Genomic DNA, 70,297 nt, shown 5'->3' with positions numbered 1-70,297 from the left:
CTTATCTGGGCCTGGGTCACGGGGGCAGTAGCCTAAGCAGGGATGCCTAGACTTCCTTTTCTCTGGACACTTCCTCCAGCTCTTCCAGGGGGACACCGAGGCATTCCCAGGCCAGCCGAGAAACATAGTCCTTCCAGCAGGTCTTCCACGTGGCCTCCTCCCTGTGGGACATGCCCAGAACACCTACCCAGAGAGGCGCCCAGGGGACATCTGGAACAGATGCCGACGCCACCTCAGCTGGCTCCTCTCGATGTGGTGGAGCAGCGGCTCTACTCTGAGCTCCTCCTGGGTCACGGTGCTCTTCACCCTATCTCTAAGGGAGTGCCCAGCCAGCCACCCTGCAAAGGAATCTCATTTCAGCTACTAGTATCCAAGATCTTGTCCTTTCGGTCATGACCCAAAGCTCATCACCATAGGTGAGAGAAGGAACGTAGATTGACCAGTAAATCGAGAGCTTTGCCTTTCGGCTCAGCTCCATGTTCACCACAACAGACCGGTATATCGACTGCCTTGCTACTGCCAATGCACAGATCCGTTTGTCAGTCTCACTTTCCATCCTTCCCTCACTCGTGAACAAGATTCCAAAATACTTAAACTACTCCACCTGAGGCAGGGTCTCTCTCCTGACCTGTGGATTGCAAGCCACCTTTTTCCGGTTGAGAACCATGTCCTCGGACTTGAAGGTGCTGACTCTCATCCCAGCCGCTTCACACTCTGTTGCAAACCACCCCAGTGCACGCTGAACTTCCTGGATCGATGGAACCAAGAGAACAACATCATCTGCAAAAAGCACTGGTTAGGAAAGGGCCCCGGACCCCATACTCCTGGAGCCCCTACGACAGGATGTCATGAGGGACGCGGTCAAATGCCTTCTCCAAGTCCACAAACCACATGTGAATTGTTTGGGCAAACTCCCATGAAGTGGTTATAGAGCTGGTCCAGTGTTCCACGACCGGGACAAAAACCGCATTTTCCCCCTGGATCTGAGGTTCTTTCATCAGCTGGATTCTCCTCTCCAGCACCCATAGACCTTCTCAAGGAGGCTGATGAGTGTGATCCCTCTATAGTTGCAGCACGCTCTAAGGTCCCCATTCTTTAAAAGAGGGACCACCACCCCAGTCTGCCAATCGAGGAATACTGATTGCACTGCAATGTTGCAGAGGCATGACAGCCATGACAGCCCAACAACATGCAAGACCTGAGGTACTCGGGGCGGATCTCATCCACCCCTGGTGCCTTGCCACCAAGGAGCTACCGAACTACCACAGTGACTTCAGCTTGGGTGATGGGCTGATCAGCTTCAGACTCCTCAGCCTCTGCTTTCTTTATGGAAGATGCATCGGCGGGGTTGAGTAGATCCCTGAAATATTCCTTCCACTGTCTGACAATATCCCCAGTTGAGGTCAGCAGCTCCCAATCTCTACTATAAACAATGCTGGCATTGATCCAGAGGCGCCGGACAGTTTGCCAGAATTTCCTCGAGGCCGACCGCCCGGGCCGCAGCATGCTTGGCCTTCCACTACCTGTCAGCTGCCTTAGGAGTCCCGCAACCCAGCCAGACTCAGTAGGACTCCTTCTTCAGCTTGATGGCATACTGCCGGTGTCCACCACAACAGACACCGGAGATCTTATGACCACAGGTCCGAGCTGCTTCGTCAATAATGGAGATGAAGAACATGATCCATTTGGACTCAATGTTCCCAACCTCCCTCAGGATCTGGTCAAAGCTTTCTCAGAGGTGGGAATTAAAGACCTCTCTGACAGAGGGTTTGGCCTGTTTTGATAATGTAAGCAGTAGAAAGTACAGATATTTCTGTTTAAATGTAGGGAGTAAAAGTAAAAAGTCATCAGAAAAATAAATATTCAAGTAAAGTACAAATATCTGAAAAAATTACGCTCAGAAACATGAGCTGCTTCTTCACCTGGGTGGTTCGGATGTGACAATGGAAGACACAGGCAATGATAAAGATTCTGTAGTAGCATTGACAAGGCTGAATGATTATTTCACGCCAAAGATTTTGCAATTTTGGCGATCACAAAGACGATTTAATTTGTGATCAAGTCATTGACAAGTGTACCTCTACTGCTTCTCTCAGGAGAAGACTGTTGCATGAGAAGGATCTCACATTGTCTGTTTTGCAAGATGTTGCCAGAACTATGGAAGCTGCAGACCAACAAGCTGAAAAAATGGAAAAATGGAAAAGGCAAAACTTTGCATGTGAGCAAAACACACACACCAGCTAACATGTTGTAATTGTGGCCGTGCAGGGCATTGTAGGAAAATGTGTACTGTTGGAGAAGGGAAGCAGTGTTGCTCCTGTGGCAAAGAGGACCACTTTGCAGCAGTTTGTCAAACCAAAACAGGACTAAAAGTAAACCAAGTATCAACTAAGGCACCACACAACAAGGAGTCAGTCGACATCACAGGAGAAGATAATGATCCTGAAAGGGAGTCTGATCCGCAAGGGGACACTAATGATGCTGAAATGTCAATATTGGTGGACAGGATGCCAGTGACCATGCTAAGAGACTCTGGTGCAACTTGTAACATTGTCAAGTCAAATGTGTTCAAAGCACTGCATAACAATGGTCATACACAGTTAAAGAGTACATCCAAGCAGCAATATGCTTATGGATCAGACACACCACTGGCTGTGGAAGGATATTTTACTGCTGATGTAGCAGGTTGGATTTGCTATATGTTTAGTTGGATAGAAACAAGACACCCCTCTATTTTTTTTGTTAATTGTGAATAGTATGTGTATTTAGTACCTACTCTGGTGTAGTGGCATTTTTAAGACAGTAGAGGGCGCCACTGCTGGGTGGATTCACTGGGAGGAACATTGGTTAGCGACCTAGCTGAGTGCTTCAGTATTAAATGAGCACTGGCTTTGGCAAGACGTTTATGTCTGTTCCTCTTCATTAATCCACAGGCCTTACGGCTTGTGTATCACTTGCTGCCGGCACGGATTTCCCCTAGGTCTGGCGCCGGTAACAATTGGGGGCTCATCCGGGATCCGTGTAGTGCATCTACCTGGTGAAACGGTTGCTGAAACGACGTGAATCAGTGTCCACAACTTCAGGGAAGACTGCAAGTTACTTCATCCAGAGAGCGGGTGTCACCTGTGTCACGTCGTCATGGTCATTGTAACACCACGGCGGATGCTGGTCTGCAGGATCCAGAAACGACTTTCTGATTTGAGCATGGATCAGCTGCTGACCATTGCAAATGCAATCGATGACAGTGGTGCAGCTAGCAACATTGACAGTTTAAGCGAAACAGAACTGTATGAACTGATTGTTGATTACGTAAGGAGTGAGAAACTGAGAGCACTTGAGGATGAAGGCATGGCTCAGCTCCTCCTGCTTCATGACATGCTGGGTGACATGTTGGCAGTACCAGAGGCCAGGGCGACTGTTGCTGAGAAGACAAAACCCACATCGGCTGAAGAGTCATCACACCACCAGACAATTACACCAATCAGAGACATTCTCACTCACACACATATGGACAGAGACATCCCCACACTCCCAACACGTAAGGATAGAGACAGTCCTACCCTGTCTCCAAGTATGGTAGGAGAAGCAGGAACACCAGCCAGAAATTCAGCTGGGCTCGCATCAGCCAAGTCAGACCCAGCAGGTATCTCTCCTGGTAGGGTGAGGTCTTCATTCCACTTGGAAGACCAGGTATTAAGGATAAATGATGTTGCAGCTCTGCTTCCACGCAGAGAGTTTAAACTGCATGGTGGGCAGATTTCTGATTTTGGTTCTGATGTGTCATATAGCAGTCTGTGCAAACAAATCGATGGTGGTTTACAAGAAGGTTTCACTGAGTCTGAAATCATCCGTACAGTGCTAAAAGTAATGAAACCTGGTACATTTAAAGATATGTTAACTAACAAAGATGACTTGACTGTTGAAGAGCTCAAGAGATTTCTTCGCTCTCACATCCAAGATAAAAGTAGTACTTAGCTCTTTCAAGAGTTAAGTAATGCTAAACAGCAAGACAAAGAGAGCCCACAGCAGTTTCTGTATAAAATCATGGGTTTAAAGCAACGTGTCCTCTTTGAGTCACAGCAACCAGGTGCAGATTTTAGCTATGACAGGAAGCTGGTCCAGGGAACTTTCCTTCATGCGTTGTACCAAGGATTAAATGAAAACAACTACTATGTCAGACATGACCTTAAACCCCTACTTACTGACTTGCAGGTTAGTGATGACTTCCTGTTAGAGCAGATAACCAAGTCCACTAGTGAGGAGGCCGAAAGACTACGGCGCCTTGGCAAGATTAAACCTCGACCAGCAACTGTTAGCGTAGCTCAGCTTGACAGTGACTCGGCTAGGCAAGCTAAAATTGACATGCAATTGCAAGCTAATGGGGCTGCGATAGCTGAACTGACGGTGCAAGTGTCCTCGCTGACCAAACAGCTGACTCGGACGGTAAGACCTCCTGACAGTGCAGCACACGGACACTCCCGCTCACAAACAAACCACTCTAAAGTACCCACGAACGAGACCAAGGGCAGATGCCAGGACTGTGTGCAAAAAAATAATATGAGCTGTTTTCACTGCTTTGTCTGTGGTCAAACTGGACACAGGGCCATCGGTTGCTTGCAGAGGAGAATGCTGGGAAAACGGGGGGAGGTCACTGGAGAGGGGCAGCCAGTGACCAGAGTAACAGAAGCGCCCCCCCAGCACAGACCTAAGTCAGCTATCCCTATAAACCAAGACGAAACCACCACCAAGTAAATGCTTGGCACAATTAATTGGAAAGTGATGCATGGTCTCATGTGCCATAAATGGTGTCCCCCTCCAGATGCTGCTGGACTCAGGTGCTCAAGTGACCATGGTAGGGAAAACCTGGATTGAGAAAGCACTTCCTGACATTCAGATCCAGTCCCTGGAGTCCCTTCTTTCAGATCAGCCATTACAAGTGACTGCAGCTAATGGAACAGATATACCCTTTGAGGGGTGGGCAGATGTTGAACTCCAGATCCGTGGTGATAACTGTGGACGTGTCACCATACAAGTACCATTACTTGTTAGTCAGAACTGCCTCAACTGTCCGGTTTTGGGTAGCAATGTCCTAACAGAGATAATCAAAGCTAACAAAGAGCAGAGGGGTGAGGCTGATATTACAGCCTTGCTTAAAGAGGCATTGAGTGTCAGCGACAGTAGAGTGGAGGCTTTAGTTTCAGCTCTTCAGATGTCGACTTCTGATGAAGAAGCAACTGAGTGCAGTGTAAGAATAGGGAAGAAAGGTGTAATGATACCAGCAGGTCAGATCTGCGAGGTGAAGTGCCGAGTCAGGGAATGGCCAAGTGGCGGATTAATGTTGTTTGAACCTAACATTGTGAGTAGCTGCCCTGAGGGACTAGAGCTGTTCTTCGCTTTGGTAGATGTTCCTTGTGGATTAACAAAAATTGTGAAAGTCCCCATTCAGAACCTCACTAAGCATGATATTTATCTCAATAAGAGAACAGTTCTAGGCACATTAGAGGAAGTTACTGAAGTGAAGCCAGCTAAATGTTTTCCTGGTTGTTCAGAGTCCATGTGTAAACCCACAGTGAACACATGTGCAGCTCAGTTAGACACAGGCAACCAAGGAATTACATCTGTTAATTACAAGACAAAAGAGAAATGGCATCCTCCTGTCGATTTGTCACATCTCCATCAGGATGAGCAAAAGATAGTGAGAGACATGTTGTACGAGGAGTCGGATGTTTTTGCTAAGAGCGATTCTGATATTGGTTGCATTCCTAATTTGCAAGTGAACATTCATTTAACAGATGAAACACCAGTTCAGACATCCTACAACACAATCCCTAAGCCCCTGTACAAAGAGGTAAAGGAATATGTGCAGAACCTACTCAATAATGGTTGGATCAGGAAGTCCACCTCACCATACTCATCTCCTGTGGTTTGCGTCAAAAAAAAAGATAAGAGCTTACGGCTGTGTGTTGACTTTAGGGGGATGAACCGCAAAACCGTCCCTGACCGCCACCCACTTCCACGCATTCAGGACCTGCTGAACAATCTTGGGGGTTACTCATGGTTTTCGATCCTAGACCAAGGCAGTGCTTATCATCAAGGTTTCGTTGATGAAGGTTCTAGACACCTGACTGCCTTTAGCACACCTTGGGGCCTGTATGAGTGGATCCGCCTCCCTTTTGGCCTAACCAATGCCCCAGCGGCGTTTCAGAGGTGTATGGAAGGAGCTCTCGAGGGTCTGAGAGATGAGTGCTGTTCACCATACCTGGACGACGTGCTTTGTTTCTCTAAAACATTTCACGACCACATTGATGATCTGAGGCGGGTCCTGTGTCGCCTTCGAAAACATGGTATTAAACTACGTCCAAATAAATGTGAACTGTTCAAACGTCAGATTAGATATTTAGGGCGTCTGGTGACAAGTGAAGGTGTCCAAATAGACCCCAGGGATCTTGAGCCAGTCCTGCAATTAAAGGATAGAGAGCCAAAAAACGTAGGAGAGGTCCGAGCTGTTTTGGGGTTTCTAGGTGATTATAGAACCTTCATACAAGACTTTTCAAGAATAGCCAGACCATTGTTCATGCTAATAGGGAGCTCTGGTGCATCCAGCCCGGGACCAGCATCAGCAGGGTCAAAAGTCAAGAGCAGGGGAACCAACGGAGGTCAGCTCCCATCCAAAGCACCTGTGCAGTGGACATCAGAACATAGCGCCGTGGTGTCTCGCCTTGTTGATATGTTGACCAGTCCACCGATTTTGGCCTACCCAGACTTCAATTTGCCCTTCATACTTCACACTGACGCCTCAAATGAAGGCCTGGGGGCAGTACTCTATCAACAACAGGGAGAAAAGCTCTGTGTCATTGCTTACGGTTCCAGAACGCTCACACCTGCAGAGAAGAATTACCACTTCCATTCGGGCAAGCTTGAGTTCCTGGCGTTGAAGTGGGCAATTTGTGATAAATTCAGGGATTATCTCTATTTCGCACCCACCTTCACAGTGTACACAGATAATAATCCCCTTACTTATGTTTTGACCACATCTAAATTAAATGCAATGGGACATCGGTGGGTAGGTGAGTTGGCTGACTTCCACTTCGCCATAAAGTATCGACCAGGCAAGTCCAACACAGATGCTGACACCCTGTCTCGATACCCAGTACAACTCCCAGACCATCTTAGGGAGTACACAGAAATGGTGCCACCAGATGTAATCTCTGCAGTCTGGCAGGGTGACAAGGCAATGAACAATAGCGATGTACCATGGCTGGCTGTACTCCATCTCACTTCAGGCACCAACAACACGTCCTCTGAAACCATCTCTGTTATCCCTCCAGAAAACATTTGTGCTGCCCAGGGGGAAGATGCACCTATCTGCGAGGTGATAAATCTGAAAAAAAGGGGCTGGAATCTCAATGAAAAAGACAAGCGGCAAATGGGATGAGAGACACGCAGATTAGTACATGAATGGAACAGGCTCACACTTGACAGAGGTATATTATATAGACAGACAGGACAACGGAAACAACTGGTTCTCCCCAGTAAGCTAAAGATGACAGTGCTAAAACACTTGCATGATGATATGGGACACATTGGTGCAGATAAAGTCATCAACTTGGCTAGAGAGGGGTTTTATTGGCCTTTCATGCAGCGAGATATTGAAAACTATGTAATTCGACAGTGTCATTGTATCAAGCAGAAACCACCAACTATTCCAGAGAGAGCACCAATGGAGTCAATCACAACGAGTGCCCCTTTTGAGCTCATCTCTGTTGATTACCTCCATCTGGAACCTAGTAAAGGTGGCTATGAGTACATTCTAGTTTTGGTAGATCACTTTACTCGATTTTCACAAGCCTTTCCAACTAAGAACAAGTCAGGTAGAACGGCAGCTGAAAAGATTTTCTATGATTTCATTCCACGCTTCGGGTATCCTGAGAAGCTACATCACGACCAGGGCCGGGAGTTCGAGAACAGTCTCTTCCAGAGACTTCAGCAGTTGGCAGGAGTAGCCCACTCTCGAACCACCCCTTATCACCCGCAAGGGAATCCTGTGGAACGCCTGAATCGGACACTTCTGCAGATGCTTCGTACTCTGCATGAGGAGAAAAAGTCTGAGTGGAAGGATCATTTACAGCATATTGTTCATGCGTACAATTGTACAAGACACGAAGCAACAGGCTATTCACCTTTTTTTCTCTTATATGGTAGAAATCCACGCTTGCCTGTTGATCTGCTTTTTGACCTGAGCCCTGAACGGGAACAACAGTCCACACAAGTGTATGCACAGAAGTGGGCTTCTCGAATGCAGGAGGCATATAAGATCGCCTCAGAAAACAATAAGAAGTGCTCAATGAAAGGGAAGAAATATTATGACCACCATGTTAAAGGCATTGTACTGCAGCCGGGGGATCGAGTGCTTGTCAGAAACCTGTCAGAACGAGGTGGTCCAGGAAAACTTCGCTCTTACTGGGAAAGGAGGGTCCATCGTGTTATTGAGAGAATTGGAGATGGACCAGTGTACCGAGTTCAGCCAGAGACAGGTGACAAACTACTACGTGTCTTGCATCGAAATTTGCTATTAGCAGTAAATGACTTGCCTTTGGAGGAAGATGAGCAGAGTAAACAGATGCAAAAAGGAAGGCGGAAACAGGGAAGTAGACAAACACATGAAAATGAGACGAAGGAGCAGAAGTCAGACCATTCTGATGAAGAGGAGGAATACACTTACTGCCTCAGAACTGTACCGGTGTATGAAAAGAGGGAAATCAGACCTCCATTGCCCCAGATAACACCGAACAGTGAGCTGAGAGCTGTAGCTCCAGAGTTCTGGCCTATGACACCACCAGCTGAGGCAATTGACAGGCAGTACCAAAGCATGCCTCACTCTGTGGTCATCCCAGAGCCAGAACAACCTCCAGCACCTATTGGAACACCACCACTTGAAGAACAGGCGAATCAAGAGAACAATGATGTTGGGGAGGAGGCTGACCTTGAGGAACACGGGGATGATGGAGAAGCTGATACGGCAGGACCGTCAGATGAGAACGTGACGGTGAGAAGATCAACTCGAGTTGTGAAACCTCCAGAAATATTCACATATCACCATCTTGGGCAGCCTTCATACCAGCCCTGGAGACCAGGGGCTAATATGATGTTTACCTATGGTTCTTACCCCTCACCAGCCTACCCCACTTTTTCTGCATGTTACCACCCCACAGTCACATGGACGTATTGAGCATGTGACATGACATGTAAACCATAGCAGACTGAATACTTTTCAGACTTTTGACATTTACACAGTAGTGTTTGCTTAGTTCCAGATGTCCGGAGACATCTCTTAAAGTAGGGGAGAGTGTAGCAGGTTGGATTTGCTATATGTTTAGTTGGATAGAAACAAGACACCCCTCTATTTTTTTTGTTAATTGTGAATAGTATGTGTATTTAGTACCTACTCTGGTGTAGTGGCATTTTTAAGACAGTAGAGGGCGCCACTGCTGGGTGGATTCACTGGGAGGAACATTGGTTAGCGACCTAGCTGAGTGCTTCAGTATTAAATGAGCACTGGCTTTGGCAAGACGTTTATGTCTGTTCCTCTTCATTAATCCACAGGCCTTACGGCTTGTGTATCACTTGCTGCCAGCACGGATTTCCCCTAGGTCTGGCGCCGGTAACACTGACATTAGTAAATTTGCAGGATGCAGCAGACGCATCACACCATACTGGCCTCAAGCAAATGGCGAGGTCTAGAGACAGAACAGAACACTGTGCCAAGCCTTACGAGCAGCTCATTCAGAAGGTAAAGACTGGTGTAAGATCTTCTTACTGGCCTATCACTCCACTCCACACTCTGTTACTGGTTGCAGCCCTGCTGAGCTATTGTTCAGTCGGCAACTCCTCTTCCTCTGCAGTGGGAGATGCTGCAGTGAGACAGAGATTTTCATCAAAAGGAAAAGGGTAGATACGCGGCTGATAAAAGACGAGCTGCAGTGGACAGCGTGATCCAAGCAGGCGATTGTGTTCTGCTCAAACAGCCGAAACAGAACAACTTCACCACAGCATTCGAGCCTGAGCCGTACTGTGTTGTGGAGAGGAAAGGACCAGCTGTCATTCTGGAAAAAAATGCTGTGAAGTGCATGAGACATGTTTCTTCGGTCAAAAGACGGGTTTCACCACAAATTCTGAGCGCTGACATGGATGATGCCTGGATGGGACCAGACCACGTGTCTAAAGAACCGTCTGGACATGTGTCTGTTAGAGAACAACATGTACATAGGCCTCAGAGGATCAGGAGGGAACCTCTTGCACTGAAGGATTAAGTCAAAGATGTTTATTAAGTGATGTTCATGCTAAGTCAAAATAATCATTGAAATGACACTATGCTGTATTGGGAAGTATGCAGACTGATATATTGCTCAGTTTATGTTGAGAGTTTTGAGATGTGGTTCATTTTGATGAATAAGCATATATTTCTAAGAAAAGGAGGGATATAGGGTAGTGACCAGTAGGGGGAGCAGGAGCAGAGGAAGAGCAAGGTGTAAGTGTATGGAGAGAGTAAATAAAGAAGGAAGTGTGTTCACCCAGTGTGTGTCTGCAAATGTGTATATCTGATAAGATGAACATTACACCTCCTTTGGTCTGTTTGGACTGACTGACCTGCTTTTTGACCTTGTTTAGATTTTGGACTCTGCCTTTTTGTGTTTTTCCTAGATGGATCGGATTATACCTTCGTTTTAGGAGCCACTTTCTGGATCTTTTTCACTCAGCCTGGACTGACGTTGTGGTTCTGACCTGGATTTGGACTCAGATTCAGCCTCAGGTTTTCTCTGCTCTGTTGTGCTGCCTGCACAGTTTCCTTTCTCAGTTGTTCTCAAAGATGCTGTGAACACTGTTGTTAATCCAAGAAGATCCTTTATTACAGCCTCTCTGTCTCCTCATAACTTCCTCTGCTCTGTGTGTGTGGTCGTCTTCAGCAGCTCCTACACTGTGACTCTGTCTGTCTGTCCCTCAGCCTCCACAGGAGGAGTCTGTCCCTCTCTTTCTCTCTCACTCAGCTCAGGATGTTCACGTCTTGCACCTGCTGCACATCAGCTGCTGCTGCTGCTGTTGCACAACTGCTGCCACTGTAGCAAACATGTTTGGGAGCTGAGCACATTTTGCTGCATCCACTTCTAAAGTTTGGACTTTTTCTGTCTTTGCTTTGATCGTTCCCTTCTCCACTTCTGCTCTGCTTCTGCCTGCAAGTGTGTTGGTCTACAGTCTGTTCTCTGTGTGTCAGCCTGAGAGGGGGAAGGAGTTGGGCTGATCTCAGATGAGAGACAAGCCAGTGGACCAATCACATGATCTCATCTTGCTCTGTGGGCTGGTTCAAAGACAGAAACAGGACATGCACTTTGCACAGACCCTGGGGCCCATCAGGAAACGCCCAGTATGTAGTGATGTTCAGTCGATGCCTGGTTCAGTCGGACGCTTGTCGATGTGTTAACCTCTTGTGTTCCTTATGTTTCTTGGCTCATTGTTTGTGGGTGACACCTGCAGAGCTGTGCTGCTGTTGCAGCCACATTCTCACCACAACACGTCCCCCTCAGTTCTCAGAAACAATGACGTCAACCAGGATCCAACAGGTCTCAGAGCAGTAAAATATCATCTCCTCTGTGTTCTTTCCCAGCTGCTCCAGTATCACCATGTTGCACCATGGACATCAAGAGTCAGATTCTGGTGGACGAGGATTTTGACTCTTCACCTGTCTGTTCATGTGCTGTCAAACATCACCATGAGTCCTGTCTGGTTTCTGATCAACTCTGTCTGAACAAAGGAAGAAGCTTCGACACAAACACGTTTATTTATGAACAGTTTTCACACCTTTAGTTTCCTGAGTCTTTGTCTTCTTGTCCTGTGGTCTAAGTTTCCACATGTCACAAATAGACTGATAGAACAGACACAGTTTGCACTTGTTGTTTCCTTGGTACAATGATGTGCAGTGGTCGTGGTGACTGTAATAGAAATGAGTCAAACTGTGTTTTTAAAGTCGGACTTTGAGCTGCAGCAGGTGGTTTGTCTCATTCTAGAGAATTCCTGCAGTTTAGTTCAATGTTTTTCACTTTGTTGACACATTTCCAAAGATTAAAACCTGATATGTGAGCAAATAAAGAAAACACAGGCTGCAGTCAGTCTGAGGAAGTGACGTCTCACTGGTCACAGGAAGAAGAGGCTGTTTCCATCTTTAGGCAGAAACCACTTCACAGACTTTGTCAGTTGAGAGCGCGACAACAAGAGATGAACAAAGTAGAAGAGACAGAGCAGCACCATGGCTGAATTCACATGGATCCAAATGTCTTTATTTCTGATCCTGATGCTTCAGTTTCCAGGTAAGGACACATATAACACATGTTCAATAAAGAAACATTCCAAAACTGCTTTAATACGACTGATGATGCTTTGGTAACAGCTACGTTTGGTCTGAGATGAATGAACTCTGGGAACCACAGAGGAGAAATTTCTACATTTCTATTGTATCTCAAATGACCCTCATATATAATCATGTTATTATTTCTGTTTAGTTTTTATATTTGTCACTTTTTCAACAGCAACAACTGGACAAAATCTTTTATTCTTCACTGTCAGAGATGGAGATGACGTCACTTTATCTTGTGAAAATCTGATTAATGATCAGGATAAATGTGATGGTACGACCTGGATCTTTAGTGGATCAGGAAACACAGCAGCTGTAGAGCTGGTTAGACTTGGACAGATTCACAGTGAAGCCAGATCTAAATCAGACAGACTGAGTGTTACAGAGAACTGTTCTCTGGTTCTAAAGAAGGTCAAAGTTGAGGATGTTGGTCGTTACACCTGCAGACAGTTTGACACATCAGGACGAGAACAAGGTCCAGACTCTGAGGTTGTTCTGTCTGCTGTATAAGAGATAAAATTCAAAAGCTAATTTGTTATTGTCATTAATGCTACCTAAAGAAAGTCAAGTAGTCTGTGTGTTTACTGTCAGTGGTGATGTAGCACGATACTGTATTTTAGTCAAACCATCTGTTTAGTTTTCAGTTAAAAGTTGAATCTATATTGAGTCTTATGGTGAAGAGAAGGAATTAGGAAAATGCAGAAGTTGGTGTGAGGAAGTGACATGTGAGTAATGAGTGAAGTCCATATGCTTCATGTTTAAGAAGCAGCAGCTCAGAGACTCTGACAGTTGAGAGAGAGAAGAAGAGACAAATGAGAGAGAGAAGAACGATGGCTGAATTGACAGGGATTATAACGTCTTTATTTGTGATGCTGCTGATTGACTTTCCAGGTAAGGACACATGTCAGAGTTTCAGAGCATTCTTCCAACTCTGTCAGTGGGGCTTTATTGACTAAGCTTGATTTAGTGAAGCTGAGATCAACATGTTGTTTGTGTTAGTGACACATTTAAAAACTGCTGCTGTATCTAAAATGATCTTCTCATGTTCTGATTAGTTTGTTATTTTCCTCTCTCAACTTCTAACCAGCAGAAACTGGACAAGTTTCCTTCAACTACATCGACGTCAGAGATGGAGACGACGTCACTTTGTCTTGTGAACATGTGAAAAGTGATCAGGATAAATGTCAGAAAACTGATTGGCTCGTCGATTATAAAGGAGGGAGAGTTGACATCATTACACAGGGTCAGATTCCCAAATCTAAATCAGACAGACTGAGTGTTACAGAGAACTGTTCTCTGGTTCTAAAGAAGGTCACAGTTGAGGATGTTGGTCTTTACACCTGTGGACAGTTTGACACATCAGGACGACAACAAGGTCCAGACTCTGTGGTTGTTCTGTCTGTTGTTACCAGTGAGTATTTCCATCATAATGTTTTCAGCTCAAACTGTCTTGTTAGAACAAAATACTGAAACATCACAATAATTATGATCCAGTGATGAAGTTCATTTTCCTCTTGTTGTCTTTCTCTCACAATATCTCCATCTTCACCAGTGACTGAACAGAAGCTCCATGATAAAGTGACGTTCAGCTGCCAAGTGTTTATATATGTTCATTGTCATCAGTCAGTGAAGTGGCTGTTTCAGGATAAAGATGTGGATCAAAATAACAAAGACTTCCAGACATCACAGACTGTCTGCTACACCACTGTGACTTTTCTGGATTCTCACTTTATTTACTCATCAAGGTTTAAATTATTCGAGTGTGAAGTGACAAATACTGTCAGTGGAAAAGTGCAGAAGTTCAGCTTCAGACGTCAGAGCTCAGGTGAGGAAACAGGTGAGAATATGATGAGCTGTTTAAGACTAAAACCACCTAAAAGTTTGATTGATTTGATGGATTTGAAGTTTGAAGATGATTTTTCACCTTCAGTTACATCAGATGGAAACATGAGGAGTTTTCTACCTGAACAGTTTCTTGTGTTGTTGATTCTTTCAGGTCAGGACACAACAACAACTAAACCAACTATAATGAAACAAACAACCTCATCATCAACAGGTAAAAGCATCACAACTGTCAAAACCGCAAGGTTTTAGTTTGAAAGGACCAAAACGCTCAACAGAACTGGTACTGTGCAGGCAAGATTTATTTCAAAGAAATCAAAAATCCCGGAACAAAGGCTTGGGTGAAAGAAGAACAAAAGGGTTAACAACAGATAAGACGACACACGGAACCTGGGACTCGGACACAAAACTAGGAGACACACGAACTCAGGGGAACACAGAATACGGTCTGGTCACTCACTTTCTCGGGGACACAGACTCACACAGGGAACTCAGAAAGAGGGGCATCCACCCTGGGTCGCACACTCATTCGGGGACACAGCAGGGGATGCTAACACACACACACTCAGAACGGCCTGGGTCATGCACACAGACGGGGACGCATCAGGTCGACAGAACATACAACCCCGACATACAGACATAGACTGGGAAGACAACACAACACACAGACAGGTAAACTCAAAAGACACATGAAAAGGGCTACATAACAACAGAAGGTCCGAAAGAACTAAATCCAAACAGGAGAAAATATGGTAGGGCTGGAACAAGGCTGGATAGCTAATGCTGACTGGAGAACCACAACGACTAGGACAAAACAACCTGGCGATAGTGATGGGCAAATGATACCGAGGATTCGGAGCTTGTGTCACTCTTCCTGAAGCGGAGTGATTCGAAACACTGTGTCGAGGCTTGTATCAAAACACCAGTGTCACGTGACTGATGACGTTCGAAGCTTCGAACATCATCACTGTTTCGCTTCGCGCTTCATTGCTTCAAAATGTTTCAAAGCTTTTCATTGGCTCATAGTCTTTCAGTGTGTGTCATTGGCTCATGGCGTTTCAATGCATTCTGAGGCAATGACAGCTTGACAGGTTTGACAGATTTGAGTGGTTTGGTGCCTACCAGCTGTATAAGCTGCATCATTCTGCTTCAGGATTTGGAAAGTGAGAGTGAGAGTATTTTGGCAAGTTTCATGGCGAGTCCCACAGATAAGCGACGTTCTAAAGTTTGGGATCATTTTGATCTCAAGAGGTCTGAACCTTTATTGCTGTCATGGGATTGAAACAGTGCCAGTGCTTCAGTCGTGCTCTTTAGAGGTTGCTATGGCTTCAGTTGTCCACCAGATGTCACCGTCACTGAAGTCTCAAAGCTTTGAATCTTTTTCGGCACAATTGTCAGGAAAGCCTCAGTGCTTCATGAGACTTCACTTGCCCACCACTACCTGGCGAGGAACAAAGGGAAAAGGAGGGGTATATAACGAAAGGAGAAAACGAGACACAGGTGTAAACAATCAAAATCAAAACAAGGTTAAACGAATAAACAAAGTGGATCCTGCAGAGTCTTTCAAAATAAAAGTCGCACAAAGGAAGTCCACGGCAGGATCCTGACAACAGTCAGTAATTCTGATTTTACAAACCTAGTCACAGCTAATTAACTTATGAAGACAAATCATTGTTCATCTGATGGATCTGAAGTTTCACTATTACAACATTGTTTGATGAGTTTTTGGCCGATGATAAACATGAAGGATTTTCTCACTGTGCAGTTTGTCTTTGGTTTGTTCAGGTGAAGATGGAACAACAACAACAACAATCAGAGCTAAACTGACAACAACCATCAAAATCAACACAACAGCAGGAACAAACAACAACAATCCAGAACAACAACCAGGTAGTGACTGAATCTGTTTCCCTGACTCTCGACTGTGGCTGCAGATTTTCTCTTATTCAGTCTCATGCAGGAAAACCAGTTCTGACAGCCCTTTGATATTCTGGTTAAATATTAGAGATATAGAGACAGTATATGAACACGTTAACAAACATCATCACATCACCACTGACTACATTATTATTACTGATGCTGCTTTGGTAACAGCTTCGCTTTGTATGAGATTATACATAAAACCAAAGACCAGAAATTTCTTCTCATATATGATCATATTCTTATTTCGATTTTATAGTTATATTTGTCATTTTTTCAAGAACTGGATAAAATTGTTGGACAGAAAATGTCAATTTATCTTGTGAAAATCTGATGAATTTACTTTCAGACATTTGCATATTTTAATAAAAAAGGTTCAGATGTGTTTTTAATATTTTCAGGTTTTCCACATTTATTGAGAAACATCGTTGTGTGTGTGGGTCTATCAGCTCTCATAATGTGTGTTGTTACAGTCAACATGTGGACCAGAACTAAAGGTGAGAACATTCACACATGAAACTTTTAGAAACAACAAGTTTTGATAAACCTGCGTTTTTCCTGTTGAAGCTGAAGTCGACTCTTTTGTCTCGTTGTCTTTTCAGGAAACAAAACACAGAAGGAACAAAACACTGTGAGTTTAGACACTGAATAATCACATGTTGGTCCAATTAGAACGTTCCACTGTTTGTGATATTAGTTCTTCACTGTTAACTGTGGATATAGAAAAGATACAAGAAGATAATACACTGTGCTGACTGTGGTTATTAAGTTAGGGCAACAAAAGATTCACTGTGGGAGAAAAACACACAGAATGAATATATATATACTGTACACAGACACACACACACACACACAACAGCACAAACTACAACCTCAGTTTGAACTGAGACTGTGTGTTGTGTTGTTTCTCACAGGTACGTGATGATGAGGATGATGAAGGTCCAGTGACGTATGAAAACGTTGGAGAACCTTCTGTTTCTGTGAGACTCCACTGATCCACAGCTTCAACATCAGCTCAGCACAGAAATGAGTCGACTGCTGTTAAATGGCATCTCATCATATTTGACCTGAGTAGAAAACAACAGAACCATGAGAAGGTTTGAAGATTTTCAGTGACTGAGTGTTTTTATTTTTCAGCATGACCAATGTATTTTATGAGAAAAGATTCTAACTGGATGATTCAGCTGAAGGATCAGAGGCCAGGACGTCTCATGTCACATTCCAAGTCACATTGCTAATGCTAATGCTGTTCGTTTTTGTTCGTTTTATTGCCTAAAACAAACCAACATGTTTTAATGCCTAAATATAACTGATTAGTTTAAACTTAAGGCCGTAACTTATGTAAAGACGACAATGAAGATCTGTAGTATTAAAACAACCTTCTGAACCTACCAGTAGGTTCCGGTAGGTGAGTAGGGACCTACTGACCTATGTAAATAGGACTGATGTACACTGATAACGCCTATTCAATAGTAACACAAGAGTAAAAACGCGTTGAAGACGAGATTGACCCTAATGCAGATGAGAAGATTGACAAGCTCACCTGATGGTATTTAACCTTTTTTAGTTATTTTTCAGGTAGAACAGTCTGATACCTGATGAGCTTCAAGAATTTGGTTTTATTTCAGTCACTGTTTATTTGCACAACTGCAATATTAGTCTTGGTGAAAACAAGAAGTTTGTTGGACAAAAATACATGACATGCATTCACAATATATTTTAAATGTCATGTTATTTTTATGGGCAGCATGGTGGCTGAGTGGTTAGCACTGTTGCCTCACAGCAAGAAGGTCGTGGGTTCGCATCCCGGCCTTTCTGTGTGGAGTTTGCATGTTCTCCCTGTGCTTGCGTGGGTTTACTCCGGGTACTCCGGTTTCCTCCCACAGTCCAAAAACATGCATGTCTTTGTGTGTCTATATGTGGCCCTGCGACAGACTGGTGACCTGTCTAGGGTGTACCCCTGCCTTCCACCCGAGAGAGAGCTGGGATAGGCTCCAGCGGATCCCCGTGACCCTGAACAGGAAAAGCGGGTATAGAAGATGGATGGATGGATGGATGTTATTTTTATGGCACTTTAATTTCAAATGTTTGTTAAACAGCAGTAAAATAAATAAAATGTAGTTTCCTAAATGTCACGTGTCAACATGCCTTATTTTATCTGCACTGCAAAGTAACTAAGTAACTTTTACTTGGAGTAAATTTTAAAAGGGATACTTTTTACTTTTACCTCAGTAGAGTTTTAAAACGATCATTTTACTTGTACTAAAGTAAAATTTCATCAAAGTAACAGTATTTTTACTGGAGTAGAATATCTCTGTACTCTTTCACCTGTGGTGAACAGAGGAACTGATTCTGACTTTCATTTAAACACTTTGTGTGTGTTCAGGATCTGAGCCAACTTCCACCCTGATGCTTTTATTTTGAAGCCAATTCCTGTTCTCTGCTCTGTCCTCTAACCCCAGCAGCTTGACTTTGGTCATTATCCCTGTAACTGCCTTCACCTGCTCCTTGTTATTTCCTGTTCACACACTATAGAAACTTTGCTCTCAGTGTCAGTTTGTGTCTCACTATAACCCTGAGCTTCTTCACCACCTGAACAGCCTTTTGTTTGCTGGATCCCCTTCCCTGTGCGCCCCCTGATGGTAATCCTCCTGACTGGATTGCCTCAGCTCCATTAGCCTGTCTGCCTGCAGCTGGACCCAGTCTGGTTCAGTTCTGTTTCTCCTGCATGTTCCTGGTCAGTAACTCAGCTCACCTGTTTAACCCTGTGCACTGAAACCAGTCTGACTAAGATCCAGTCTCCTGCTTTACTGGCCTCACCTGCCCAGACCTCTGTCCTGCCACCACTCTATTCACTGCTTGTGTGTGTGTGTGTGTGTGTTGGTCTACAGTCTGTTTCTGTCTCATAACCAAATGAGTCCAACTCATGTCATGAGGTCACTGTGTATTTTGTTGAAGGGTTTTATGATCCTGATCAGGATGGACTGTTGTAAAACTCTGTTTCCAGCAGGGGGTGCTGTAGGTTAACTAGTGGCTCAGTGTTTAAAGGAAAGTGTCAAACTGTCAGGCAGGTTCATCATGTTGCTGTAGCGCCACCTGTAGGTGAAATGTCCTAAAAGTTTCCAGCTGCTCTGAGCTGATATGTGCACCAGTCATTTAAGTTTGGCAGTGGTCAATGAAGAATTCAAATCATTTCCTTCAAAAAAGGATGAATGTCATGTAAAATATAGAAACACTCTGAATCTTAAATCATATTCTGGCTTTAGTTAATACAATTCAATTAGTGATTAAACCAAAATAACAGCTTTTTTTTCAGCTGCAATAAAATGGATATGAGTATTTTGTCATGTTGTTGATTGATTCAGGTCCAAATCTTCACATTTTAGTCCCAAACTATTTCAGTTCTACATATTCTGTTAGAAATATGCTCAGGTACTGCCCTCTACTGGATCACTGCAGTCAGAGGCTGCTCTCTATCCTCTCTCTTTATTTGTGTCTTACCTGTGTTTGTGTGTCCCACATGTGCCACGGAGGAGATCAGCATAAACGAGACACACCTGCTCCCTATTAGACCACAGTCTATCTATCCCCCTCCATGGAGTCTTCAATCTCTTTGGGGTTTTCCTCCGGTGTCGTAGCCACCATACAAGGGGCATGCACCTGGTCCACTACAGCATCGTATGGGGCTAAATGGGCTGCGTTTGGCAACAAGAACGGTGTTTCTTGTGTTGCATGCCCTCTCCATGATTCTGTCTTTTCTCCAGTTATTACTGGAGAGAAATTTGGCATTTAGAACCATTAAAACATATACTACAGCTATTTCCTCATGCCATGAGGGGTTCGGCGACAGATCTGTGTTCAGTCGTCCACTCACAAAGCCTTTTCTGAGGGGAGTCCGTAAGCAACGGCCCATCACATGTCCCCTGGCTCTGCAATGGGACCTCGCTGTGGTTTTACACGCACTCACGGAGGCTCTGTTCGAGCCCTTACAGCAGGTCCTTCTCCGTTCTTTATCGGGAAAAACCTCTCTTCTGCTGGCGGTAGCCTCTGCAAAGAGGGTCAGCGATCTGTCGGCTCTATCAGTATCCCAGGAGTGTCTTCAGATCAGGGAGGATCGCAGTGTAGCAGTTCTGCGTCATAACCCTACATACATGCCTAAATGCATCACTAGTTCTAGAGATCTAGAGTGATCACGCTGGAGGGCTTCTCTCTCCCTCCGCACGCATCCACAGAGGAAGCTGCTTCGCATCTTCTCTGCCATGTTACGTAGAATGCACAGCAGAGTTATGCCATTCACAGCGCTCGTTTGTTCACTACAGGGAGTGTTCGTTTGGCTCCTCCCTCTCCACTTTTGTCTCACTGGCTATGTGAGACCATTGCACAGGCTTACTCCGTGTTGGGCAGGGAACCTCCAGTCAGCATCCGTGCACACTCCACTAGAGGGGTGTCATGGAGAGGGGATATGACCCATATCATTAGCCCAGAGGACGCGCCCCATTCGCAGAATCTCGGGTTACGATACGTAACCGTTTCTAAGTGTTCTTGTGGATACTTGAACCTGAATCACGTCTCCATTTTCCAAGTGTTCCTTTGATCATGGTGTTCTCCTGATTCCCTGATGCTTCTGTTGTTAGTCACTTGGTGTCCCTGTGCCGTTGGTTTCCTCGACCATCGGTTCTTGCAATCACTGCGACTTACCTGACCCACTCTTCCCCCATGGTCCAGCCTCTCCTGGTTCTGTCCAGGGAAACCTTCAACTCAGATTCTACCACTGACAACAGAACCATCCTGTTCTCAGGAAAGAGACTTTAACCCATTAATCATTTCCAATCTTTAAAATACAATACAGTACAACAGCACTGCAATCTTGGGTCCTGCTTTGACTGTTTGACTGTTACACACACACACACACACACACCGTGACAGAATGAACCAGCCACTAAGGACCCAGCAGTTGCAGAGGCTTTACAACGAGCCACCTCTCACAAAGGGGTGGTCTTAGGAGTCACAGAACCAACAGTTAGTAAAACAACAAAGTAAAATGTTACAACAAAATACTCAACACCCAGGTCATTGAACACAACTGACACTGGAAACTTAGAGCTGCAAATGGTGAAAATGGCCCTGGAGGAGTGGAGGCAGTGGCTGGAGGAGGCTCAAGGAGCATCACACATTCAAGTTCCTCTATTCTGCTGCTGATCATGAGCTGTCCTCACTTTAAATCACTGTAGATATAAGAGATAGAGCAGGAAATATAAAGCTTAACATATTTGAACTTTATTGATATAGACAATAAATAAAGAAGCTTCTAACAAACTTCTGCTGCTGTAGAAACATTCAGTCTGAATATCATCGCTTCATATTTGTCTTGTGTCGCTTCGTCCCTCCAAAGCTCCCACAGTAGTAACTTAGAGTCACCAACCGACCTGACATGCATGGTCTTGGACTGTGGGGGGAAGCCAGAGAAAACCCTGCAGTAACATGAGGAAACAAAATACACAAGAAGAAAAACACAGAGATTAAAGAGGAACAGCAGCACTACCTCCTTTAAGCAGCCTGATGGTTCTTTTCTCTCAGCTCACCACTAGAGGGAGCTATAGGTGGTCTGTCTGACTGTCTGCAGCTTGTTGGTCCTGTTTTGAGGAAATGGCCACTGTGACAGCAGGTGTAGCCAGCTCTGGTCCACAAGAGCCACAACCCTGCTTGTTTTCTCTCCCTTCCAGTTTCTGATTGGCTGAACACACCTGATCCAGGTAATCAGCTGTGTGCAGGACAGGTATAGGTGGAAAACAAGCAGGGCTGGATACCCCTGCCCCACAGCATCCAGGGTCCAGAGACACTCAGTATTTCTGTGAAGCTCAGTGGAGGATGAGGCTGTGGAGACATGCAGGCATCGTAGCTCTGAGCCTCCAGGACACAACGTTATAGGATTTTCTGCTTAAACTGGAGAGAATTAAACATGAGAACGTTCACACATGAAGCTCAAACTCTGATAAAACACTTTTTATTTTAGTTTATTTAATCTGACTCTTGTCTCTTCAGGAAACAAAACAAACCACAGACAGAACAAAACAAGTTTAAACAACATATAATCACATGTTTATACAAGAATATAGGAGATAATAAACTGTGCTGACTGATAATATAAGTTTATATCAAGAAACGATTCACTGTGGGAGAAAAACACAACTTAACGTTTGTACTACGACCTCAGTTTAACCCAGTTCCTCATGTGTGCATGAAGCATCAGAGCCTCTAAGCCCCTCCCCCTTCTGAAACATGACAGCAGCAGAAATAAGACTAGGACCCAAATGAGATGAGCAGGTGAATAAACAGGTTGTTGCTGTGGAAAGGGATCAGAGCCACTTCAGGACTGTGGAGCAGTGAACAGGTTTGAGAGTAGACAGATGATGGGACTGCAGCAAACTGCTGTGGGCCGGTGGTCTGTTTATCTGCACTATTCAGGGAACGGAAACAGTATATGGTCATTTCTCACACTTGTGCCATCGCATGCAACGTACAGAGCTGTGCTGCTGTTGCAGCCACATTCTCACCACAACACGTCCCCCTCAGTTCTCAGAAACAATGACGTCAACCAGGATCCAACAGGTCTCAGAGCAGTAAAATATCATCTCCTCTGTGTTCTTTCCCAGCTGCTCCAGTATCACCATGTTGCACCATGGACATCAAGAGTCAGATTCTGGTGGACGAGGAGTTTGACTCTTCACCTGTCTGTTCATGTGCTGTCAAACATCACCATGAGTCCTGTCTGGTTTCTGATCAACTCTGTCTGAACAAATGAAGAAGCTTCGACACAAACACGTTTATTTAAAAACAGTTTTCACACTATTAGTTTCCGGAGTCGTCTTCTTCTTGTCCTGTGGTCTAAGTTGTCACATGTCACAAATAGACTGATAGAACAGACACACTCTGTCTGAACAAAGGAAGTATCAACACAAACACTTATCCGAACTGACACTCATCACACATTCAAGTTCCTCTATTCTGCTGCTGATCATGAGCTGTCCTCACTTTAAATCACTGTAGATATAAGAGATAGAGCAGGAAATAAAAAGCTTAACATGTTTGAACTTTATTGATATAGACAATAAATAAAGAAAGATTATTCTAAAAAAATCAACATGTGATAGGAAAAGAGAGAAATGACTGTAGTCAGTCTGAGGAAGTGACGTCTCACTGGTCACAGGAAGAAGAGGCTGTTTCCATCTTTAGGCAGAAACCACTTCACAGACTTTGTCAGTTGAGAGCGCGACAACAAGAGACGAACAAAGTAGAAGAGACAGAGCAGCACCATGGCTGAATCCACATGGATCCAAATGTCTTTATTTCTGATCCTGATGCTTCAGTTTCCAGGTAAGGACACATATAACACATGTTCAATAAAGAAACATTCCAAAACTGCTTTAATACGACTGATGCTGCTTTGGTAACAGCTACGTTTGGTCTGAGATGAATGAACTCTGGGAACCACAGAGGAGAAATTTCTACATTTCTATTGTATCTCAAATGACCCTCATATATAATCATGTTATTATTTCTGTTTAGTTTTTATATTTGTCACTTTTTCAACAGCAACAACTGGACAAAATCTTTTATTCTTCACTGTCAGAGATGGAGATGACGTCACTTTATCTTGTAAAAATCTGATTAATGATCAGTATAAATGTGATGGTACGACCTGGATCTTTAGTGGATCAGGAAACACAGCAGCTGTAGAGCTGGTTAGACTTGGACAGATTAAAGAAAATACCAAATCTAAACCAGACAGACTGAGTGTTACAGAGAACTGTTCTCTGGTTCTAAAGAAGGTCAAAGTTGAGGATGTTGGTCGTTACACCTGCAGACAGTTTGACACATCAGGACGACAACAAGGTCCAGACTCTGTGGTTGATCTGTCTGTTGTTACCAGTGAGTATTTCCATCATAATGTTTTCAGCTCAAACTGTCTTGTTAGAACAAAATACTGAAACATCACAATAATTATGATCCAGTGATGAAGTTCATTTTCCTCTTGTTGTCTTTCTCTCACAATATCTCCATCTTCACCAGTGACTGAACAGAAGCTCCATGATAAAGTGACGTTCAGCTGCCAAGTGTTTAGACATGATCATTGTTATCAGTCAGTGAAGTGGCTGTTTCAGGATAAAGATGTGGATCAAAATAACAAAGACTTCCAGACATCACAGACTGACTGCTACGCCACTGTGACTTTTCTGGATTCTCACTTTATTTACTCATCAAGGTTTAAATTATTCGAGTGTGAAGTGACAAATATTGTCAGTGGAAAAGTGCAGAAGTTCAGCTTCAGACGTCAGAGCTCAGGTGAGGAAACAGGTGAGAATATGATGAGCTGTTTAAGACTAAAACCACCTAAAAGTTTGATTGATTTGATGGATTTGAAGTTTGAAGATGATTTTTCACCTTCAGTTACATCAGATGGAAACATGAGGAGTTTTCTACCTGAACAGTTTCTTGTGTTGATGATTCTTTCAGGTCAGGACACAACAACAACAACAACAACAACAACAACAACAACAACAACAACAACAACAACAACTAAACCAACAACAATGAAACAAACAACATCATCAACAGGTAAAAGCATCACAACAGTCAGTAATTCTGATTTTACAAACCTAGTCACAGCTAATTAACTTATGAAGACAAATCATTGTTCATCTGATGGATCTGAAGTTTCACTATTACAACATTGTTTGATGAGTTTTTGGCCGATGATAAACATGAAGGATTTTCTCACTGTGCAGTTTGTCTTTGGTTTGTTCAGGTGAAGATGGAACAACAACAACAACAATCAGAGCTAAACTGACAACAACAATGAAAATCAACACAACAGCAGGAACAAACAACAACAATCCAGAACAACAACCAGGTAGTGACTGAATCTGTTTCCCTGACTCTCGACTGTGGCTGCAGATTTTCTCTTATTCAGTCTCATGCAGGAAAACCAGTTCTGACAGCCCTTTGATATTCTGGTTAAATATTAGAGATATAGAGACAGTATATGAACACGTTAACAAACATCATCACATCACCACTGACTACATTCATCATTTCCATATTGTCTTTCCAGGATGGCTGTGGTGGCTCATTATTGCCCCTGTGGCTTTAGCAGCACTCTCAGTAAGTGTTGTCGCGCTCATCAGATGGAAGAAAACTAAAGGTCAGAACTTTCACTGCTCAGACTTTTAGAAACAATCCAGTTTTGATGAACCAGGATTTTCACTGTGGAAACTGAACTGACCTCTCTTTGTGTTTTCAGGGAACAAAACACAGATGGATGAAAACATGGTGAGTTTTAACTGGATGCAACTGGAATGAAACAGCATTAAACAGGTAGAATAGTGAATCAATAATAATCCACATTCTGCTGAGCGGCCGTCATGTCGTCTTCTCTGTGCAGGCTGATCCTGAGGATGGAGTTTCCTACGCCTCCATCAGCTTCACCAGGAAGACCAAGAGTAAAGCCCGGGTAAGATCTCTGCTTTATTTTCCAACTGGTGTTAAAGACTGAAGCAAAAATCTTCAGGAAATAAGAAAAGAATCAGTTTTATCGTTAAAGTTGTTATATATCAGCGATGATTGTTGTGATGTCAGTCTGTCGATCACTGGGTCTTAAGTTTATGTGAATATCATTTCTGTCTTGGACTGTTTCCTTCCAGGTTCAGGCTGATGATGATGATGAAGGTGATGCAGTGACCTACAGCACTGTGAAAGGTTCCTCTTCTTCTGCTGGAGCCTCCACTGATCCCAGCAGCCTCTACGCTACCATCAACAACCCAACCAGATAAGACGTTACATCTGAAATGCAACATGTTGTTGCTGTAACAGCTGCAGGATTGTTTGGATCAGATTTGACATGTTAAGAGTTAGAATAAGTTAGTTCATAGTTTGTCATGTTGCTTCAGTTCTTAGCTAAGTGAGAATCCAGTTCCACAATATTGAATCGATGCTTTATAATTGACTGGCAGCTGATGTTTGTCATAGTGGACCCAAGGTGTGAAGGAGCTTCTTATTCCGCGTTTCTCTTCAGTAAATTTTATTGCCCGAGCTGATTTGACCCACAGCATTAAAATCTGTTTTATTCTTTCACTTTCTGTATTGTCTTATTTTCTACATCAGTTTCTTCTGTCTGGTTAGTTTCTACTAATTCAAATGCTGAGACTGTAAAAACTGGTAAAGAACAGAGTTAAGTTCGTATTTTACAGTTTTGAGACCTGGTTGTTGTTGTGATCAGAAGTGTTCATGGTGGATGAACATCACCTCTTCCTGTTGCTGTGATGTGGCTCCAAATAGTTCTGACACATTACAGGACCAAAGACTGATCTCTGCAGTTTGCAGAGCAGGAAAAACCCTGAAGTGGTTTTATCAGACACAATCAGATTAAACATCCAGTTTTTAGTTTATTTTGCAACAGGCCCCCAATGAAAAACCATTTGAGAACAACATGAACAGACCTGCTACTACATGTGTTAGAAAGTGGGATTGTGGGGACTTGATGTTCCACCGCCAGGAAATTAGAGACAGTTCAGTCGGACGCTCGTCGATGTGTTAACCACTTATTGTGTTTCTGATGTGTGTGTGGTCGTCTTCAGCAGCTCCTACACTGTGACTCTGTCCGTCTGTCCCTCAGCCTCCACAGGAGGAGTCTGTCCCTCTCTTTCTCTCTCACTCAGCTCACGATGTTCACGTCTTGCACCTGCTGCACATCAGCTGCTGCTGCTGCTGTTGCACAACTGCTGCCACTGTAGCAAACAGGTTTGGGAGCTGAGCACATTTTGCTGCATCCACTTCTAAAGTTTTGACTTTTTCTGTCTTTGCTTTGATCGTTCCCTTCTCCACTTCTGCTCTGCTTCTGCCTGCAAGTGTGTTGGTCTACAGTCTGTTCTCTGTGTCAGCCTGAGAGGGGGAAGGAGTTGGGCTGATCTCAGATAAGAGACAAGCCAGTGGACCAATCACATGATCTCATCCTGCCCTGTGGGCTGGTTCAAAGACAGAAACAGGACATGCACTTTGCACAGACCCTGTGGCCCACCAGGAAACGCCCAGTATGTAGTGATGTTCAGTCAATGCCTGATTCAGTCGGACGCTCGTCGATGTGTTAACCACTTGTGTTTCTGATGTTTCTTGGCTCATTGTTTGTGGGTAACACCTGCAGAGCTGTGCTGCTGTTGCAGCCACATTCTCACCACAACACGTCCCCCTCAGTTCTCAGAAACAATGACGTCAACCAGGATCCAACAGGTCTCAGAGCAGTAAAATATCATCTCCTCTGTGTTCTTTCCCAGCTGCTCCAGTATCACCATGTTGCACCATGGACATCAAGAGTCAGATTCTGGTGGACGAGGAGTTTGACTCTTCACCTGTCTGTTCATGTGCTGTCAAACATCACCATGAGTCCTGTCTGGTTTCTGATCAACTCTGTCTGAACAAAGGAAGAAGCTTCGACACAAACATGTTTATTTATGAACAGTTTTCACACCTTTATTGTCCTCCACCCATTTTCTTCTTCTTGTCCTGTGGTCTAAGTTGCCACATGTCACAAATAGACTGTGAGAACAGACACAGTTTGCACTTGTTGTTTCCTTGGTACAATGATGTGCAGTGGTCGTGGTGACTCTAATAGATTTGAATCAAATAGTGTTTTTAAAGTCGGACTTTGAGCTGCAGCAGGTGGTTTGTCTCATTCTAGAGAATTCCTGCAGTTTAGTTCAATGTTTTTCACTTTGTTGACACATTTCCAAAGATTCAAACCTGATATGTGAGCAAATCAAGAAAACACAGGCTGCAGTCAGTCTGAGGAAGTGACGTCTCACTGGTCACAGGAAGAATAGGCTGTTTCCATCTTTAGGCAGAAACCACTTCGCAGACTTTGTCAGTTGAGAGCGCGACAACAAGAGATGAACAAAGTAGAAGAGACTGAGCAGCACCATGGCTGAATTCACATGGATCCAAATGTCTTTATTTCTGATCCTGATGCTTCAGTTTCCAGGTAAGGACACATATAACACATGTTCAATAAAGAAACATTCCAAAACTGCTTTAATACGACTGATGCTGCTTTGGTAACAGCTACGTTTGGTCTGAGATGAATGAACTCTGGGAACCACAGAGGAGAAATTTCTACATTTCTATTGTATCTCAAATGACCCTCATATATAATCATGTTATTATTTCTGTTTAGTTTTGATATTTGTCACTTTTTCAACAGCAACAACTGGACAAAATCTTTTATTCTTCACTGTCAGAGATGGAGATGACGTCACTTTATCTTGTAAAAATCTGATTAATGATCAGGATAAATGTGATGGTACGACCTGGATCTTCAGTAATTCAACAAACACAGCAGCTGTAGAGCTGGTTAAACATGGACAGATTCACAGTGAAGCCAAATCTAAACCAGACAGACTGAGTGTTACAGAGAACTGTTCTCTGGTTCTAAAGAAGGTCACAGTTGAGGATGTTGGTCGTTACACCTGCAGACAGTTTGACACATCAGGACAACAACAAGGTCCAGACTCTGAGGTTGATCTGTCTGTTGTTACCAGTGAGTATTTCCATCATAATGTTTTCAGCTCAAACTGTCTTGTTAGAACAAAATACTGAAACATCACAATAATTATGATCCAGTGATGAAGTTCATTTTCCTCTTGTTGTCTTTCTCTCACAATATCTCCATCTTCACCAGTGACTGAACAGAAGCTCCATGTTAAAGTGACGTTCAGCTGCCAAGTGTTTAGATATGATCATTGTCATCAGTCAGTGAAGTGGCTGTTTCAGGATAAAGATGTGGATCAAAATAACAAAGACTTCCAGACATCACAGACTGTCTGCTACGCCAATGTGACTTTTCTGGATTCTCACTTTATTTACTCATCAAGGTTTAAATTATTCAAGTGTGAAGTGACAAATACTGTCAGTGGAAAAGTGCAGAAGTTCAGCTTCAGACGTCAGAGCTCAGGTGAGGAAACAGGTGAGAATATGATGAGCTGTTTAAGACTAAAACCACCTAAAAGTTTGATTGATTTGATGGATTTGAAGTTTGAAGATGATTTTTCACCTTCAGTTACATCAGATGGAAACATGAGGAGTTTTCTACCTGAACAGTTTCTTGTGTTGTTGATTCTTTCAGGTCAGGACACAACAACAACAACAACAACTAAACCAACAACAATGAAACAAACAACATCATCAACAGGTAAAAGCATCACAACAGTCAGTAATTCTGATTTTACAAACCTAGTCACAGCTAATTAACTTATGAAGACAAATCATTGTTCATCTGATGGATCTGAAGTTTCACTACTACAACATTGTTTGATGAGTTTTTGGCCGATGATAAACATGAAGGATTTTCTCACTGTGCAGTTTGTCTTTGGTTTGTTCAGGTGAAGATGGAACAACAACAACAATCAGAGCTAAACTGACAACAACAATGAAAATCAACACAACAGCAGGAACAAACAACAACAATCCAGAACAACAACCAGGTAGTGACTGAATCTGTTTCCCTGACTCTCGACTGTGGCTGCAGATTTTCTCTTATTCAGTCTCATGCAGGAAAACCAGTTCTGACAGCCCTTTGATATTCTGGTTAAATATTAGAGATATAGAGACAGTATATGAACACGTTAACAAACATCATCACATCACCACTGACTACATTATTATTACTGATGCTGCTTTGGTAATAGCTTTGCTTCATATGAGATTATCCATAAAACCAGAGACAAGAAATTTCTTCTCATATATGATCATATTCTTATTTCGATTTTGTAGTTATATTTGTCACTTTTTCAACAACTGGATAAAATTGTTGGACAGAAAATGTCAATTTATCTTGTGAAAATCTGATGAATTTACTTTCATACATTTGCATATTTTAATAAAAAAGGTTCAGATGTGTTTTTAATATTTTCAGGTTTTCCACATTTGTTGAGAAACATCGTTGTGTGTGTGGGTCTATCAGCTCTCATAATGTGTGTTGTTACAGTCAACATGTGGACCAGAACTAAAGGTGAGAACATTCACACATGAAACTTTTAGAAACAACAAGTTTTGATAAACCTGCGTTTTTCCTGTTGAAGCTGAAGTCGACTCTTTTGTCTCTTTGTCTTTTCAGGAAACAAAACACAGAAGGAACAAAACACTGTGAGTTTAGACACTGAATAATCACATGTTGGTCCAATTAGAACGTTCCACTGTTTGTGATATTAGTTCTTCACTGTTAACTGTGGATATAGAAAAGATACAAGAAGATAATACACTGTGCTGACTGTGGTTATTAAGTTATGGCAACAAAAGATTCACTGTGGGAGAAAAACACACAATGAATATATATATACTGTACACAGACACACACACACACACACAACAGCACAAACTACAACCTCAGTTTGAACTGAGACTGTGTGTTGTGTTGTTTCTCACAGGTACGTGATGATGAAGATGATGAAGGTACAGTGACGTATGACAAAGTTGGAGAACCTTCTGTTTCTGTGAGACTCCACTGATCCACAGCTTCAACATCAGCTCAGCACAGAAATGAGTCGACTGCTGTTAAATGGCATCTCATCATATTTGACCTGAGTAGAAAACAACAGAACCATGAGAAGGTTTGAAGATTTTCAGTGACTGAGTGTTTTTATTTTTCAGTATGACCAATGTATTTTATGAGAAAAGATTCTAACTGGATGATTCAGCTGAAGGATCAGAGGCCAGGACGTCTCATGTCCTGTGTATACCCGCCTGTAGCTCCTGTGTTGTTTGTAAGACGAGTCTCAGCTGTTCCCTCAGTGTTGTCTCCTGCCATTCCCTCCTCTGGAACTACTGTTTGTATGTTCTTCAGTCCAGTCACCTGGACCAACCACCTTCCAAGTCCTGTTTTAGTTGTGCTCCTGGTGTGTTTGGTTTGTGGTTCTGTCCTTGGGTCCAAAAGAAAAGTTCTAGTCTGTGAGACACATCATCTGGATCTTAACAAACTTATGATAAATATTTTTGCTTCATCTAATTTCCTTATATTGTCGTCCAGTTAAAAATGTAGCTGAGTTTCAGATTTTCTGTTTTTCTTTTTGAAGCTGCAGCAGCTTCATGTCACTTGTGTCACTCAGTGAACAGCAGGGTTGGAAAGTAACAAATTACATTTACTCACGTTACTGTAATTGAGTAGGTTTTGTGTGTATTTGTACTTATTAAAGTAGTTTTAAAAATCTGTAATTTTATTTAAGTATGTATATTTTTAAATACTTTACATCGGAATATTTCAAATCACATCTGTTACTGAGTCAAAAAGAAATAATAAAATATACAGAACCAGAAACCACTGTAGTGTTTCCAGAGCGTATTTAACAGTGGAGCTAAATTCACACAGAGATGGAATCGATCAGCGATTTGACTGTTGTCTTACTATTGAATAGGCGTCATCAGCACACATCAGTTCTATTGATATGGGGCAGTAGGAGCCTACTACACCTACTGGAGACAATGCAAGTCAATGGCCATTAGCATTAGCAACATGAGCTAGCATTAGCATTTTCCAAGTCACATTGCTAATGCTAATGCTAATGCTGTACATTTTTGTTCGTTTTATTGCCTAAAACTAACCAACATGTTTTAATGCCTAAATATAACTGATTAGTTTAAACTTAAGGCCGTAACTTATGTAAAGACGACAATGAAGATCTGTAGGATAAAAACGACCTTCTGAACTTACCAGTAGGTTCCAGTAGGTGAGTAGGGACCTACTGACCTATATAAATAGGACTGATGTACGCTGATAACGCCTATTCAATAGTAAGACAAGAGTGAAACCAAGTTGAAGAGGAGAGTGAGCCTAATGCAGATGAGAAGATTGACAAGCTCACCTGATGGTATTTAACCTTTTTTAGTTATTTGTCAGGTAGAACAGTCTGATACCTGATGAGCTTAAAGAATTTGGTTTTATTTCAGTCACTGTTTATTTGCACAACTGCAATATTAGTCTTGGTGAAAAGAAGATGTTTGTTGGACAAAAATACATGACATGCATTCACAATATATTTTAAATGTCATGTTATTTTTATGGCACTTTAATTTCAAATGTTTGTTAAACAGCAGTAAAATAAATAAAATGTACTTTCCTAAATGTCACGTGTCAACATGCCTTATTTTATCTGCACTGCAAAGTAACTAAGTAACTTTTACTTGAGTAAATTTTAAAAGGGATACTTTTACTTTTATCTGAGTAGAGTTTTACAATGATCATTTTACTTGTACTAAAGTAAAATTTCATCAAAGTAACAGTACTTTTACTTGAGTAGAATATCTCTGTACTCTTTCCACCTGTGGTGAACAGAGGAACTGATTCTGACTTTCATTTAAACACTGTGTGTATGTTCAGAATCTGAGCCAACTTCCACCCTGATGCTTTTATTTTGAAGCCACTTCCTGTTCTCTGCTCTGTCCTCTAACCCCAGCAGCTTGACTTTGGTCATTATCCCTGTAACTGCCTTCACATGCTCCTTGTTATTTCCTGTTCACACACTATAGAAACTTTGCTCTCAGTGTCAGTTTGTGTCTCACTATAACCCTGAGCTTCTTCACCACCTGAACAGCCTTTTGTTTGCTGGATCCCCTTCCCTGTGAGCCCCCTGATGGTAATTCTTTTGACTGGACTGCCTTAGCTCCATTAGCCTGTCTGCCTGCACCTGGACCCAGTCTGGTTCAGTTCTGTTTCTCCTGCATGTTCCTGGTCAGTAACTCAGCTCACCTGTTTAACCCTGTGCACTGAAACCAGTCTGACTAAGATCCAGTCTCCTGCTTTAGTGGCCTCACCTGCCCAGACCTCTGTCCTGCCTCCACTCTGTTCACTGTTCGTATGTGTGTGTGTTGGTCTACAGTCTGTTTCTGTCTCATAACCAAATGAGTCCAACTCATGTCATGAGGTCATTGTGTATTTTGTTGAAAGGTTTTATGATCCTGATCAGGATGGACTGTTGTAAAACTCTGTTTCCAGCAGGGGGTGCTGTAGGTTAACTAGTGGCTCAGTGTTTAAACTCTGGGGTCGACGCACGCACTGGCGCGTTTTGACGCATCTTTTTCTGATAAGGCTGAAACAAACTTAAATTACTCCGTCAATTCTGATCGTACAGATAAAAGAAGTATATCATTCAAATCTGTAAAGGGTCTAGTTTTAGTGGTATACGGTCATAATAACAACAAAACGTTGTGCTTTTTTTAAATAAAGAAAGCCGACAGGGTGCGCTCTCGGACTTTTCTGTCTCTGCCATTTCTCTTCACAGACGCGTAAATAAAACAACCGGAATCTCAGCGAATACTTGGCTCATAAAAATAAGAATTATATGGCTAGAAAGCTTGAAATGTTTTCTTTTGAGTGAAACAATTTAAGTCGAAAACAAATCATCACTTTTTATTTAATCCATATGAACGTAAGGAGAAGTCCGTTTTTTCCTGTCTCACCTCATTACAGGTAATGCGGTCCCGCCTTGTACTTTGTTCACTGTTCACATGTAAATAATCTCAGGTGAACCAGGTAAATATGTGCACGCCCCCGAGAAATGACACAAAATATCAAACTTACTCATAGAATTTACTCCCTTTTTCGACGCGTTTGGATGATGGCGCGTTACGCACGTGAAGCGGTGCTCCTTACATTCCTCACAGAGACAAATAGTTTAGCTTGTCCTCAGAGTAAAAACACTGATTTTAACTCAAATGAGGATCGTTTGGCTCCTCATTGTGTTGTATTGTGCTGCACTAATCCGTCCCATCTACATTGACTGAAAGGCTCATTATGCGCGCCTTTGTCTGGTTGTTCTGTGCGTCTTTTGTGTTCTCAGGTAAATCACATGACTATTCATCCTCAGACACACCCTCTTGCATATGGCCTTTCTGGACAAAAAGTGTCTTAGAAAATTTAAATCAGTGTATTGTTTACTGTGACAATGGAAGACACAGGCAATGATAAAGATTCTGTAGTAGCATTGACAAGGCTGAACGATTATTTCAGGCCAAAGATTTTGCAATTTTGGCGATCACAAAGACGATTTAATTTGTGATCAAGTCATTGACAAGTGTACCTCTACTGCTTCTCTCAGGAGAAGACTGTTGCATGAGAAGGATCTCACATTGTCTGTTTTGCAAGATATGGCCAGAACTATGGAAGCTGCAGACCAATAAGCTGCAAAAATGGAAAAACTCAGTATTAATGATGTTGGAAAAGGCAAAACTTTGCATGTGAGCAAAACACACACACCAACTAACATGTTGTAATTGTGGCCGTGCAGGGCACTATGGGAAAATGTGTTCTGTTGGATAAGGGAAGCAGTGTTGCTCCTGTGGCAAAGAGGACCACTTTGCAGCGGTTTGTCAAACCAAAACAGGACTAAAAGTAAACCAAGTATCAACTAAGGCACCACACAACAAGGAGTCAGCCGACATCACAGGAGAAGATAATGATCCTGAAAGGGAGTCTGATCCGCAAGGGGACACTAATGATACTGAAATGTCAATATTGGTGGACGGGATGCCAGTGACCATGCTAAGAGACTCTGGTGCAACTTGTAGCATTGTCAGGTCAAATGTGTTCAAAGCACTGCATAACAATGGTCATACACAGTTAAAGAGTACATCCAAGCAGCAATATGCTTATGGATCAGACACACCACTGGCTGTGGAAGGATATTTTACTGCTGACATTAGTAAATTTGCAGGATGCAGCAGACGCATCACACCATACTGGCCTCAAGCAAATGGCGAGGTCTAGAGACAGAACTGAACACTGTGCCAAGCCATACGAGCAGCTCATTCTGACTGGTGTAAGGTCTTCTTAATGGTCTATCGCTCCAATCCACACTCTGTTACTGGTTGCAGCCCTGCTGAGTTATTGTTCAGTCGGCAACTCCGTACTAAGTTGCCAGAGCTGAGGGTATCAGTTCTCTTTCATAGCATTTGTTTCGTGTCTCACTATGGGAAACCCCTCCAGCGTGACCCCATCACAAGCTTCAATACCACTGGGGACGACTATATCAGAAGGGGCGGGGACCCTCCCCCCATATAATAGGCTGACATAGCGTCAGTCGTCATTCAAAAACCTCTTCTCGCTTCTGCAGACGACTGTGCTATTAGCCCTAAAGCTGAAATGTCCACAGATTCGAGTGAAAACCGGGCGCTTTACAGTCCGGTTGGTCTGTAGCTGACGAGCAGTAGCGACACTATTTGACAACTGACTGGGGACAGTAGAAATACTTCCACCATTTAAAGTAACGATACTTCCAAGTAGAAATTCTTCATGAATAGCCGAAGTAGAAATACTTCCGCCACCACCAGTGGTGTTAGCGGTATCGGTTGGTAGCAATACCTAAGGGAAGTAGCTCTACTTTCCCCACGTTAGCCGAGAGAAAAGCATTTTCTCTAGCCCCGTCCGACAGCTGCACAAGCTGCTAGGCTAACTCACGGAGCTGCTAGTCATGGTCATGGCTAACAGCCCCTCTAAACTCGAGAAATCCCCAAAGCTCTGCTCTTTTTAAAGGAGTCTCTATTCAGGAACTGTGTGCCAATGCATGTTGGGCTTCGCCCCACATCTTTGCGTGGTTTTATAAATTGGATGTTACAGCTCAAACCCTAGCACATTCTGTCCTTGGTGTGGGGACTTCACTAAGTACAGCCCCTGCCATGTGATGCACCACTAGGGACAGTTGTCTTTCTTACAGGCGTCTGGCAATTCGGGAGTTGGTATATCTCCCATAATGAGACACGAATCGAATGCTATGAAAGAGAACTTGAGGTTATGGCTATAACCTTGGTTCTCTGATTAGCATGAGAAAGGGTCTCACCAGACCACCCTCCTTGTGATGAAAGCGAAGAAGACATGAGCTTGTTGAAATGACAACTGACACTATGCCAGCCTATTATATAGGGGGAGGGTCCCCGCCCCTCCTGACATAGTCATCACCAGGGGCAGCCCCCAGGCTGGTGTAGTGCTATTGAAGCTTCTAATGGGGTCACGCTGGAGGTGTTCCCATAGTGAGACACTCACTCATGCTAATTAGCGAACCGGGGTTATAGCCATAACCTCAAGTTCGTCTGCAGTGGGAGATGCTGCAGTGAGACAGAGAGATTTGATCAAAAGGAAAAGAGTAGATATGCGGCTGATAAAAGACGAGCTGCAGTGGACAGCGTGATCCAAGCAGGCGATTGTGTTCTGCTCAAACAACCGAAACAGAACAAGTTGACCACAGCATTCGAGCCTGAGCCGTACCGTGTTGTGGAGAGGAAAGGACCAGCTGTCATTCTGGAATAAAATGGTGTGAAGTGCATGAGACATGTTTCTCCGGTCAAGAGACGGTTTCACCACAAATTCCCAGCGCTGACATGGATGATGCCTGGATGGGACCAGACCATGTGTCTAAAGAACCGTCTGGACATGTGCCTGTTAGAGAACAATCTGTACATAGGCTTCAGAGGTTCAGGAGGGAACCTCTTGCACTGAAGGATTAAGTCAAAGATGTTAATTAAGTGATGTTTATGCTAAGTCAAAATAATCATTGAAATGACACTATGCTGTATTGGGAAGTATGCAGACTGATATATTGCTCAGTTTATGTTGAGAGTTTTGAGATGTGGTTCATTTTGATGAATAAGCATATATTTCTAAGAAAAGGAGGGATGTAGGTTAGAGACCAGTAGGGGGAGCTAGAGCAAAGGAAGAGCAAGGTGTAAGTGTATGGAGAGAGTAAATAAAGAAGGAAGTGTGTTCACCCAGTGTGTGTCTGCAAATGTGTATATTTGATAAGATGAACATTACACCTCCTTTGGTCTGTTTGGACTGACTGACCTGCTTTTTGACCTTGTTTAGATTTTGGACTCTGCCTGTTTGGGTCATGAGGTCAAAAGTATAATTGTTGCCATTGTGTAACATGATTTGAAGACAATAACATGTTTGTGTAAGACGTTTTCAGGCTATCTTACTAGATAGACCACATAACCTTTTTACCTGTGTAAATGATGAGCTGAAATTCCTAACTGCACCCACGCATCATGTGCCTTGTTTGTTCCTCACTATAAAAATAAAAGACTGCTAGGCAAAGGGAGTCAAGATCGCATGGGGGAGAGAAGAATGTCTCTTCTCTCCGTCTGCAACTGAGACCTTTTTCACTTGCAGGCATATACTCGGTATATGACTGCAAGTTGTCGTGTGTTTCATTGCCTTCAGGGAAAAGAACCGAGTCAGTGTAGCGTAAACCTGACACTGCCTTTTTGTGTTTTCCTAGATGGATCGGATTATACCTTCGTTTTAGGAGCAATTTTCTGAATCTTTTTCACTCAGCCTGGACTGATGTCGTGGTTCTGACCTGGATTTGGACTCTGATTGAGCCTCAGGTTTTCTCTGCTCTGTTGTGCTGCCTGCACAGTTTCCTTTCTCAGTTGTTCTCAAAGATGCTGTGAACACTGTTGTTGATCCAAGAAGATCCTTTATTACAGCCTCTCTGTCTCCTCATAACTTCCTCTGCTCTGTGTGTGTGGTCGACTTCAGCAGCTCCTACACTGTGACTCTGTCCGTCTGTCCCTCAGCCTCCACAGGAGGAGTCTGTCCCTCTCTTTCTCTCTCACTCAGCTCAGGATGTTCACGTCTTGCACCTGCTGCACATCAGCTGCTGCTGCTGCTGTTGCACAACTGCTGCCACTGTAGCAAACATGTTTGGGAGCTGAGCACATTTTGCTGCATCCACTTCTAAAGTTTTGACTTTTTCTGTCTTTGCTTTGATCGTTCCCTTCTCCACTTCTGCTCTGCTTCTGCCTGCAAGTGTGTTGGTCTACAGTCTGTTCTCTGTGTGTCAGCCTGAGAGGGGGAAGGAGTTGGGCTGATCTCAGATAAGAGACAAGCCAGTGGACCAATCACATGATCTCATCCTGCCCTGTGGGCTGGTTCAAAGACAGAAACAGGACATGCACTTTGCACAGACCCTGGGGCCCACCAGGAAACGCCCAGTATGTAGTGATGTTCAGTCGATGCCTGGTTCAGTCGGACGCTCGTCGATGTGTTAACCACTTGTGTTTCTGATGTTTCTTGGCTCATTGTTTGTGGGTAACACCTGCAGAGCTGTGCTGCTGTTGCAGCCACATTCTCACCACAACACGTCCCCCTCAGAGTCGTCGTCTTCTTCTTGTCCTGTGGTCTAAGTTGTCACACGTCACAAATAGACTGATAGAACAGACACACTCTGTCTGAACAAAGGAAGTATCAACACAAACACTTATCTGAACTGACACTCATCACACAATCAAGTTCCTCTATTCTGCTGCTGATCATGAGCTGTCCTCACTTTAAATCACTGTAGATATAAGAGATAGAGCAGGAAATATAAAGCTTGACATGTTTGAACTTTATTGATATAGACAATAAATAAAGAAGCTTCTAACAAACTTCTGCTGCTGTAGAAACATTCAGTCTGAATATCATCGCTTCATATTTGTCGTGTCGCTTCGTCCCTCCAAAGCTCCCACAGTAGTAACTTAGAGTCACCAACCGACCTGACATGCATGGTCTTGGACTGTGGGGGGAAGCCGGAGAAAACCCCGCAGTAACATGAGGAAACAAAATACACAAGAAGCAAAACAGAGAGTTTAAAGAGGAACAGCAGCACTACCTCCTTTAAGCAGCCTGATGGTGCTTTTCCTCTCAGCTCACCACTAGAGGGAGCTATAGGTGGTCTGTCTGACTGTCTGCAGCTTGTTGGTCCTGTTTTGAGGAAATGGCCACTGTGACAGCAGGTGTAGCCAGCTCTGGTCCTCAAGAGCCACAACCCTGCTTGTTTTCTCTCCCTTACAGTTTCTGATTGGCTGAACACACCTGATCCAGGTAATCAGCTGTGTGCAGGGCAGGTATAGGTGGAAAACAAGCAGGGCTGGATACCCCTGCCCCACAGCATCCAGGGTCCAGAGACACTCAGTATTTCTGTGAAGCTCAGTGGAGGATGAGGCTGTGGAGACATGCAGGCATCGTAGCTCTGAGCCTCCAGGACACAACGTTATAGGATTTTCTGCTTAAACTGGAGAGAACTAAACATGAGAACGTTCACACATGAAGCTCAAACTCTGATAAAACACTTTTTATTTTAGTTTATTTAATCTGACTCTTGACTTTTCAGGAAACAAAACAAACCACAGATGGAACAAAACAAGTTAAACAACATATAATCACATGTTTATACAAGAATATAGGAGATAATAAACTGTGCTGACTGATAATATAAGTTTATATCAAGAAACGATTCACTGTGGGAGAAAAACACAACTTAACGTTTGTACTACGACCTCAGTTTAACCCAGTTCCTCATGTGTGCATGAAGCATCAGAGCCTCTAAGCCCCTCCCCCTTCTGAAACATGACAGCAGCAGAAATAAGACTAGGACCCAAATGAGATGAGCAGGTGAATAAACAGGTTGTTGCTGTGGAGAGGGATCAGAGCCACTTCAGGACTGTGGAGCAGTGAACAGGTTTGAGAGTAGACAGATGATGGGACTGCAGCAAACTGCTGTGGGCCGGTGGTCTGTTTATCTGCACTATTCAGGGAACGGAAACAGTATATGGTCATTTCTCACACTTGTGCCATCGCATGCAACGTACAGAGCTGTGCTGCTGTTGCAGCCACATTCTCACCACAACACGTCCCCCTCAGTTCTCAGAAACAATGACGTCAACCAGGATCCAACAGGTCTCAGAGCAGTAAAATATCATCTCCTCTGTGTTCTTTCCCAGCTGCTCCAGTATCACCATGTTGCACCATGGACATCAAGAGTCAGATTCTGGTGGACGAGGAGTTTGACTCTTCACCTGTCTGTTCATGTGCTGTCAAACATCACCATGAGTCCTGTCTGGTTTCTGATCAACTCTGTCTGAACAAAGGAAGAAGCTTCGACACAAACACGTTTATTTATGAGCAGTTTTCACACTAATAGTTTCCGGAGTCGTCTTCTTCTTGTCCTGTGGTCTAAGTTGTCACATGTCACAAATAGACTAATAGAACAGACACACTCTGTCTGAACAAAGGAAGTATCAACACAAACACTTATCTGAACTGACACTCATCACACATTCAAGTTCCTCTATTCTGCTGCTGATCATGAGCTGTCCTCACTTTAAATCACTGTAGATATAAGAGATAGAGCAGGAAATATAAAGCTTAACATGTTTGAACTTTATTGATATAGACAGTAAATAAAGAAAGATTATTCTAAAAAAATCAACATGTGATAGGAAAAGAGAGAAATGACTGTAGTCAGTCTGAGGAAGTGACGTCTCACTGGTCACAGGAAGAAGAGGCTGTTTCCATCTTTAGGCAGAAACCACTTCACAGACTTTGTCAGTTGAGAGCGCGAAAACAAGAGACGAACAAAGTAGAAGAGACAGAGCAGCACCATGGCTGAATTCACATGGATCCAAATGTCTTTATTTCTGATCCTGATGCTTCAGTTTCCAGGTAAGGACACATATAACACATGTTCAATAAAGAAACATTCCAAAACTGCTTTAATACGACTGATGCTGCTTTGGTAACAGCTACGTTTGGTCTGAGATGAATGAACTCTGGGAACCACAGAGGAGAAATTTCTACATTTCTATTGTATCTCAAATGACCCTCATATATAATCATGTTATTATTTCTGTTTAGTTTTTATATTTGTCACTTTTTCAACAGCAACAACTGGACAAAATCTTTTATTCTTCACTGTCAGAGATGGAGATGACGTCACTTTATCTTGTGAAAATCTGATTAATGATCAGGATAAATGTGATGGTACGATCTGGATCTTTAGTGGATCAGGAAACACAGCAGCTGTAGAGCTGGTTAGACTTGGACAGATTAAAGAAAATACCAAATCTAAACCAGACAGACTGAGTGTTACAGAGAACTGTTCTCTGGTTCTAAAGAAGGTCAAAGTTGAGGATGTTGGTCGTTATATCTGTGAACAATACAGAAAAACTTCCGGTGCTCCGCTTCATCAGTCTGTGGTTGATCTGTCTGTTGTTACCAGTGAGTATTTCCATCATAATGTTTTCAGCTCAAACTGTCTTGTTAGAACAAAATACTGAAACATCACAATAATTATGATCCAGTGATGAAGTTCATTTTCCTCTTGTTGTCTTTCTTTCACAATATCTCCATCTTCACCAGTGACTGAACAGAAGCTCCATGATAAAGTGACGTTCAGCTGCCAAGTGTTTAGACATGATCATTGTTATCAGTCAGTGAAGTGGCTGTTTCAGGATAAAGATGTGGATCAAAATAACAAAGACTTCCAGACATCACAGACTGACTGCTACGCCACTGTGACTTTTCTGGATTCTCACTTTATTTACTCATCAAGGTTTAAATTATTCAAGTGTGAAGTGACAAATACTGTCAGTGGAAAAGTGCAGAAGTTCAGCTTCAGACGTCAGAGCTCAGGTGAGGAAACAGGTGAGAATATGATGAGCTGTTTAAGACTAAAACCACCTAAAAGTTTGATTGATTTGATGGATTTGAAGTTTGAAGATGATTTTTCACCTTCAGTTACATCAGATGGAAACATGAGGAGTTTTCTACCTGAACAGTTTCTTGTGTTGTTGATTCTTTCAGGTCAGGACACAACAACAACAACAACAACTAAACCAACAACAATGAAACAAACAACCTCATCATCAACAGGTAAAAGCATCACAACAGTCAGTAATTCTGATTTTACAAACCTAGTCACAGCTAATTAACTTATGAAGACAAATCATTGTTCATCTGATGGATCTGAAGTTTCACTATTACAACATTGTTTGATGAGATTTTGGTTAAATATTAGAGATATAGAGACAGTATATGAGCACGTTAACAAACATCATCACATCACCACTGACTACATTATTATTACTGATGCTGCTTTGGTAACAGCTTCGTTTTGTATGAGATTAAACATAAAACCAACGACAAGAAATTTCTTCTCATATATGATCATATTCTTTTTGTAGTTATATTTGTCACTTTTTCAAGAACTGGATAAAATTGTTGGACAGAAAATGTCAATTTATCTTTTGAAAATCTGATGAATTTACTTTAAGACATTTGCATATTTTAATAAAAAAGGTTCAGATGTGTTTTTAATATTTTCAGGTTTTCCACATTTGTTGAGAAACATCGTTGTGTGTGTGGGTCTATCAGCTCTCATAATGTGTGTTGTTACAGTCAACATGTGGACCAGAACTAAAGGTGAGAACATTCACACATGAAACTTTTAGAAACAACAAGTTTTGATAAACCTGCGTTTTTCCTGTTGAAGCTGAAGTCGACTTTTTTGTCTCTTTGTCTTTTCAGGAAACAAAACACAGAAGGAACAAAACACTGTGAGTTTAGACACTGAATAATCACATGTTGGTCCAATTAGAACGTTCCACTGTTTGTGATATTAGTTCTTCACTGTTAACTGTGGATATAGAAAAGATACAAGAAGATAATACACTGTGCTGACTGTGGTTATTAAGTTATGGCAACAAAAGATTCACTGTGGGAGAAAAACACACAGAATGAATATATATATACTGTACACAGACACACACACACACACAACAGCACAAACTACAACCTCAGTTTGAACTGAGACTGTGTGTTGTGTTGTTTCTCACAGGTACGTGATGATGAAGATGATGAAGGTACAGTGACGTATGAAAACGTTGGAGAACCTTCTGTTTCTGTGAGACTCCACTGATCCACAGCTTCAACATCAGCTCAGCACAGAAATGAGTCGACTGCTGTTAAATGGCATCTCATCATATTTGACCTGAGTAGAAAACAACAGAACCATGAGAAGGTTTGAAGATTTTCAGTGACTGAGTGTTTTTATTTTTCAGTATGACCAATGTATTTTATGAGAAAAGATTCTAACTGGATGATTCAGCTGAAGGATCAGAGGCCAGGACGTCTCATGTCCTGTGTATACCCGCCTGTAGCTCCTGTGTTGTTTGTAAGACGAGTCTCAGCTGTTCCCTCAGTGTTGTCTCCTGCCATTCCCTCCTCTGGAACTACTGTTTGTATGTTCTTCAGTCCAGTCACCTGGACCAACCACCTTCCAAGTCCTGTTTTAGTTGTGCTCCTGGTGTGTTTGGTTTGTGGTTCTGTCCTTGGGTCCAAAAGAAAAGTTCTAGTCTGTGAGACACATCATCTGGATCTTAACAAACTTATGATAAATATTTTTGCTTCATCTAATTTCCTTATACTGTCGTCCAGTTAAAAATGTAGCTGAGTTTCAGATTTTCTGTTTTTCTTCTTGAAGCTGCAGCAGCTTCATGTCACTTGTGTCACTCAGTGAACAGCAGTGCTGGAAAGTAACGAATTACATTTACTCACGTTACTGCATTTGAGTACGTTTTGTGTGTATTTGTACTTATTAAAGTAGTTTTTAAAATCTGTAATTATATTTAAGTATGTATATTTTTAAGTACTTTACATCGGTGTATTTCAAATCACATCTGTTAAGTCAAAAAGAAATAATAAAAAAATGCAGAACCGGAAACCACTGTAGCACAGATCAGTCCTATTGATATGGGGCAGTAGGAGCCTACTACACCTACTGGAGAAAATGCGAGTCAATGGCCATTAGCATTAGCAACATCAGCTAGCATTAGCATTTTCCAAGTCACATTGCTAATGCTAATGCTGTACGTTTTTGTTCGTTTTATTGCCTAAAACTAACCAACATGTTTTAATGCCTAAATATAACTGATTAGTTTAAACTTAAGGCCGTAACTTATGTAAAGACGACAATGAAGATCTGTAGGATAAAAACAACCTTCTGAACCTACCAGTAGGTTCCGGTAGGTGAGTAGGGACCTACTGTTGGTCTACAGTCTGTTCTCTGTGTGTCAGCCTGAGAGGGGGAAGGAGTTGGGCTGATCTCAGATGAGAGACAAGCCAGTGGACCAATCACATGATCTCATCCTGCTCTCTGGGCTGATTCAAAGACAGAAACAGGACATGCACTTTGCACAGACCCTGGGGCCCACCAGGAAACGCCCAGTATGTAGTGATGTTCAGTCGGACGCTCGTCGATGTGTTAACCACTTGTGTTTCTGATGTTTCTTGGCTCATTGTTTGCGGGTAAAACCTGCAGAGCTGTGCTGCTGTTGCAGCCACATTCTCACCACAACACGTCCTCCTCAGTTCTCAGAAACAATGACGTCAACCAGGATCCAACAGGTCTCAGAGCAGTAAAATATCATCTCCTCTGTGTTCTTTCCCAGCTGCTCCAGTATCACCATGTTGCACCATGGACATCAAGAGTCAGATTGTATAAGAGATAAAATTCAAAAGCTAATTTGTTATCGTCATTAATGCTACCTAAAGAAAGTCAAGTAGTCTGTGTGTTTACTGTCAGTGGTGATGTAACACGATACTGTATTTTAGTCAAACCATCTGTTTAGTTTTAAGTGAAGTGAAAGTTTTCAGTTAAAAGTTGAATCTATATTGAGTCTTATGGTGAAGAGAAGGAATTAGGAAAATGCAGAAGTTGGTGTGAGGAAGTGACATGTGAGTAATGAGTGAAGTCCATATGCTTCATGTTTAAGAAGCAACAGCTCAGAGACTCTGACAGTTGAGAGAGAGAAGAAGAGACAAATGAGAGAGAGAAGAACGATGGCTGAATTGACAGGGATTATAACGTCTTTATTTGTGATGCTGCTGATTGACTTTCCAGGTAAGGACACATGTCAGAGTTTCAGAGCATTCTTCCAACTCTGTCAGTGGGGCTTTATTGACTAAGCTTGATTTAGTGAAGCTGAGATCAACATGTTGTTTGTGTTAGTGACACATTTAAAAACTGCTGCTGTATCTAAAATGATCTTCTCATGTTCTGATTAGTTTGTTATTTTCCTCTCTCAACTTCTAAGCAGCAGAAACTGGACAAGTGTCCTACATTAACAACTACATCGATGTCAGAGATGGAGACGACGTCACTTTGTCTTGTGGACATGTGAAAAGTGATCAGGATAAATGTGAAAGTATTTCCTGGGTCTTTAGTAGTTTTAGAACCAGAGCAGCTGCATACCTGATTTATAAGGGTCAGATTCACAATGGAGCCAAATCTAAATCAGACAGACTGAGTGTAACAGAGAACTGTTCTCTGGTTATAAAGAAGGTCACAGTTGAGGATGTTGGTCAATACATCTGCAGACAGTTTGACACACCAGGACGACAACAAGGTCCAGAGTCTGTGGTTGTTCTGTCTGTTGTTACCAGTGAGTATTTCCATCATAATGTTTTCAGCTCAAACTGTCTTGTTAGAACAAAATACTGAAACATCACAATAATTATGATCCAGTGATGAAGTTCATTTTCCTCTTGTTGTCTTTCTCTCACAATATCTCCATCTTCACCAGTGACTGAACAGAAGCTCCATGATAAAGTGACGTTCACCTGCCAAGTGTTTAGATATGATCATTGTCATCAGTCAGTGAAGTGGCTGTTTCAGGATAAAGATGTGGATCAAAATAACAAAGACTTCCAGACATCACAGACTGACTGCTACGCCACTGTGACTTTTCTGGATTCTCACTTTATTTACTCATCAAGGTTTAAATTATTCGAGTGTGAAGTGACAAATACTGACAGTGGAAAAGTGCAGAAGTTCAGCTTCAGACGTCAGAGCTCAGGTGAGGAAACAGGTGAGAATATGATGAGCTGTTTAAGACTAAAACCACCTAAAAGTTTGATTGATTTGATGGATTTGAAGTTTGAAGATGATTTTTCACCTTCAGTTACATCAGATGGAAACATGAGGAGTTTTCTACCTGAACAGTTTCTTGTGTTGTTGATTCTTTCAGGTCAGGACACAACAACAACAACAACAAATGATGCTACAAATCTACCAGGTCAATTTTTATCTCATGGATTTATTTCAATTAAAAGTTCTTTTTATTTTATGTTTGATGGTTTTTCATTGACAAAACCAATTTTAAATGAACTTACTAATGGACTAAACTGATGAGATCTGTTTTTCATCCAATATGGACACTTGAACATGTTTGCAGTGATGCAGTGGGACGATTAGACCCTGTAGTGGAATTAAGTGTAAATCAGTTTCTGTCTCTCGTGGCTGTGGACGGAGAAATCTGCAGCCACAGTTGTTGTTGATGTTTTTATTGTGTTTCCAGATTGGGGGTGGGGGCTCATCGCTGTGACTGTGAGTTTAGCTGCGCTGGTGATAATTGTGCTGCTGGTCCAAAGATATAAGAGAAGAACAGGTGAGAGCGTTCACTGATCAGGCTGTTAGAAACAGGAAGTTTTGATGAACCTGGATTTTTGCTGTTGAAGATAAAGTCGACTCTGTTTTGTCTCTTCAGGAAAGAAAACACAGACGGATGAAAACACTGTGAGTTGTCAATTCAATCATCAGATTTATAGATTTTTGACTTCACAGTACAAACATGGTCCTTTTCCATGAATATTATTTTAACAGTGGTTCTGTAAAATGAAATCTGAGCAAAACATCATGTGCACCAACATGAATGTGATCAACCATCACAGAACTTGAGTTTGACTCAATGTAACTAGACTGGTTTGTTTGTTTGTTCAGGGACTGAGCTTAAACACAGCAGAGACTCAGTCTGGTCCAGAAACCAGTCAGGACACGGTGAGATCTCACACTACACACTGTACAGTTACATACTATAACTCATGGGTCCAATGTTCTTCTGCCTGGGAGCTAAATGGTTCCAGCGTGGACCATAGAACCACAGTCCACATGTTCCTGAGCGGCCGTCATTTTGTCTTCTCTGTGCAGGCTGATCCTGAGGACGAAGTTTCCTACGCCTCCTTCAGCTACACCAGGAAGACCAAGAGTAAAGCCCAGGTGAGATCTCTGCTTGGTGACACTGTGGTGTTGTGTTGGTCATAATCTGTTGTGTTCAGTGGGTCATTTCTGTGCTGCTGTTTCCTTCCAGGTTCACAATAAAGATGAAGATGATGCAGTGACCTACAGCACTGTGAAAGTTTCCTCCTCTTCTGCTGCTGATCCCAGCAGCCTCTACGCTTCCATCAACTAACCAACCAAATAACAGGCCACAGTACAGTCACATCTCATTTCATTACAGCTGTTTTACAGCGTAACTGGTCAGTGACAGATTCCTGATGAAGACACAAACTGCTTTTATGCTCAGAGTGAATTTTAGCAGAATTCACCTGCTGTCTTCTCTGTGCAGTCCAAGTTCTGAAGACCATTTGACAGTTGTTCCTGGTGTTGTTACCATGTACATACAATTAGTAATTATTGTCTTGGTGAAAAGATGTTTGTTGCACAAAAATACTTGACATGCATTCACAATATATTTTAAATGTCATGTTATTTTTATGGCACTTTAATTTCAAATGTTTGTTAAACAGCAGTAAAATAAATAAAATGTAGTTTCCTAAATGTCACGTGTTAACATGCCTTATTTAATCTGCACTGCAAAATAACTTTTACTTGGAGTAAATTTTAAAAGCTCTACTTTTTACTTTTACCTTTTACATTTAAAATGATCATTTAACTTGTACTAAAGTAAAATTTCATCAAAGTAACAGTACTTTTACTTGAGTAGAATATCTCTGTACTCTTTCACCTGTGGTGAACAGAGGAACTGATTCTGACTTTCATTTAAACACTGTGGATGTTCAGGATTTGAGCCAACTTCCACCCTGATGCTTTTATTTTGAAGCCAATTCCTGTTCTCTGCTCTGTCCTCTAACCCCAGCAGCTTGACTTTGGTCATTATCCCTGTAACTGCCTTCACCTGCTCCTTGTTATTTCCTGTTCACACACTATAGAAACTTTGCTCTCAGTGTCAGTTTGTGTCTCACTATAACCCTGAGCTTCTTCACCACCTGAACAGCCTTTTGTTTGCTGGATCCCCTTCCCAGTGCGCCCCCTGATGGTAATCCTCCTGACTGGACTGCCTCAGTTCAAGTAGAAGGTCCACCTGCAGCTGGACCCAGCCTCATTCAGTCCTGTTTCTCCTGCATGTTCCTGGTCAGTAACTCTGCTCACGTGTTTAACCCAGAGCACTTTAACCAGTCTGACTAAGATCCAGTCTCCTGCTTTGCTGGTCTCACCTGTCCAGACCTCTGTACTGCCACCACTCTGTTCACTGCACATGTGTGTCTGTGTTGCTCTACAGTCTGTCTCTGTCTCATAACCAAATGAGTCCAACTCATGTCATGAGGTCACTGTGTATTTTGTTGAAGGGTTTTATGATCCTGATCAGGATGGACTGTTGTAAAACTCTGTTTCCAGCAGGGGGTGCTGTAGGTTAACTAGTGGCTCAGCGTTTAAAGGAAAGTGACAAATTGTCAGGCAGGTTCATCATGTTGCTGTAGCGCCACCTGTAGGTGAAATGTCCTAAAAGTTTCCAGCTGCTCTGAGCTGATATGTGCACCAGTCATTTAAGTTTGGCAGTGGTCAATGAAGAATTCAAATCATTTCCTTCAAAAAAGGATGACTGTCATGTAAAATATAGAAACACTCTGAATCTTAAATCATATTCTGGCTTTAGTTAATACAATTCAATTAGTGATTAAACCAAAATAACAGCTTTTTTCAGCTGCAATAAAATGGATATGAGTATTTTGTCATGTTGTTGATTGATTCAGGTCCAAATCTTCACATTTTAGTCCCAAACTATTTCAGTTCTACATATTCTGTTAGAAATATGCTCAGGTACTGCCCTCTACTGGTTGAAACCCAGCTGTTGCAGCTGAATTGTGCTGATCTGGTGGCAGCTTTGGTCTCCAACCACCCACCACCCCCATCCTCCCTCACTCATCTCCCCACCCCCTCCTATAAAATCAGAGTCTGCTGACACAGGCTGTGGAGGGTCAGGAGTTTGAATTTTGGGGATTATGGGACAGACGTATAAATCCGTCCATGAACTTTGATCATTTGAACCAGAAAATGTTGTAAAATACAAAAGTAATAAGAAAAATAATAAAATGATTGAACTTGTTGCCCCTGCTGGTTTTCCAGACCATCATGTGTGCTCCCTGTAGCCCCAGCATTCCCACCTCTTGATGTTCCCAGTCTTCCTACTTTCCCTCCTGTAGTGTAGTGACCAGTAGGGGGAGCTAGAGCAAAGGAAGAGCAAGGTGTAAGTGTATGGAGAGAGTAAATAAAGAAGGAAGTGTGTTCACCCAGTGTGTGTCTTCAAATGTGTATATCTGATAAGATGAACATTACACAGGGAGACAAGGATTAAAGCTCTTGGATGAAGGCACTTTAATGTGGACTGTTCTTCAGATTTAGAGATTTTGAAACATACAAAAAGGATCATATCAGCAGCATGGAGATGGCACTGAATCTACCTTCTCTTGGCCCGTTTGATGTGCACACAGACTTTGAAGTGCGATGGGGAAAATAGGTGAACAGTTTCAAACTTTTTTTGATGGCCTCCTGCATTAAAGGTGACGCTCAAAAACACGCGCTGCTGCTTCACCTGGGTGGTTCGGATGTGTCAGATATATCTGTGACAATGGAAGACACAGGCGACGATAGCATTGACAAAGCTGAACGATTATTTCACGCCAAAGATGTTTGTTTCATTCATGATCAAGTCATTGACAAGTGTACCTCTACTGCTTCTCTCAGGAGAAGACTGTTGCATGAGAAGGATGTCACATTCTCTGTTTTGCAAGATATGGCGAGAACTATGGAAGCTGCAGACCAACAAGCTGCAAAAATGGAAAAACTCAGTATTAAGAATGCTGGAAAAGGCAAAACTTTGCATGTGAGCAAAACACACACACCAAGTAAAACGTTATTATTGTGGCTGTTTAGGGCATTATGGGAAAATGTGGAGAGAATTGTCAATAGTAACTGACCACAAACCATTTGGAGGTGATTTATTCACCAAAGTCAAAACCACCGGCCAAGTTTGAGCGTTGGGCTCTAAGGCTACAGCCCTACACATTCAAAGTGGTTTACAAACCTGGCCCACAGAATGCCGCTGACTCACTTTCTGGTCTCACTGTGACACACTGGGCCAAGCCATACGAGCAGCTCATTCTGAAGGTAAAGACTGGTGTAAGGTCTTCTTACTGGTCTATCGCTCCACTCCACACTCTGTTATTGGTTGCAGCCCTGCTGAGTTATTGTTCAGTCGGCAACTCCGTACTAAGTTGCCAGAGCTGAGAGTATCAGTTCTCTTTCATAGCATTTGTTTTGTGTCTCACTATGGGAAACCCCTCCAGCGTGACCCCATCAGAAGGTTCAATACCACTAGTGACGACTATATCAGGTGGAAGTATTGCTACTGTCCCCAGTCAGCTGTCGAATAGTGTCGCTACTGCTCGTCAGCTACAGACCAACCGGACTGTAAAGCACAAAGCGCCCGGTGACCGAGTTTTCACTTGAATCTGTGGACATTTCAGCTTTAGGGCCGATAGCACAGTTGTCTGCAGAAACAAGAGGTTTTTGAATGACAACTGACGCTATGTCAGTCTATTATATAGGGGGAGGGTCCCCGCCCCTCCTGATATAGTCGTCACTAGTGGTATTGAAGCTTCTGATGGGGTCACGCTGGAGGCGTTCCCATAGTGAGACACTCATGCTAATTAGAGAACCGGGGTTATAGCCATAACATCAAGTTCCTCTGCAGTGGGAGATGCTGCAGTGAGACAGAGAGATTTTCCAAGCGCTGACATGGATGATGCCTGGATGGGACCAGACCATGTGTCTAAAGAACCGTCTGGACATGTGCCTGTTAGAGAACAATCTGCTCATAGGTCTCAGAGGATCAGGAGGGAACCGCTTGCATGAAGGATTAAGTCAAAGATGTTTATTAAGTGATGTTCATGCTAAGTCAAAATAATCATTGAAATGACACTATGCTGTATTGGGAAGTATGCAGACTGATATATTGCTCAGTTTATGTTGAGAGTTTTGAGATGTGGTTCATTTTGATGAATAAGCATATATTTCTAAGAAAAGGAGGGATGTAGGGTAGTGACCAGTAGGGGGAGCAGGAGCAGAGGAAGAGCAAGGTGTAAGTGTATGGAGAGAGTAAATAAAGAAGGAAGTGTGTTCACCCAGTGTGTGTCTGCAAATGTGTATATCTGATAAGATGAACATTACACCTCCTTTGTTCTGTTTGGACTGACTGACCTGCTTTTTGACCTTGTTTAGACTTTGGACTCTGCCTTTTTGTGTTTTTCCTAGATGGATCAGATTATACCTTCGTTTTAGGAGCCATGGTCTGGATCTTTTTCACTCAGTCTGGACTGATTTTGTGGTTCTGACCTGGATTTGGACTCTGATTCAGCCTCAGGTTTTCTCTGCTCTGTTGTGCTGCCTGCACAGTTTCCTTTCTCAGTTGTTCTCAAAGATGCTGTGAACACTGTTGTTAATCCAAGAAGATCCTTTATTACAGCCTCTCTGTCTCCTCATAACTTCCTCTGCTCTGTGTGTGTGGTCGTCTTCAGCAGCTCCTACACTGTGACTCTGTCCGTCTGTCCCTCAGCCTCCACAGGAGGAGTCTGTCCCTCTCTTTCTCTCTCACTCAGCTCAGGATGTTCACGTCTTGCACCTGCTGCACATCAGCTGCTGCTGCTGCTGTTGCACAACTGCTGCCACTGTAGCAAACATGTTTGGGAGCTGAGCACATTTTGCTGCATCCACTTCTAAAGTTTGGACTTTTTCTGTCTTTGCTTTGATCGTTCCCTTCTCCACTTCTGCTCTGCTTCTGCCTGCAGGTGTGTTGGTCTACAGTCTGTTCTCTGTGTGTCAGCCTGAGAGGGGGAAGGAGTTGGGCTGATCTCAGATGAGAGACAAGCCAGTGGACCAATCACATGATCTCATCTTGCTCTGTGGGCTGGTTCAAAGACAGAAACAGGACATGCACTTTGCACAGACCCTGGGGCCCACCAGGAAACGCCCAGTATGTAGTGATGTTCAGTCGATGCCTGGTTCAGTCGGACGCTTGTCGATGTGTTAACCACTTGTGTTCCTGATGTTTCTTGGCTCATTGTTTGTGGGTAAAACCTGCAGAGCTGTGCTGCTGTTGCAGCCACATTCTCACCACAACACGTCCCCCTCAGTTCTCAGAAACAATGACATCAACCAGGATCCAACAGGTCTCAGAGCAGTAAAATGTCATCTCCTCTGTGTTCTTTCCCAGCTGCTCCAGTATCACCATGTTGCACCATGGACATCAAGAGTCAGATTCTGGTGGATGAGGAGTTTGACTCTTCACCTGTCTGTTCATGTGCTGTCAAACATCACCATGAGTCCTGTCTGGTCTCTGATCAACTCTGTCTGAACAAAGGAAGAAGCTTCGACACAAACACGTTTATTTATGAACAGTTTTCACACTTTTAGTTTCCTGAGTCTTCGTCTTCTTGTCCTGTGGTCTAAGTTGCCACATGTCACAAATAGACTGTGAGAACAGACACAGTTTGCACTTGTTGTTTCCTTGGTACAATGATGTGCAGTGGTCGTAGTGACTCTAATAGAAATGAGTCAAATAGTGTTTTTAAAGTCGGACTTTGAGCTGCAGCAGGTGGTTTGTCTCATTCTAGAGAATTCCTGCAGTTTAGTTCAATGTTTTTCACTTTGTTGACACATTTCCAAAGATTAAAACCTGATATGTGAGCAAATAAAGAAAACACAGGCTGCAGTCAGTCTGAGGAAGTGACGTCTCACTGGTCACAAGAAGAAGAGGCTGTTTCCATCTTTAGGCAGAAACCACTTCACAGACTTTGTCAGTTGAGAGCGCGACAACAAGAGACGAACAAAGTAGAAGAGACAGAGCAGCACCATGGCTGAATCCACATGGATCCAAATGTCTTTATTTCTGATCCTGATGCTTCAGTTTCCAGGTAAGGACACATATAACACATGTTCAATAAAGAAACATTCCAAAACTGCTTTAATACGACTGATGCTGCTTTGGTAACAGCTACGTTTGGTCTGAGATGAATGAACTCTGGGAACCACAGAGGAGAAATTTCTACATTTCTATTGTATCTCAAATGACCCTCATATATAATCATGTTATTATTTCTGTTTAGTTTTTATATTTGTCACTTTTTCAACAGCAACAACTGGACAAAATGTTTTATTCTTCACTGTCAGAGATGGAGATGACGTCACTTTATCTTGTGAAAATCTGATTAATGATCGGGATAAATGTGATGGTACGACCTGGATCTTTAGTGGATCAGGAAACACAGCAGCTGTAGAGCTGGTTAATCGTGGACAGATTCACAGTGAAGTCAAATCTAAATCAGACAGACTGAGTGTTACAGAGAACTGTTCTCTGGTTCTAAAGAAGGTCACAGTTGAGGATGTTGGTCGTTACGTCTGTCAACAATACAGCAAAAGTTCCAGCGCTCTGCTTCATCAGTCTGTGGTTTATCTGTCTGTATTTACCAGTGAGTATTTCCATCATAATGTTTTCAGCTCAAACTGTCTTGTTAGAACAAAATACTGAAACATCACAATAATTGATAAATCAATAATTGATTTAGTGAAGCTGAGATCAACATGTTGTTTGTGTTAGTGACACATTTATAAACTGCTGCTGTATCTAAAATGATCTTCCCATGTTCTGATTAGTTTGTTATTTTCCTCTCTCAACTTCTAAGCAGCAGAAACTGGACAAGTTTCCTTCAACTACATCGATGTCAGAGATGGAGACGACGTCACTTTGTCTTGTGAACATGTGAAAAGTGATCAGGATAAATGTGACAAAACTGATTGGTTCGTCGGTTATGCAGGACAGTCAAAAGCAGTTGACATCATTAAACAGGGTCAGATTTCCAAATCTAACCCAGACAGACTGAGTGTTACAGAGAACTGTTCTCTGGTTCTAAAGAAGGTCACAGTTGAGGATGTTGGTCTTTACACCTGCAGACAGTTTGACACCCCAGAACAATATCATGACACTATGGTTGTTCTGTCTGTTGTTACCAGTGAGTATTTCCATCATAATGTTTTCAGCTCAAACTGTCTTGTTAGAACAAAATACTGAAACATCACAATAATTATGATCCAGTGATGAAGTTCATTTTCCTCTTGTTGTCTTTCTCTCACAATATCTCCATCTTCACCAGTGACTGAACAGAAGCTCCATGATAAAGTGACGTTCAGCTGCCAAGTGTCGACATATGATCAGTGCAGATCCACAGTGAAGTGGGTTTATCAGGACAAAGAGGTTAAATCCACATCACAGCGTTCCTGTTCAGACACTGTGACATTTCCAACATCTGATGTTGTTCAGGACTCAACGTTTTATGAGTCACTGAAGTGTGAAGTGACAAATACTGACAGAGGAATAGTGCAGCAGTTTATCTTCAGTCCTCAGTCTTCAGGTGAGGAAACAGGTGAGAACATGATGAGCTGATGAAATCATTTCAAACTGATGTGAATAAACACAAATCATTGTTCATCTGATGGATCTAAAGTTTCACTATTACAACATTGTTTGATGAGTTTTTGGCCGATGATAAACATGAAGGATTTTCTCACTGTGCAGTTTGTCTTTGGTTTGTTCAGGTGAAGATGAAACAACAACAACAACAACAAAATCAACACCTACAACAATAGCAACAACGACGACGAAGACAACATCATCCACAACAACAACAACGTCAAAAATAACATCAACAACGACAATCAGAGCTAAACTGACGACAACAATGAAAATCAACACAACAGCAGGAACAAACAACAACAATCCAGAACAACAACCAGGTAGTGACTGAATCTGTTTCCCTGACTCTCGACTGTGGCTGCAGATTTTCTCTTATTCAGTCTCATGCAGGAAAACCAGTTCTGACAGCCCTTTGATATTCTGGTTAAATATTAGAGATATAGAGACAGTATATGAACACGTTAACCAACATCATCACATCACCACTGACTACATTCATCATTTCCATATTGTCTTTCCAGGATGGCTGTGGTGGCTCATTATTGCCCCTGTGGCTTTAGCAGCACTCTCAGTAAGTGTTGTCGCGCTCATCAGATGGAAGAAAACTAAAGGTCAGAACTTTCACTGCTCAGACTTTTAGAAACAAACCAGTTTTGATGAACCAGGATTTTCACTGTGGAAACTGAACTCACCTCTCTTTGTGTTTTCAGGGAACAAAACACAGATGGATGGTGAGTTTTAACTGGATGCAAATGGAATGAAACAGCATTAAACAGGTGGAATAGTGAATCAATAATAATCCACATTCTGCTGAGCGGCCGTCATGTCGTCTTCTCTGTGCAGGCTGATCCTGAGGATGGAGTTTCCTACGCCTCCATCAGCTTCACCAGGAAGACCAAGAGTAAAGCCCGGGTAAGATCTCTGCTTTATTTTCCAACTGGTGTTAAAGACTGAAGCAAAAATCTTCAGGAAATAAGAAAAGAATCAGTTTTATCATTAAAGTTGTTATATATCAGTGATGATTGTTGTGATGTCAGTCTGTCGATCACTGGGTCTTAGGTTTATGTGAATATCAGTTCTGTCTTGGACTGTTTCCTTCCAGGTTCAGGCTGATGATGATGATGATGAAGGTGATGCAGTGACCTACAGCACTGTGAAAGGTTCCTCTTCTTCTGCTGGAGCCTCCACTGATCCCAGCAGCCTCTACGCTACCATCAACAACCCAACCAGATAAGACGTTACATCTGAAATGCAACATGTTGTTGCTGTAACAGCTGCAGGATTGTTTGGATCAGATTTGACATGTTAAGAGTTAGAATAAGTTAGTTCATAGTTTGTCATGTTGCTTCAGTTCTTAGCTAAGTGAGAATCCAGTTCCACAATATTGAATCGATGCTTTATTATTGACTGGCAGCTGATGTTTGTCATAGTGGACCCAAGGTGTGAAGGAGCTTCTTATTCAGCGTCCCTTTGATTCAGCCTTGTGGAGAAACTGTGTGGTTGTTTGCAGCTGCAGATCAGCTTCCACAGTATCAGCTCTATGAGACATGGAGCCACTGAGAGAGCTGAGGCTCCCTCTAGAGGTGGAAACAGGCTCAGACATGTTGGGTAGATACTGGACTCTGAGTACTGGGTATGTTCTCCCTGTGCTTGTGTGGGTTTTCTCCAGGTACTCTGGTTTCCTCCCACAGTCCAAAAACATGTATGTCAGGTTGATTGGTGACTCTAAATTGCCCATAGGAGTGAGTGTGAGTGTGTGAGGTTGTTTGTCTCTATGTGGCCCTGTGATGGACTGGGGACCTGTCCAGGGTGGACCCCTGCCTCTGACCCAAAGAGAGCTGGGATAGGCTCCAGCAGATCCCTGGGACCCTGGTTAGGAATAAGGGGGTATAGATGATGGATGGATGAATCCTGGGTCCACATGTGCACAATGAAGGCTTTGTAAAATTAATTATTTGCTTTTATGGTTTGTTTTGTTTACAAGTGAAATTTTAAACTTTCTTTCTAAGCCATTTATGTCATTATAGCTTCCTCGGATTTATCATGTGCACTATTTTCTATTCTCAATAATAATATATTATTAGTCTCACAGATTTGCCTACTTTTTGTGTTTACATGGTTTAAACCCTTTAAATGCTCCTCTTTATAAAATCAGAATATAGGATTCAAACTTTATAGTGAGAACTGTAGCTCACATCAAGAAAATAATTAGTTCAACCATTTCTAACATGTCAACAATTCCTCCTGTGACCAGAGGGTGGTGCTAGAGATCCTTTAACATGCAGAGGTTACTGCTGCACACTCACCTACACTACATGGACTAAAGTATGCAGATAGTCTGTGCACTTCAAATCAAATCCTGCAATCTGCACTTCAGCAAAGCTTCAGTCTTAACTCTAAACTGTCTGCAGGTATGTAAAGTAAGTATTTTTTTGTGATGACTCTTCTTGGACATCAACCATTTTAATCATATTAATGTTTTCATATCAACTGAAAAAAGAAAAACATAAAGTAAAGTCATTGCACCATATGGTCATTTTTCAGAACAGAGCTGGGACTAAAAGATATAAACCCCGAGTGAAAAGTGTCTAACAAATACTCATGTTAAAAACATCTGGTGTTGCAGGTGTCTGAGTGGATTCACTGTAACATCATGTAAAACTGACGTTCACTGTGCAGCTCTGGGTTTAAGGGGAAAGAAAACTAAGAAACCATGTGTTGATGAATCAAATACACAACACTACAGTCATAACATGTGTAACAGACTTTGCATCCATTAGAAAAAACAAACATCCTTTGGTGGAAGTCATGAAGCAGATATGACACTAACATACATTTATTTTGTGTGAGAAATCTGCAGCCACATACTTTCTGTCTAACACACACACACACATATAGGCATTTAGTGACAGTAATTAGTGTGTGTGTTCAGCATGAATAAATTGCAGTTGGGGGGGTGTTAATGCAGTTAAGGACAAAGGGCTGTCAAACAAACTGATTCTGCTTCACTGGCGTCCCCCTGCAGGACACATTCCAGACACAAGAAGGCCTGTGTCCAACAACACGGCTTTAAGCTGAGGAGATTAACTCAAAATTTAATATAGATTCGTTCCTGAAGCTCAGTGATTCTGTTTTCTAAACCTTCTGTGGTATTTATGACGAATCTCTGAAGCCAGTTTAAATCCAGTTTTTGACAGAGAAGTTACAGTTATGTAAAAGTTTACAGGGAATTTTGGTTTTGAATCTCATATTTTAATTTTTGATCGAATCGAACACATTTTTTTTCTTGCAAGCACCAAATCGTACATCACCGAGCCCACGTGACACCCATCAATGGGAGTAATTACATCATTAGGCATACAAATAGGCTAATTTAGCTTTTAGGGTCCACAAGACCATGACCCAGTTTAAGTGTCCAATCACAAGCCAGAGAAAATCTCCTGAGCCAATGAGATGCTTGGCACCACCCACCTGCAGCCATAAAAATGAGAAGCAGAATAATAACACGGGGAACTTGCAGAAGCTGCAGCTTTGCTCAGAGTGCATTGGAACTTACTTTGCCTCTCTTAAAATCCTTCACCATGATCGACGCCTTCTGTGCCACCTGGAAACTGGTCAACAGTGAGAATTTTGATGAGTACATGAAAGCACTTGGTGAGTAACAGCCTTTTTCTCTCTGATTTACATGTTGTTGTTTCTTTATTTTAATGTGTTTTGATGTCAAGGCAGAATATTTAGTCTGCTCCACTTCTGATAATTAGATTTTTGCCTACAACAAGAGAAATGGTCAGCGGTGGTTGTGAAACCTTAACAGTCACATTTCCCCACTGTCTCCTGCTCAGGTGTGGGCTTTGCCACCAGGCAGGTTGGTAATGTGACCAAGCCGACGGTCATCATCAGCCAGGAGGGTGACAAGGTGGTGATCCGCACCCAGAGCACCTTCAAAAACACAGAGATCTCCTTCAAGCTGGGGGAGGAGTTTGACGAAACCACGGCTGATGACAGGAACTGCAAAGTGAGATCACAGAAACTCTAGATCTTTAGATATTTTAGTTTACACGTACTGTGAGGTGATAAGAGGAGAACATTTAGGTTTTTATCTGCATTAGAGTGGTGAGAACTGTCTGGAGTCTGCAGGAGTAAAAAAATGCAAAAATTTGAAGTAGTTTATCTTTTTATTTTTTATTTCAATACTTAAAACTATTTGATCCATATATATAAAAGTTATTTCATTCAAGATTCCCTGTGGTTCTATTTTTGACCTGGCAGCATTTTAACGCACTGGGTTTCCACCTCAGCTGTTAAAACGGTTACCGGTTTTGTCTTTCAGTCCACAGTGTCTCTGGACGGAGACAAGCTGGTCCACGTCCAGAAGTGGGATGGCAAAGAGACCAAGTTCGTCAGAGAAATCAAGGACGGCAAGATGATCATGGTAAGACGAGTAGATCGAGATCACACACGCTTGTTATTCCTAATTCCCTTCAGGTTAATTGAAATTAATGACCAAAAGCTGGTAACTGTTAAACATGCAGGTTTTATTGAAAAGAAATGTGGATCTTGGTCAAAGTGTCTTCTCTTCTCTGCAGAATTTGACCTTTGAAGACATCCATGCAGTTCGTACCTATGAGAAGGCATAAGTACTCCGACTGGAAGACTCCCAAACCAACAAATGTTGATTTTATAAATAATATTGACTGACTGCTTCTATTTGCGCTTCATGTTCCTCCACATGAACATGGCCTGCTGGCTGCATGTTTTGTAAGAATTTTTTTTTATATGAATACATTTCTATCGTCATGGGTGGATTGTCTTTGCAACACTGTGTGAAACATGAAATAAAAACACAAAGTAAATGTTTGTCTCTTCTCTCGTGTTGATGTGGTGTTACAATAGTTCTATTATTTAATACAGTCAAACCAAGAACAACCTTCAGACGCTGATCTCTGCTCTTTCTGCAGCAGAGGGAACAGAAACGACTTTCTCTGTGTGAGAAACGGGCCACGACTAAAACTGAAAACCTGTTGTTCTCTTGTTGCACAATAAAAGAATATGTTTGAGAACAGTTTACTAAAAAACAGCTTCAAACCTGGTGGAGTAAACAGATATGAACAGGAGCATTTACATTAATAGAACTGATCATTCAGTTTCCCTCTGATTACACCTCTAAAGTGTTTTAATCTGATTTTTCCATATTGGGTTTTGACTGTGCAGGTTTTGAGATATTGTACTCAGATCCTTATCAATAAAAGTACTTATACTACAATGTAAAAATACTCAGTCTTACAAAAACAATAGTAGTTGAGTATAAAAGTAACACTTCATGCAGGAAATGCCCCTGGAGTGTTATACTAGTATATATTAGATAATTAGATTGTGATGCATCGGCATTTTACTGCTTAGTGAGAAATGCAGTGACACTTCCACCTTCACTAATCTCGTTTTGTTCAGTCGTATAATGATTGAATAAAAAATAAATAAAAGGAAATGCAGCGAATCGTCAGATTCATGTTGCATGTTTTGCACCTAAAGTAACCTATAGATGTGCTTTGAGAGCACCCATAGGACACGAGAGCACCCATAGGACAAAACTTTCGCTTTCCGTTTCCAGAGGTCACGCCCCCACCGAGGTCACATGACCGGTTGGCCGCAGTACTTCCTGTTTACCTCAGCGGAGACTGTCCTTCCGTGCACAGCTGCAGTACTTTCTTCCTGGACCGTCGGGTTTCAACACACCGGACATGGTGCAGCGTCTGTGCTTTGTGCTGCTGTTGACCTGCGCGGCTCCGCTGTCTGCGGCCCCGGCTGGAAGCAGCTACCTGCCGGGCACAGGTGAGTGGAAGCCCCGGGACTTCCTGTTAACGAGAACTGAGGTGAAAAACCAGCCGTTCGTTTCTGCCCCGTGTCACCTTCCACAGAACCACACAGATTTTAATGTGTTTAATCGAGAATTTATACTTTTTATTGATCTGACACATATATGAACCATAGCGTTTTAGGGCTGAGTATTTCTAATGTATAGGTCAATATTTCTTAAATTAGTGATAATTGATTGATGCCATGGTCGCCGAATTTACCCCCAGACAATGAGTGTAAACTTAATGGTACATATTGCTGTGAATGTTGTGTCTTATCGCAGAGAAGAAGAAAAACATATTTATTGATAGTTTTTTAAACGGAGTCTGGTGTCTGCGTTGAATAATGAGATTTGTCATGTACACAAAACATCAATGAAATTCTTAACTCTTTTGAAAAAGTATATTTTTGTGTTGTAAAGATCCTGTTAAGTTCATGGTCACAGATGTAGTGTTAAATCAGAACCTGATATTAGATTTTTAGTTTAAATTGTTCATTTTATTCTCAGTGTCATTATTTGATGTTCTTCCTTCTATCCAGGCAGGTTCTGGCATATCACAGATCTCCACATGGACCCGTCCTACCACCTGGCCCCAGACCCCACCAAGGTGTGCTTCTCCTCCAAAGGGGTCCCGGCCTCCCACGCCGGCGTGTTCGGGGACTTCCTGTGTGACTCTCCCTACAGCCTCATCCAGTCAGCCTTCAGTCACATGGCTCCACTCACACAGCCGCAGGATTTCATCATATGGACCGGGTCGGTACACTGTGGAGGGAAGGATTTTCTTTCTTCTTCTTCTTCTCTGAGAATTAGACTTCACAGGCTCAGTCATGACGCAGGGTTTCATGTAAGCAGCGCCGCACAGCGTGTGTTCTTTTATGTGTCGCCAAGCAGAAGTGGAACTTCCTCCCGTTGTTTGTGGTCCCTGCTGAAAAACCAGAACCCACAGTATCACTTTGCTTTATTATCTCCCCTGTGGTTTTTGGGTGAGCACCCCATAGACCTTATTCAGCAGATTTTCACAGCAGAGTGTGACGGCACGAGAGCCAGTGAAGCAGTGAAGCCTTGAAAGATGAGTGACAGCTATTCAAACAGTGCTCTGCAGTATGTGTGGAAACTAACATTCACACTGTTCATACTGATAAAGACACAGAAGAACTGCAAGTATAGTGTTAAGCATCAGTCACAGCAGCTGTACCTCCATACAGCTCGCTAATAATCTGCAGCTAATCATCTAAGCCAGGAATTCATAGGCTTATTAAACATGCTTAAGAGAACGCCTCGCCACTTAAAACCTGAAAAGACTCCCCGGGGAAGAGGATTAAGTTACTGTGCAAGCAGATTTTTGCTTTATTCTATTGTTAATGGGTTTTGTAGCATGAGTTTGCCTTTTCATTTAAAGGGGAAATCCATTGATAGGGGGGAATTCATGTTATTCCTGCAATGCTGCGGAGTGGAGCACAGCTCTGCTGAGCCAAAAAATGTCTACAACTATTCTCTGATGAAGCGTAATACAGCGCTACTGATTTCTGCTGGTGTGGCTGACAGATATGAAACTCTATCATTGGGAAAATGCTCTATGAACGGAGTTTACTTGAACTAGTCACTACAATTTATGCAAAGCACTTGTGAGTCAAATCTCACCTGCAGCTTAATAATACTGGGTCTTATTTCCCCTCTGTCACAGGGACAGTCCACCTCACGTCCCTGTGCACGAGCTCTCCACAGACACAGTGATCCAGGTGATCAGTAACATGACCCAGACCATCAGACAACACTTCCCCAACCTGACGGTGTATCCTGCCCTGGGAAACCATGACTACTGGCCACAGGTAACTTTAAGTCACAGGACAGAAGCAGCCTGTCACACAAGTAATATCTAAAATTGTTGTGTAACCATTGTTTGTCTGTGTCTTTGATCGAAGGACCAGATGCAGGCCTCCACGAACGCCATCTACAAAGCTGCTGCCCAGCTGTGGAAGCCGTGGCTACAGACTGAAGCTCTGCTCACACTCTCACAAGGTGACAGTGCTTCAGCTGCTGACTACAAGATATCTTTTAAATCATCGAGTCCATTATTTTTGGGTGCAGTTTAGTTTTAAAAAAGCTAAGCTGTAAGTCATGTGAAAGGCAGAACATAAAATGAACATGTGCAAACTGGTAAGTTCCTGAATGAAGAAATGAGGAAGGAAGGAAATCAGTCATGTGTGGCTGATGTTTAAGGAGGATCATTCAGAGCTGTGGTAGCTCAAGAGGTTGACGTGAAATGCAATATAACACCTTATATAGGAAGTTAATGCACACATTTTCATGTACAGTCACATTTTAGCCTGTATCAGTCTCAACACAATTAGTGTATTGAGTTATTTTATTGGTTTGTAACTTTTCTTTTCATTCTTGACCTGCAGGTGGTTTCTACTCTCAGCTGGCAAAGCCTGGTCTGCGAGTGCTAAGTCTGAACACAATCCTTTACTATGGTCCTAATAAGGTCACAGCTAACATGACGGACCCTGCAGGACAGTTCGAATGGTTGGAGACAACTCTGGAGAAAGCTGCTCAGAACCAGGAGAAGGTCTAAAACTTTATGTCTTATCTCTTCAACCCTGAACTTTGACCTGCTTTCCAGTACTGCATGTTGATTTTTCTACTTTTATTGTTCTCAAATCTAAGTTATTGTTGCTCGATTGATTGGCTGGTATCTGCTGCAGAACCAAACACATGAATCAAGAAGCTGAATAAGGGTGCCGCATATACATAACAATCAAAGCTGTTTTCCAGTCCAGTGTTCCTGGCACCTTTACTTCTGTTCTCAGGTGAGGAGCTGGGATGTAAATGAGACTTACTTCTTGCTCTAGGTGTACATCATAGCCCACGTCCCAGTGGGCTTCCTGCCGTTTGCCAGAAACACCACTGCTATGAGAAAGAGGGACAATGAGAGGCTAGTGACCATTTTCAGGAAGTACAGTCATGTGATTGCAGGACATTTCTACGGACACACCCACCGCGACAGCATCATGGTGCTGCTGAATGAAGGAGGTAAAACAAAAACAGTGCAGATATGTGGTTGAACACCTTGGTTTTAAAAACCAAATGTAAATACTATATAAATATAATTGTCCTTTTAATAAAACACTACAGAAATGAATGCAGATCCATCTTAAACAGAAGGTTAGAAAGAAAAAGGTTGAACAGTAACTCAGACTTTCGTTAAGGCACTGACCCTCCTTAGCTCTGCATAATGAATTGCAGATGAGATAAAGCTGATAGTGAGCTAATAGTGAGCTAATTATTCTCCGTGCTAACACACCGTGCCCAGCTCTTCCCTACAGCTACACTGACTCAGTGCCAGCAGAAGTTGTGCTGAGGATATTAGCATGTGAGCAAACAAGAGAAAAGAGTTTTGCTGTTGAAGAAAGGAAATAATGTACGTCTGCAGCTTTGAGTCATCCAGTCTAAAAGGAGTGGTTTAAAAAAAATAGACAGATCTGCTGACAGACTTTTTGAAATATGCTTTCAGCCTGTTTTGTGCAGCTCACTCGTGTTGTTTACCGTCTGTATCCGGCTTGTTCTGCAGGTGAACCAGTGAATTCTCTTTTTGTGTCACCGGCCGTCACACCAATCAAATCGGTACTGGAGCCATACTCTAACAACCCAGCTTTCCGCATGTACCTGTATAACTCCAGGGACTACGCACTATTGGTAAGAAGCTCAGTGTGACAATATCAGCTCATGTCTTAACTACATATCACCTGGTTTTACTACTATTTACAAAGGCTCTGCATTAACTATACTGCAGGTTTACTCGCCTTCAGAATACCAGGGTAATCTGCCCAGAATGTATTTCAGCTTCTTGGAGGCTAAACTGCATTTGCACTGTATAGATGACAGTGCACTACTTGGACAAAAGTATGCGGACAGCTGCACAGGGCACTAAATATATGATTGTTGGACTTCTTATTCCAAAACCATAAAGAAGAATCTGCTGCAGTAAAACAGCCTCTGCTCATTTGAGAAGACCTTCCACCAAACTAAGCTGGTCCGGAATCAGTTTTTTCAGGAAACAAAATAACACAGGAAACCATCAAATCAACCTATAACATTTTAGGCAGATGTCTTACAAAAAATAAACTTTGGAAAGATGCAGAACAAACATAATAACTGTGCAAATAAGAAAAAAAACACTGACAAAGTTAGGTCAAAGTAAAATATCCTTTATTTAAACTACTCTAACTTTTATCTCCCTGATTAATAGAGAAGAAAGAATCCTTCTTGGTGATTAATTACAGTGTCAGTCAGCACACAAAACTGTTTCTGCCATTCAGAAAGGCTTTTCTTTCTCCACTCTCACCCATTTGGTGCATTTCTCTCTGTCTCTGAAGGATATCTGGCAGTACTATTTGAATCTGACGGAAGCCAACGAGAAACAAAGATCTGACTGGAGGCTTGAATATATCATGACTAAAGCCTTTGGACTCACTGATCTGCAGCCACAAAGCCTGCTGCAGCTGGGCCTGAGCTTCAGGCTGCCACAGACCAAAACCTTTGACAAGTATTTCAGTCACTACATGGTCAGCTACAACAGCAGCATCACCTGTGAAGGCAGATGTAAGGTCAGCCAGGTGTGTGCCGTGCTCTACCTGGACCAAGTGTCCTACTCCAAATGTGCTGCACAGGGAGAATGGTAGCGGGACTGTGGGTCAGACTGAAGGATTGTTGAAGGATCTGTCTCAGAAGTTGTATTTAATGTTAAAATTTTTTTTAATCAACAGAAGGAGCAGACAGTCCCAAGTTTCAGGGAAAATCTCTAGTTTAATGAAGGGAAATTGTAAAAATAAAATAGATGTCTCTAGACCTGTAGCCATATAGTTCAAAAAGTCCTCAAACTCATCTGCTTCTCAGTTTTGTTCATGGATGTAATCAGACTGAATTCAGAACTTAGATATTGGGATTTTTAAAATGATTATTTATGAATCATATGTGTTTTTTTATCTTATTGTTGAAATAATGGCATGCATTGCTTCTGCTGCTCCCAAATATTAATGCAAGCTAGTTTATCCAAACTGGTTCTGTGAGTGATATGCAAAATCTGTTATTTTTTCACATGGATGAGCACAGAATACAAACAGAGCAACTCCAAAGTAAATTAGCAGAGGAACATATTATCTAATAATAATTTAGATATGTTGTTTGTAACAATTTTCAGCCTTCAGTAGGTTGAAGGTTCTGTGACTGTGGGTTAAAATGAAGGATGTTTGAGGGATTTCTCTCTCACATTTTGTTTTAGAATTTTTTTTAATTATGTAGTTAATTCAAATTCTGGACTCTCAGAAAGGGGAAAACAATGTCCTGTTTGTTCTGTCTCTGAATATTAATCCAGATATTTTACTTTTTCTTCCAAACTCGTTTTTCATATGACTTTCTGGTCTGGAAAGTCATCCTTGTATTTTTTTCTACAAATTAAGTGGAAATTGTGTGACAGGCTGCTAGTGCTGTTGTCTGCAACGAGTGTCACATTTTATCGTGTAATAGAGTGAGTATTAGTTTAAATTTTTATTTTTCTGTTAAACAAAGAACACAGAGATTGACCTTTCTGAATGGGCACTCTGAAAAGTTTCACTCAGGGTTTTGTAGCTATCGTAGCAATCGAACTTCTGAGCTTTAATGACATTTGGCTGAATTGGGATGCTGGTTGTTGTATTGTTCTGACCGTCTGCCTTGTGATACAGATGTATTGTAGCTTGATTGTTTGGAATGATGGTTGGGTCTGAGTGGTGCTGCCTTTGAGAGGTTCTCTTTGTAGGAAGTGCCTTCATTGTTAGTGTTGAGATTAAATGTGGTGTCCCCCAGGGTTCTGTTCTTGGCCCTTTATTGTTTTCTATTCATATGTTACCTCTGGGGTTTTAAAAACATAACATTCCTTTTCACCATCCTAACCTGAGCTTTGCACTTCTAGGATCAAATCTTTGCAAATACCCTTATTCATGCCTTTGTTTACAGCTAATTCAGTGGTCTGCCCCCAGAAATCTGCTGCCTGCTTCAGTTTGAACAAAACGCTGCTGCCCCTGTTCTCGCAAAAACTGAGAAATATACATGTACTGTTACTTGTGACCTTGTTTATTTTGTGTTGTTAAGGCACAGAGGGGTCCGATCCAACCCTACAGTTCTGACTTTCTCTCCCCACACTGTGGTTTATAGCCTGAGATCTGCAGACCACTTGTTGCTAACTATTCCCAGGTTCAGGCTTAAAACAGGGGAGTAAGGTGTTTGTCATTAGGGGGCCTTCCACTGAAAAATAGACAAGCAACTTTTTTATTCTTATAGACTGGCTTTATTCTAATTACTGGTTTGTTGTTCATATTTTATATGTTCACCTTCTCATTTTCCTTTGACTATAAGGCACTTTGTAAACTTGATTTTGAAACATGCTCTATAAATAAAGTTTGCTATCATTATTTAAACTGCCTTGTCTGTTTCGGGCAGGTTATTAGACCAAGTGCTGTCTTTGTTAAAGGTTATACAAGAAGAAACTGCAGAGCTGTAAGAGTTGCTAATCTGAGAGCCACAGTAAAACTTGTACAGGCTAGTTAGTCTCTGCAGGGGAGGCAAAGGAACAGCAACCAACCTCATCTGACCCTCTCACTTCAATTTCACCCCCTCCCATCAGTGTCCCCTTCATCTTATTCTTCTGTTCAAACTTTCCAGAAACTTCTGTCGTTTCTCAGCCAATACCTCAAGCATTTGCCCCCCACCCCTCCAAGTCTTTTATCCCTTTGCCTCCCCTTTGCCCCAAATGTTGATTACACTGATCTTAAAGCTTCACTGGCACATTTCCTTTAAATGGATCCACCCAAATCACCAAAAGTTGGGCTGCAACAGAAATGAGCCAAACCTTCTATATTTTGCTTAAATAATAAGTTTTGGCAGATTTTCCTTTTATAGCTTTGTGGAGTGAATCTGCACCGAGTGGTTATGGTTGTTAAAATCCCCTTGTTTGCCCCCTCTGCCATTATTATTCTCGACCAGGCCCGTCCCTCCTCCACTCGGTGCCTGACAGAAGGTAACCGTGGAGACAGAGTTGGTGGCGAGCATCCGTCACCACGGTAACAGCAGTAGGGCTCTCAGGCCTCTGAATCCATCTCTGAGATCACTGTTAGCGGCCATTATTAAACCACTGACCTGCCAGTTAAATCCAGAGAATAAAGGTCTGTGGGTTTGTGTGAGAGGGAGCTCCTCACAGCTCCACTGGGTTTTACAGCTGGTGTTGGATTCACTGTACAGTACTGTGCACTAAAAGTGAAATGAGAATGCTTTAAAAAAATATATAATGCCACAAGTAGTTTTATGTATCAGTGAAGATAGTTCTTTATGACTGGCTGTGTGTTTGGACCAGTCCCTGATGGTGGTGATTTGCACTGCACTGGAACTATTTCACCTTTCACTGCAGCAAATGCAGCCAGCAAGCACTGCACAGCCTCCTTTCTGCCTCTAAAGACCTTGAAGTTCCACATTTATGCAGTTTTGTATAGTAACACACCGTATTAAATGGCATTAGATGAAATTAAAGAAAACTGAGGGAATGTACTAGAAATGTTGTGACTACAAACCTAAGGAGGCAGCTGCTGCAGGCTCACAGACAGGACATCCAGTGACTGACTACCTGCTTGGCTGACTGACCCACATTTTCAGGTTTGCATACATTTCTGCTTTTGTTCCAGCTGGCTGACTGGTGGTGCCCCAGTTATTCTGAGGATTACTGTCAGGACAGTATAGCCATTCAGCTGCCCCCTCCTGGGGAGCAGGAATCTGTGTGTGTGTGTGTGTGTGTGTGTGTGTGTGTGTGTGTGTGTGTGTGTGTGTGTGTGTGTGTGTGTGTGTGTGTGCGTGTGTGCGTGTGTGCGTGTGTGCGTGTGTGCGTGTGTGCGTGTGTGCGTGTGTGTGTGTGTGTGTGTGGTTCATATCATCTACTCCCTTCAAGTCTTAAATACTGTCCTTTTCTTACTCTTTAGCCATGATTAGTTAGTTTCATCCCTGCAGTTTTAGAATCCGCTCTCTGTACAAGTAGTCGTCCCATGAATGTCATCACTGGAAAGAAATGAAACACCACCAGCAGAAACGTCTTAGTAAAAGGTGGAATTAAAATTGATTCTCTTTAAGCCTTTTTACAGCTCAAGAGATAAGTAACATTTTCCATTTAGCTAATTAGGACCTCTCATGAACCTTCACTAATTAGGTGCAAACACATTACTATTTTTTTTCTTTCTTTAGGGACCCAGCATGCATTGCTTGGTCGTTTTAGAGGTGCAAACATGTCTACATGTTGTGGCAAACATGTCTACATGTTGTGGGCAAACCAAGCAACATTTGGTTAAAAATGGAGTTTCCTTAATTTCTTTCTTTCACCACCTTTTTACATGGTTCAGTCCCACTTCCTGTCCTTAACTCTTAACAGCTAATTTACAACTGCAGACAAGCTGCGTTTGGAAGAATCATGTTTTTGTCACTGGGGTGGAACAGCGGTGTGGTGGTTGGCACTGTGGCTTCACAGCAAGAAGGTTCTGGGTTTGAATCCTCTTTGAACTAAACCAGAGATGGGAGTGTGTGTGTCTCTGGTGTGACACCCAGCTACCTTAGCTGATTGTTAATTCTCTGTCCTCTATTGTAGAGGGCCTTACAGTTCAGCTACCTCAGGTCCCCTCCTCCTCCTTCTTTCTGGACCTCAGGTGATCCTGTTGTGTGAACCAGACCTGGTCTGGACTAAAACTGATTAGTGCTGTTTGTTGCTGAGTAGACATTCTTCCTGTTTTGCCTGCAGTTGTTTTGCAAAATTATCAACTATATCAAGTTCAGGTGAAAACACTGAACATTTAAACTTACGTTCCCCCCTCACACCACCCTGGAACATGTGTGACTGTAATCACTGTGCAGCTGATCTCATTAGAACATCTAGAAAAGCAAACAAAAGTCTCAATCTGTCCTCTTTGTATATTGTGAGGGTGGACACAGACGACCTTGGAGAATGAAAATCAAAGTTGTAAACTATTTTAAATTCTCTCTCCTTTTGCCCATTAAAGACAAAAAACAGAAGCTACGATAACAACCTGCATCCAGTTGCAATATTTAACAGTTTTTCTCGTGACACATTTTGTTTGCTGTTTTTTAATATGAACAAATCAAAGTTATGTGATTATTTAAATTGAAACTTGCTCTATTTTCTATGGAACAACTTGATTGGCAGCATTGTGTTGCTGTTCAGAGCAGCCAAACATAATGCTCCTTTCATAGCTCCGGTCTCCTATGTGATATTTTCTCACACCCAAGTCTCACAGTCTATAATGGAGGGAGAGAGACAGAGACAGGGGCATGGGGGGTCTCTTTAGTCTCATGCTTCAGTAGTAATTTGTCAGCGGGCATGAATGGACTCCTTCATAAGTGATGGAGACAGCAACAAGCGATATAAGTGTGTGTGTCAGTTGTATGGCTATCTTTGAGAGGACCTTTTGGGAAAGTAGCAACATTTTGTCAGGTCCTCAGACCTTCAAAGGGCAGTTTGAGGGTTCAAACCTGGTTTTAGGGCTCAGGTTAGAGTCAGGTCCTGGTAAGGGTGATGAAAACACATTTAACACTGATAGTTAAGGTTAGGGTAAGAGACCAGGGAATGCATTATGTCCTCAAAAACACAGAATTACTCGTGTGTGTGTGTGTGTGTGTTCATATACACTAGTGGGGGTCCAGCCTCAGATTTAGGTTTGCTCTAAGCCTCTTGGACCCCAGATTGTTCCTTTGTGTGGTCCCACCATAGGCAGTTCCCCAGCAGCCAATCAGAC

At 42.4% G+C, this 70,297-nt stretch overlaps 5 protein-coding genes and 3 long non-coding RNA genes across 11 annotated transcripts in view; all 8 read left to right on the top strand.

Moving 5' to 3' along the window:
- The window catches only part of LOC113136927 (uncharacterized), a 31,349-nt gene extending 4,945 nt beyond the window's left edge, over nt 1-26,404 (top strand). The window contains exons 1-7 of one of the 4 annotated variants that reach the window (XM_026318101.1): nt 23,450-23,539; nt 24,030-24,094; nt 24,236-24,508; nt 25,278-25,367; nt 25,467-25,495; nt 25,608-25,676; nt 25,867-26,404. In XM_026318101.1, coding sequence (XP_026173886.1) covers nt 23,493-23,539; nt 24,030-24,094; nt 24,236-24,508; nt 25,278-25,367; nt 25,467-25,495; nt 25,608-25,676; nt 25,867-25,995 — 702 coding nt within the window. In that variant the 5' untranslated portion in view covers nt 23,450-23,492 and the 3' untranslated portion in view covers nt 25,996-26,404. Of the gene's footprint in view, nt 1-11,659; nt 11,725-19,101; nt 19,171-23,449; nt 23,540-24,029; nt 24,095-24,235; nt 24,509-25,277; nt 25,368-25,466; nt 25,496-25,607; nt 25,677-25,866 lie in introns of those variants that run through there. The other 3 variants (XM_026318100.1, XR_003296312.1, XR_003296313.2) reach the window with 3 other exon arrangements.
- On the top strand, nt 12,016-13,511 carry LOC113136930 (uncharacterized). Its single transcript, XR_003296314.1, has 3 exons — nt 12,016-12,359; nt 12,850-13,294; nt 13,491-13,511. It is a non-coding gene; the product is annotated as an uncharacterized LOC113136930 (long non-coding RNA).
- On the top strand, nt 16,615-17,322 carry LOC113136932 (uncharacterized). The gene is made up of 3 exons (XR_003296316.1): nt 16,615-16,662; nt 16,768-16,796; nt 17,080-17,322. It is a non-coding gene; the product is annotated as an uncharacterized LOC113136932 (long non-coding RNA).
- A 1,731-nt stretch (nt 26,405-28,135) lies between the features above and the next one.
- On the top strand, nt 28,136-29,855 carry LOC113136960 (uncharacterized). The gene is made up of 5 exons (XM_026318161.1): nt 28,136-28,196; nt 28,416-28,751; nt 28,893-29,177; nt 29,337-29,481; nt 29,741-29,855. The coding sequence occupies exons 1-4, from the start codon at nt 28,136-28,138 to the stop codon at nt 29,459-29,461; spliced, it is 807 nt and encodes a 268-aa protein (XP_026173946.1). The 3' UTR covers nt 29,462-29,481; nt 29,741-29,855.
- Nucleotides 29,856-40,595: 10,740 nt separating this feature from the next.
- LOC113136929 (uncharacterized) lies at nt 40,596-56,157 on the top strand. The gene is made up of 10 exons (XM_026318103.1): nt 40,596-40,682; nt 44,792-44,919; nt 45,116-45,460; nt 45,602-45,886; nt 46,046-46,093; nt 46,376-46,465; nt 46,565-46,593; nt 46,798-46,854; nt 55,466-55,534; nt 55,725-56,157. The coding sequence occupies exons 1-10, from the start codon at nt 40,636-40,638 to the stop codon at nt 55,854-55,856; spliced, it is 1,230 nt and encodes a 409-aa protein (XP_026173888.1). The 5' UTR covers nt 40,596-40,635; the 3' UTR covers nt 55,857-56,157.
- LOC113136931 (uncharacterized) lies at nt 42,312-43,430 on the top strand. Its single transcript, XR_003296315.1, has 3 exons — nt 42,312-42,440; nt 42,546-42,574; nt 42,856-43,430. It is a non-coding gene; the product is annotated as an uncharacterized LOC113136931 (long non-coding RNA).
- Nucleotides 56,158-58,116: 1,959 nt separating the features above from the next.
- LOC113137087 (fatty acid-binding protein, brain) lies at nt 58,117-59,479 on the top strand. Its single transcript, XM_026318470.1, has 4 exons — nt 58,117-58,276; nt 58,465-58,637; nt 58,953-59,054; nt 59,209-59,479. Exons 1-4 carry the CDS (start codon nt 58,204-58,206, stop codon nt 59,257-59,259), a joined length of 399 nt encoding a protein of 132 aa, XP_026174255.1. The 5' UTR covers nt 58,117-58,203; the 3' UTR covers nt 59,260-59,479.
- Nucleotides 59,480-60,270: 791 nt separating this feature from the next.
- On the top strand, nt 60,271-66,935 carry smpdl3a (sphingomyelin phosphodiesterase acid like 3A). The gene is made up of 8 exons (XM_026319148.1): nt 60,271-60,451; nt 61,016-61,229; nt 62,161-62,305; nt 62,399-62,495; nt 62,882-63,045; nt 63,329-63,509; nt 64,048-64,172; nt 64,853-66,935. Exons 1-8 carry the CDS (start codon nt 60,361-60,363, stop codon nt 65,156-65,158), a joined length of 1,323 nt encoding a protein of 440 aa, XP_026174933.1. The 5' UTR covers nt 60,271-60,360; the 3' UTR covers nt 65,159-66,935.
- Nucleotides 66,936-70,297: the final 3,362 nt, after the last annotated feature.

Source organism: Mastacembelus armatus, chromosome 24, assembly GCF_900324485.2.
Source record: "Mastacembelus armatus chromosome 24, fMasArm1.2, whole genome shotgun sequence".
Lineage (NCBI taxonomy): Eukaryota > Metazoa > Chordata > Actinopteri > Synbranchiformes > Mastacembelidae > Mastacembelus > Mastacembelus armatus.
The sequence above is the reverse complement of the archived record's forward strand: the minus strand, read 5'-3'. Positions and strand labels throughout refer to the sequence as shown.

What these genes read in the sequence shown, in the direction of transcription:
- smpdl3a (XM_026319148.1), top strand. Translation starts at nt 60,361, where the DNA reads ATGGTGCAGCGTCTGTGCTTTGTGCTGCTGTTGACCTGCGCGGCTCCG. An exon ending in TCTGCTCACACTCTCACAAG is followed by an intron (nt 62,496 to 62,881) that starts GTGACAGTGCTT and finishes CTTGACCTGCAG; the next exon opens with GTGGTTTCTACTCTCAGCTG. An exon ending in GGTGCTGCTGAATGAAGGAG is followed by an intron (nt 63,510 to 64,047) that starts GTAAAACAAAAA and finishes CTTGTTCTGCAG; the next exon opens with GTGAACCAGTGAATTCTCTT.
- LOC113136929 (XM_026318103.1), top strand. Translation starts at nt 40,636, where the DNA reads ATGGATCCAAATGTCTTTATTTCTGATCCTGATGCTTCAGTTTCCAG. An exon ending in CCTGATGCTTCAGTTTCCAG is followed by an intron (nt 40,683 to 44,791) that starts GTAAGGACACAT and finishes TTCATGTTTAAG; the next exon opens with AAGCAACAGCTCAGAGACTC. An exon ending in AAGATATAAGAGAAGAACAG is followed by an intron (nt 46,466 to 46,564) that starts GTGAGAGCGTTC and finishes TTGTCTCTTCAG; the next exon opens with GAAAGAAAACACAGACGGAT.
- LOC113137087 (XM_026318470.1), top strand. Translation starts at nt 58,204, where the DNA reads ATGATCGACGCCTTCTGTGCCACCTGGAAACTGGTCAACAGTGAGAAT. An exon ending in TGAGTACATGAAAGCACTTG is followed by an intron (nt 58,277 to 58,464) that starts GTGAGTAACAGC and finishes TCTCCTGCTCAG; the next exon opens with GTGTGGGCTTTGCCACCAGG. An exon ending in AGGACGGCAAGATGATCATG is followed by an intron (nt 59,055 to 59,208) that starts GTAAGACGAGTA and finishes TCTTCTCTGCAG; the next exon opens with AATTTGACCTTTGAAGACAT.
- LOC113136960 (XM_026318161.1), top strand. Translation starts at nt 28,136, where the DNA reads ATGGCTGAATTCACATGGATCCAAATGTCTTTATTTCTGATCCTGATG. An exon ending in CCTGATGCTTCAGTTTCCAG is followed by an intron (nt 28,197 to 28,415) that starts GTAAGGACACAT and finishes CTTTTTCAACAG; the next exon opens with CAACAACTGGACAAAATCTT. An exon ending in GAGCTCAGGTGAGGAAACAG is followed by an intron (nt 29,178 to 29,336) that starts GTGAGAATATGA and finishes TGATTCTTTCAG; the next exon opens with GTCAGGACACAACAACAACA.